Genomic DNA, 72089 nt, shown 5'->3' with positions numbered 1-72089 from the left:
AAAGCTGTACTGAGAGGGAAATTCATACCCATAAATGCATATATTAAAACGAAGAAGGCTCTAAAATCAAAGACCTATAGCACACCTAGAGGAATTAGAAAAAGAATGACAAACTAACTTCAAAGGAAGTAAAAAGAAGGAAATAACAAAGATTAAAGCAGAACTAAATGAAAGAGAAAATTTAAAAAGCACTAGAAAAAATAAAACCAAAACTGTTTCTTTGAGAAGATCAATAAAATTGACAAACCCTTAGTTAAACTAACAGAGGAAAAAAGAGAGAAGGTACAGATACATAAAATAAGAAATGAGGAAGGGAATATCACCACCGATCCCATAGAAATAGTGTCATAAGAGGTACTTTGAAAAATTATATGCCAACAAGAAGGATAACTTATAGGAAATGGAAAAATTCCTAGAAACATACAAGCAGCCTTCATTGACAAAAGAAGAAATTGATGAACTCAACAGACCAATCACAAGTAATGAGACTGAATTTGTTTTGATCAAAAACCTCCCAACTAAGAAGAGCCCAGGACCAGATGGCTTCACAGATGAATTCTACCAAACATTCCAGAAATAACACCAAACCTGTTTAAACTCTTCCAAAAAAGAGAAGTAGGAGGAACATTGACTAGCTCATTTTCTGCTGCCAACATTACTCTAATACCAAAGCAAAACAAAGAAGCCACAAAAAGGAAAATCACAGACTATTTTATCTAATGAACCTAGATGCTAAAATCCTCAACAAAATACTTGATAGCATATTCAACAAAACATCAAATGAATTATACACCTTGATCAAATGGGTTTCTTCCCTGGTATGCAAGGATGGTTCGACATAAGAAAGTCAATCAATGTAATACACTATCTCTACAGACACAGAAAAAGCATTTGAAAAAATACAGTACCTTTTCCTGATAATAACATGTATCCAAATTGGAAAGGAAGAAGTCAAAATTTCACTATTTTAAGATGAAAAGACCCTATACATAGAAAGCCCTGAGAAATCTACAACAAATCTAGAACTTACAAATGAGTTCAGTAAAGTCACAGGTTATAAGATCAAAGCACAAAAATCAATAGCATTTCTGTACACCAATAATAAGCAATCTGAGGAGGAAATCCAGAAAAAAATGTCATTTACAATAGTAAATTAAAAATATCAAATACTTAGGAATAAGTTTAACTAAAGATGTAAAATACTTATACACAGAACACTACACAACACTGTTACAGGAAATCAAAGAAGACTTAACTAAATGGAAGAATATTCCCTGTTCATGGATAGGAAGACTAAATATCATTAAGATGTCTATCCTACCCAAACTGATCTACAGATTTAATGCAATCCTCCCAAAAATCAACACAGCATTTTTTTTAATGAACTGGAAAAACTAAATGAAATTTATTCAGAAGGGAAAGAGGTCCCCAATAGCCAAAGACATATTGACAAAAAAAAATGAAATTGGAGGAATCACACTACCTGACATTAGAATATACTACAAAGCTATAGTGGTCAAAACAGCATGGTATTGGAGCAAAGATAGACATACTGATCAATGGAGCCAAATTGAGAGTTCTGATATAGATTCTTACATATGGTGCTTGGAAAACTGGGTATCCATATGCAAAAGAATGAGAGAAGAATACCAACTCACACCTTACACTAAAATCAACTCAAGGTCGATCACAAATTTAAATGGAAGACAATGTAGGGAAGCATCTACAGGACCTGGTAATAGGAAACAGTTTCATGAACTTCACACCCAAAGAACAAACATCAAAAGGAAAAATAGATAAATGTGATCTCCTCTAAATTAAAATCTTTTGCACCTCAAAGGAGTTTCTCAGGAAAGTGAAAAGATAGGCTACCCAGTGGGAAAAAATATTTGGTAACCATATATCTGATAGGACCCTAATATCCAGCATATGTATATATATAGAAATCCTATATCTAAAAAAGACAAACAGCCCATTTTAGAAATGGACAGGTGATTTGAACAGACACTTTTCCAAAGAAGAAATACAAATGGCTGAAAGCAAATGAAAAGATACTCTGCAATGAATGTCTCATGATGATGGAGGAGATTGTTGCTATGGGGGGAGGAGTGGGATGAGGGGGGTGGGGGGTATATGGGGACCTCATATTTTCTGAATGTAATAAAAAATAAATTAATTTAAAAAAAAGAAAAGATACTCAACATCACTAGCTATTAGGGAAATGCAAATCAAAACTACAATGAGATATCATCCTACTCCCATTAGAATTGGTGGCCATTAAAAAAACAGAGAACTATCCAGTATTGGATAAGATGTGGAGGAATCAGAACACTCATCCACTGCTGGGGGGAATGTATAATGAGCCAGCCATTGTAGAGGAATCCATTTTTGAGGATTCCTCAAAAAATTAACTATAGATTTTCCACATGGTCCAGTAATCCCACTGCTAGGTATATACCCAGAAGAATTGAAAGCAAGGACACAAATAGATAAATGCACACCAATGTTCTTAGTGGCATTATGCACTATTGTCAAAGATTGGAATCAAACCAATGTCCATCAACAGATGAATGGATAAACAAAAGTTGTTATATATATATATATACAATGGAATATTACTCAACTGTAAGTACTAACACACAGGATAACATGGATGAATTTTGGGGGCCTTACGTTGAGCGATGCAAGCCAGCTGTTGAAGGACAAATATAACATGACCTCATTGGTGTGAATTAAGCAAATTGAGTGGACTCAGAGACCTAGAGTCTGGAAACTAGGTTTACAGGATATAGAAAGGAAGAAGAAGGTTGTGAACTAATGCCCATATGGGCAAAATATATGATAAGGTGGAAGTGAGTAGTTGTGCAGTGAAGGGCTTTGACAAAGGTGTAGTGAAATTATTGGCCTGGGTGGTACAAGTTTGACAGGGGTGTTGGTTGGGGAGGGTGGGTTGGAAGTTCATGGAATTGGGGTAGGGTTGGGGGAAGGAGCAGGTAAATACTGGGGATTGGTGGGTATGTGGTTGAAACTACAATGTTGGGAAAGCTCTTTTGGCAATATGACAAGGAAGGGTTACCAGTTTAGGGTGTTGGATAGGGGAGGCATTTAGGACAGGGTGCACCTAAAGCAATTTTCTAGAGAATGTGTGAGTGTTCATTTTGTCATAGTGTGTTGTATCAGTGGGTTGAGGCCCACATAATGAATGGGAAAGGGAAAAACTTGGACTCCCATCCTGGGGAGGCCCAATATGTTCTCAAATAAAGAGGAGGGTGTCTCTCAAGAGCATGGGCACTTTGTAATAGGGGAGGACAGACCAGTGTGTCAAGCTGTCAGTATTGTTACAAGTGACTATGAATCTTGTCCTTCAAGGAGTGAAGACTGGTGGACTGGTGAAGTCTGTGGGCCCCAAGGGGAGGGGGAGGGTGGAATAGGGTAGATGGAGGAGGGAGTATTTAGGGGGCAAGGGAAATGTTCTGCATGATCATGCAAGGTGGATAAAGGCCATGTTGAATTTCATAAAAATTTATAAAAGCATAATGTGTAGATTGTAGACTATAATGTAAACCATTGGCCATGATTAGTGGCTATGTTTCAATATTTGTATACCAGCTGTAACAAATGTACCATCCACGTATAAAAAAATTATTGATACAGGAAGGGGGAAAGGAGGAGGATATTGGGTATATGGGATACCCTGTGTTCTGTATTTGACTTTACTGTGACCTAAACTTCTTTCAAGACAAAATGAAAAAAAGTAAGGCACAGGAAGAAATGGAAGAAAATGTCACTGTATATACAGGACAACAGATAGTACAGTGATGAAAGGCAAACGTCAAAAATTTTTAAAAAGTATTTTTCATTATCTTTAGTGTCCCAATTTTTAAATTTTATTTTATTTTTTCTAAATTATTATATGTTATGTTTAAATTTATCATTATTATTTTATTTTCTGATTAAATGTATTTTACAGTATTCTTGGCCTCATTTTTTAAGAAATTTTGGAATATAGAAGGGTTACAACAGTGGCAGAGGAGGGTTATTGTTTGGGGTGTCAGTGATGGGGATTCATGGGAGGAAGTTCTGGACATACATATAGGGTACACAAATGTGTTCAAATGTTCATGGGGCATTGTCACAGTGGGTGGAGATTCACACAATAACCTGAAGAATATTGAATTCTTATGCTGGGGAGCTCAGCCACATTCTCTAATGGGATAGCAACAATCCCCCAAGTACAGGGCAATGACTAGTGAAGAAGAATGGTCCATTGATGGGCCCTTGATATTGACAATTATGCTCATGAACCTTTGCTCTTGAAATTGTAACTTAGCCTAGTGCTGCAGGGTACCTAAGAGTTACCTCCTGAGAGCCTACATGTTGCTCAAATGTGACCTCTCTTTATGCCATACTCAGTATATAAATGTATTACCTTCCCCCAGCATGGGACCTGACTCTCAGGGATGAGCCTCTCTGGCACCAAGTGATTACCAACGTGCAATGCAACTAGAGAAAGACTTAGACCAAAAGGGGGAAAAGGTAAAGACAAATGAGATTTTATAAATAGAGTCTTTAAAGTGAGTTGAGAGGTCATCCCAGAGGTAATGCTTATGCACATCTCATCAGGATCTCACAGACCTCCAAAATAGATACTACCCCAATTAGTGGGGCTCCTGAGGGCTCTGTAGATACTCAGGTCTTATGGTCATGGCAGATACTCTGGAGTTTGGTGCCTTCCCTGTGGACCCTACTTTGGTGTTTGTGTTCCTAAGAATGACAGAGTTGGACTCAGTTGTGGTTTCTCTACACATGCCTCCTCTATCCCTTCTATTTGAATCTATAGTTGGTGCTGGAGTTGGTAGCTGTACATTAAAGAGACTTGAATCTTTGGACTGTCCATGTGCCAGCTGGGCCATAAGTCTCAGCAGAGTTGCAACACCTGCTCTCCATGTCATTGGACTCACTCAGGACAACTAACTAGGAGGTATGGATGGACAACCACCATACCAAGGAACTGAGAGAGACTACAACTGCAAGCAACTGAGTTCCATCCATCAGCCCTATAGGATCAGGTCCCCCTATCAATTAGAGAAGGCCTGGGTATCACCATCCCAGAAACCTCAGGATTGGGGAATAAATTATGAAATAGAGTAGACTAACTGGTATTCTACTATAGACTTATTGTGACTCTAGCAATGGAAGAAATTGTATCATTGATATGGAGAAAGTGTACACTGGAGGTGCTGAAGTCAGGGAGAGGGAAAAAGAGGTGTAATATGAGGGCATTTTTGGGACTTGAATTGCCCTGAATGACATTGCAATGACAGATACAGGCCATTATATATTCTGCCAATTACCTTCAGAATTGAGTAGGAGAGAGTATAAACTACAATGTAAGCTATAATCCATGCTTAGTGGCAGTGTTACAAATGTGTCCATCAATTGTAATGAATATACCACACTAATGAAAGAAGTTGTTAATGTGGGGAAGGGTGGGAGGTGCGGGGAATAGGACCTATGGGAATCCCTTACGTTTTGTTTGCATAGCATTTTATGTAATCTAAGTATATTTTTAAAATAAAAAAGTATATTTAAAAAATAAATTTAAATATCACACTTTTTTAAAAAGTACATATTGCATTATTCCATTTATATGAAGTTCAAGAACAACTAAAATGATAAGGATAGAAATCAGAAAGTTGGTGGTATTTTCTGGAGTGAGCCAGGGGAATTAATGGAAAATGGGCATGAGGAAATTTCTAGGATAATGGTAGGTTTCTATTTGTCATTTTGATTGGTTTCAAGAACTTTATAATTGTCACAACTCTTGGGCATAAAAATTTGAGTTTTCTGTATTTTATTAGATGTAAAATATATCTCAAAAATAAAACCAAATTTGGCCAGAATAGAGAAACTGGACTCTGTCAAGTTTTCAGATGCTATTAGAAAATAAGATCATGTGTATATAGCTAGAGTGTTGGGTTGACTAGTACTTAAAAGCACAATGAAACAATCAGTCCTAATGTGATAAGGAAGTGCTCTTTTATGTTTCTTAATCACTCATAATTAATTGCCTACTCCTTGGAGCTTTGATCAACACTACCATTTATTTCTGAGCTGAAATATCTAAAACATTCTTTTATAATTTCTAATGACCTCACCATTTTATTCTTTAACCTCCATAAAACAGAATTAATAGCAATATCAGAACAGTGCAAGAGTCAGAGGTGGTAATTACCCTTAGTTCCCAGGAGACAATAATGCTAAAGTTATTCCAACAGAAAACAAGGGAATGTTAGGCTTTGGTATTTAAGGCTATTAATGTGGTCCAAACCATGAACACAGTCATAATTTTGACAATGGAGTGTTGGCTTAGTTAAATAATAAGTTCTTTAGTACTAAACAAACATCTTATAATCAAGCAGGTAAAGTAAATGAAATTTATGTAATAAGCAAAAGTCCATGGTGGATTGTTCCATAAAGAAGTGCAACTATATAAAACTAAAGGTACATAAAAATATTCTACTTTGACTTCCTTTAAGTACATTTTATAGGAATTGGTAAACTCTACAAAAATCAAAATATTTTACATCTGATTATAATACCTTCACCTATAGACTAATAACTGATTACAAATATTTTGTGTTGAATTACTCATTAGCATTAGAAATATTTTGCAAATGTGATTTAATTTTCTCCCTTATTTAGAAGACACTGGATTGTTTGGACTTTGGATTGTTTCTATAATCAAATCACCTTGTTAAATTTTACTAGAAGTAATACATAGATATCATCACCTATATCACATCCACAAATGTATATGTATACATATTAATATATATACTCTTCTGCGCATTCATCATGTGTGTATAATTATAAATACATACACATACATACATATTGTCTTGCAATTGGATTTGTTCATATGACTACCTATACAATGCAGCTAAAATATATAATATGGTATAGATAATAAAATCCAGCATATATAATTAGCTATATGCTGTAAATTTTTTTTCAGAATTTGACATAAATTAACTCGTTTTATATTCAAAATAATCAGTGAGTTAGATAAGATTGTTATCTCCATTTACATAAGAAAAAAACTAAGTCTAAAGCAGTAAGGTAAATTGCTGAGGTTATAACACTTACATAACAGAGAACCTCATCGTCTTTAACAGTTGCCTAGTACTCATGTTATAGAGGGGCTTTGGCTTATTTAACTAAACAGTTATGGATGAAATTTTAAGCCCCTTCCACTATTATAATCAATGTTGAAAGACATTATTGTACATAAATAAATGAATTAAAAAAAACTAATTAGAAAGATGAAAATATTTTTCTTATTCTCTTCTGATGAAGAACATAGGTCGATTTACTTTTTTATATCAACCACATCTCTGTGCATCAGAACATCTTGGCCATTGACCTCATTCTTGATCTGCATGTCCTGAAATTGTTTCTCTTGCCACTGGACGGTTGCCAACCTCTGGGCAACTTGTTCACAGAGATGACTTTAAAGGAATATGTGATGGTCTGGCACATTTCCACATAGAATCCACAGAACTAAGTGATGATTAAAGAGGTGGTAATTCTGTGAGCCCTAGCTCAGGGATCTTTTCCACAACATCCTTGTATAATCCTCTCCCTGATCTGTTTGATTCCAACTCCATAGATGATGGGATTGAACATGGGAGGTACGATTAAATAGAGATTAGCAAACATGATGTGTATAACTTGGGGCACATGATGGCCAAAGCGGTGAGTGAGGAAAGTAAAGAGGGCTGGGATATAAAAGGTTAACATCGCACAAATATTGGAACTACCTGTGCCAAAAGTCTTGAGCCAGTCTTCACCTGAGGGCAACTGCAGCACAGCTCTCAGAATCATGATATAGGAGATACTGATGACAATTATATCAAAGTCACCGGCAGAGAAAGCTGCAAAGAAACTGTATCCACGACTGGCTCTAGTGTCAGCACACACCAACTTCAGCAAAGCCATTTGCTCACAGTATGATTGAGGAATGACCTGGTTGTTGCAAAAGGGCATTCTGGAGACCATGAAGCAGAAGGGGCTCACCCACAGCATTCCTCTTATCATCACAACCACCCCCACTTTTCCCATGGCATATGGGGTCAGGATACTGGAGTGGCACAGTGGGAAGCAGCCACATAATGGTCCAAGGCCATGGTCATGAGCACCCCAGACTCCACTGAAGAGAAGGCATGAATGAATATCTGGATTAGGCAGCCATGGTATTCAATCTCATGAGAATGAAACCAGAGTATAGCCAGCATTTTAGGTTGGATTGAGGTGGAGAGGACCAGGTCAGTGAAAGCCAGCATGGCCAGAAAGAGGTACATGGGCTCATGGAGTATATGGTTAGTTTGGATTATATGAAGGACAGTGATATTGCCCAGTACAGTGAAAGCATACAAAGCACAGAATGGAAAGGCAACCCAGAAGTGGGAACTCTCAAGTCCTGGCATTCCAAGCAGAATAAAGGATGCAGGATGTGAAGAGCTGTTCCCAGAAACCAACATCATGGTTTGGCAAACTTTTTCTCTATTGGGAGGTACCACTTTCTGCAGGTGATAACAAACAAAGCAAATATTCATGATTAATAAAAGTCTTTTGGTTAGGGCAATATGGTAATGTGGAAGTTGGGTTTAATGATAAACTGGATAATTTGAACTGTTTTAATATGATTTTTCAACATGAAGTAATGCTACCCCTAATAATTTATTCATATTTATTTCCTTTCAAAATGGGTTCAGAGCATATAAGTTGAAGTTTAATTATTTTGTAAGAATAAATATTTTTCTTTAAAGAGAATATGCAAAATAAAAACTATTTTGGCAAATAATATCATGGTCATGCTTTCCCTTATTCTTTAGAAGAAGAATTTACCTGTTCAACAAATTCCTATAGCTCCTTTCATCATTTAAGCCATTTACATGTATAACTCTGAAGGGTAATAAGCAGGTTTGGAAAACACAGATTAAAAGCCCTTTTGAGTTAATTCTGTAATGTTGAGATAGCTTAGATTCAAAGATAGTCACTATGAATGTTATCGAGTGACCCAATTGTATAATTATAATTCAACCTATTATTTTTTTTTACTTTTTAAAAAATTTATTGAAGTATATCACCCATACATAAACATACATAAACAATAAGTGTATAGTAATAGTGAACTTAACAAAACAAACATATAATCATAAAGGACTCTTATAACTAAACCCTACCACCAATTCTTTGCATTGTTGTTAAACATTTTAAATTAATGATTAAAGAGCATTGTCAAAATATTACTAATATTTCAGTATATAAATATTTTATACTAATTTTATACTAATTTTAGTATATAAATATTTTAGTATATAATACTACCAGTATTTTCCCCAACCCACCCTATTATTTATTATCTTTATATCATTTATATATGAACATATATAAACAATAAGTATATAATAAAAGTTATGAACACACAAAGCAAATGTGTAACATCATACAAGGGTCCCATACATCAACCCTCCACCAATATTTTGCATTGTTGTAAGACATTTCTTACAAATTATGAAATAATATTGCCAAAATCTTACTACTAATCATAGTCCTTATCTTACATTTGATGTATTTTCCCCCAACCCACTCTATTATTATTTTTTAAATATATTTTTATGGCAGAAATTGTAAATTTATAAAACAATCATGCACATGTGCAGAATTCTGAAATACCACCCCTCTATCAATACAACATACTGTGGAGGAACAGTTATTATAGATAATATCATCATCATCTGATTGTTACCATATCCATAGTGCACATTTGGCGTATCCTGCCCCATTATCAACACAAAACATCTTAGGCATAGATGCAAAGATAATGTATTATTACTACTAACCACAGTCCTTAGGTCACTCCAGTAGTATTTTTCCCATGCTTCTCCACATTCCCAACACCCTGCAGTAGTGATGCACATTTGCTCTAGCTTACAAAGGACACTCTTGCATCTCTACCATCAACCACTATTCTCATCTACCTCATGTAAATGGTTGTGCTAGTCAGTTCCTAGATTATTCTCTAGCATTCTGTCAATTGGCATTTATATCCCTAGATTACCATTTTCAGCCACATCCCTATTTGTAAAGTAGCTGTTACTCACTATTTGTCACTATCCACTCTATACTTTTCCATACTTTTACATTAAAGTTAATTGAAACTTCTACGTACATTAAACATCAGTAGTCCATCTCGGTCATCCTCTTATCTCCTTTACTCCACCACCTAACACCAGGTCTTGAAGATATTTTCCTACTATTTCTTGTAGAAGCTTTATGGTTCTTCCTTTCATTTTTAGGTTTTTGATCCATTTTGTGTTAATTTTTGGATAAGGTGTGAGATAGGGGTCCTCTTTCCTTCCTTTAGTTATGGATATCCGTTTTTTTCTGCATCATTTGTTGAATGTACTGTCCTCATTGAGCTGTGTGGGTTTGACAGGCTAGTCAAAAATCACTTGACCATTCATTTGAACCACAAATTTGATTCCATTGGACTATGTGTCTGTCTTTATGCCAGTAACATGCTGTTTTTACCACTATAACTAGGCAATATGATTTAAAGTCTGGAGATGATGGTCCACTCTTCCTTTTTAAGATGCTTCTGGCCATTCTGGACCCCTTACACTTCCAAAAATTTTTGATAATCATATTTTCAATTTTAAAAATGCTGGTGGAATTTTATTGATATACATTGAATCCGTATATCAATTTGAGTAACATTGACATCTTAATATTCAGTCTTCTAATCCATGAGCATGGAGTGTACTTCCAGCTATTTAGGCCTTTTAAAAATAATTTCTTTTTAATGTTACATTCAAAAAATATAAGAGGTCCCCACATACCCTCCATCCCCCTCACCTGACTCCTCCCATATCAACAACCTCTTTCATCATCATGGCACATTCATTGTATTTGGTGAACACATTTTGGGACACTGCTGCACCATATGGATAATGGTTTACATTGTAGTTTACACTCTCCCCCAGTCCACCCAGTGGGTCATGGCAGGACATACATTTTCCAGCATCTGTCCCTGCAGTACCCAGGACAACTCCAAGTCCTGAAAATGCCCCCACATCACATCTTTTCTTCCCTACACTCAGCAACTACCATGGCCCTTTTCTCTACATCGATGCTACAATTTCTTCCTTTACTAATCACAATAGTTCCATAGTAGAATATCAGTAGGTCCACTCTAATCCATACTCTATTTTTCCATCCTGTGGACCATAGGATGGTTATGTCCACCCCACCACTATATCAAGAGGGGGTTTAGATTCCACATGGATGATGGATGCCATTCTCCTACTTGCAGTTGTAGGCACTCTTGGCTCCCTGGTGTGGTGGTTGAACTTGTTCACCTTCCTGTTCGCCAGAAGGGGTAAGTCCAATAAACTAGGTGGTAGGAGTTGCAAGGACCTTTTTAAAATTTTTTTTAACATTGAATTGCAGTTTTCTAAACACGAGTCCTTTACATTGTGGTTAAGTTTATTCCTATTTGAGTATTATCTGTTATATTTTATTTTCACTACTCTTTTAACACTTTCAGTTAATTTTATTGATTTAGTCTTCATTTCTGGACTCTTCCAGATCTCTCTCTTCTGTCTTTTTCTTTTTAGGCTCTAGCACACCCTTTAGTATTTCCTGAAAATATGGTCTTTTGGCCAGAAACTCTCTCAGTTTCTGTCCATCTGTGAATATTCCAATCTCACCCTCATTTTTGAAAGAGAATCCTACTGGACACAAGACTCTTAGCCAGAAGCCCTTCTCCTGCATTATCTTAAACACATCATACCACTGTCTCTTTGCTTCCACGACCTCTGGTGAGAAATCAGCACCCAATCCCATTGGGTGTCCCTAATACATTATGCACCACTACCCCTCTCCCATGACTCCCAAAATTCTCTCCCTGTCCCTGGCATCTGACACTCTGATTAGCATGTGTCCTAGAATTATTCCATTCAGATCCCTTTGGATGGGAGTACGTTGTGGCTCTAGGACACAGACATCCATGTCCTTCAGCATGGCCAGGAAATCCTCCACCATTATTTCTTCAAATATTCCTTCTGCCCCCCTTCCCCTCCCCTACCCTTCTGGGACACCCATGACATGCAGGCTAGCATGTCTCTTGCTATCATTAGGTTCCCTGAAACTTTGTTCAGTTTTTTCCATTCTTTTCTTCATCTGTTCTTTTGTATGTTCATTTTCAGAAGCCATTTCTTCAAGCTCACCAATCCTTTCCCTGCCTTCTAAAATATGCTATTATATGATTCCAATGTGTTTTTTAAATTTCATTTATTGCACCTTTCATTCTCATAAGATCTGCTATTTTCCTACATATGCTTTCAAATTCTTTGGGCTCATCCAATATATTTTTTAATTAATTAATTTATTTATTCCCTCTCCCCCTTGCAGCTTGTTTTGCTGTCTGTTCTCTGTGTCCATCCACTGCACATTTTTCTGTGTCTGCTTGTCTCTCTTTGTTGTGTCATCTTGCTGCATCAGCTCTCCGCAGTGCACAGGCTGTCAGTGCTCCATGGCATACAGGCTGTCAGCTCTCTGTGGTGTGCAGGCCAGCTTGCCTTCCCTAAGAAGACCTGGGAGGCAAACCCAGGGCCTCCCATATGGTAGATGGGAGTCCAACAGATTGAACCACAGCCACTTCCCCCAATCGCTTCTTAATATCCATATTCTCTGTGGCCATCTCATTGTATCTATTAAGAAATTTTGTTTGAATATCTATAATTAGTTGTCTCAACTCCTTTATGCCATCTAGATGCTTATCTTGTTCCTTTAAATGGGCCATAACTTCCTGTTTCTTGGTGTGGGTTGTAATTTTTGTTGGTGTCTTGGCATCTGGTCTACTGAGTATTTATTCTGGGTGCAGCTTTTCTCTTTAGTTTAGGGCTTCCTGCTCTTTCTCCCTTGCTGGTTGTGTACTAGGAGCCAAGGATGTGGTTGGTGCTATGAGCTGTGGAAGCTCAAGCTGCCCTCATTGCACCAGGGACCAATGAAGTTTCTCCCAACTTTCTCCTTTGCCAGGGGTAGGGACAGAATCAGCTGGGTAGAATAATCCAAACATGCAAGCCTAGACTGTAGTTGCTCAGAGAGACTAATGAAGCTTCATTCTCCTTTCTCCCCTGTCTGGGGTGGGGATGGAGCTGCAGGTATGGGCAGCAATCTGTGTAGTGTGGGTCCAAGATGACTGCAATTGCCCTGGTATACTTCTGATTATTCAGTCTGTGCCAGCCAAAGTTACCTGCAGTTACCTGGATAGGCTGGTGCAGGGCCTGATAGCCTCCTCCCTGCCAGAGGTAGGGTCAAAGCTTAGCCTGGGGCTCCAGGGCCATCTGGGTGAAAGAAACCACTTCCTACCATCTTGTGTATTTTGGTCAGCTGGGTTTCCCCTCATGCTGAGGACAGAGTCAAAATGACAGCTACCACCCTCTTTCTGACTTGAACAGATTCATACCCTAGCTGTTCCTATGGTTATACCTTAGCCTGTCAAGCCTGCTAATCAATAACTGAAATCAGTGACCAACCATCTCCAATTCCCCTGTTTTTGGGAAATGGAACTTTTAATTCCAGCCACTGAATAGCTCCTGAGTTGGCTTGCACTGCCAAAGTAGGAAAATCATCAGCCTCTGCTGCCTGATCTATAATTTCCCAGAGAGGTTGACACAAGTCCCCCTGCTTCCTCCCTGCTGGAGGGGTGGTTGGCCTTAAGCTAGAACTGCAAACTGATCTGGCTGGAAAGAAGTTGGTCCCTACCAGCACTGTGATTTTCACTCTGCCCTGCTTCCCCTCGTCCTAGGCATGGAGTTAAGGTGATGGCTACCAGGCTCTTTCTGACTTGGACAGGTTCAAACTATAGCTGTTCTTAGGATTATACTTTAGCCTGCCAAATTCACTCATCAGTAACTGAAGTTAGTGTCCAACTGTCTCTTCCTCACCCATTTTTGGGAAGTGGAACTCCCAATTCCAGTCATGGAATAGCTCCTGAGGTGGCTTGTGCCTCCAGTGGAGGCTCCTTGACATGGAGCATTCTACTTACAAACCTTCTCTGCAGAAGAGAAGTCTCCTCCTTCCATTCCTTCAAAGATGTGGCAGGTTGCTTCTCAGGTCTCCTGGAGCCCCCAAATAGGTGCTTCAGCTAGGTCCAGATAGCTCTGGGTGTTTACTAACTGCCCTGTAGCAGGAGCTGACTCTAGGAGTTCCTTACTCAACTGCCATATTGCTGGTTGTCTTTTATTATATTTATTGTGAAGCACTTCCTAGATCAAGGACTTAGTAACATGTTTTTGTAAAAAAATTTATGTTTTGTGGGCTGTATAGTCTATTTTGTCCATGGTCATTTCTGTAATCTTGAGCAAAAGCATAAATGAATGAGGGTGACTCCATTCCAATAAAACTTAATTTACAAAATTAGGCGACAAGCTGAATTTAGCTATAGCTACATAGATTTCCAACTCCTGTCTTGATGGTATATTTTCAAGATGTCAGTCCAGGAACATGCACACTCTCTAGCACCTGTGAGCTTGGTACAGAGTAGGAGCTCAGTAGAAACTTACTGATGGAATTAACAAACAAATGGCATAATTCAGTGGCAATGGACCCATTTGTTCATAAACTGTTTCTTAAAATGTCCTGATTACTCTGGGCAGTCCTTGGGACTTCACTTTGATTTCAGGCCCACAGAAGATTTATGTCAATTTCTCCTACCAGTGGTTGCCCTGCTGGTCAAAGAATGACTTTGGGAAAGTTACTCTGCCCCTCCTTGCATGGCATGGATGGATCCCAATGTCTGATCCCTTGGTTACTGCCCCCTGCTAACATTTGCCCCGCAGTATCATTGACCCCATTGACATCACTGCACCATTATCACCCTTGTCCACTCCAAAACTGCCCAGATTGATAATCAGCTCACCACTCTCTCCTCTTCTTCTATCTCCTGGCAACCTGTCTTCCAGACTCTACCTCTATGAGACTGTTCAATATCCTTAGTTCATATCAGTGAGATCATGAAATATTTGTCCTTTAGTGACTGGCTTACTTCACTCAACATAAGGTCTTCGAGATTCATCCATAATTTCATGTATGTCAATCATCGTTCCTACTCACAACTAAGAAATATTAGATTGTATATATATATACCACATTTTGTTTATCCATTCTTCTATTGATGGTCACTTGGGTTGTCTCCAACATTTGGCAATTGTGAATAATACTGTAATGAATAGGTATGCTCATGTCCCAGCTCATGTCTTCTGGGTATATTTCTAGTAGTGGAATTTTTGGATTATATGTTAATTCTATACCTAGCTTCCTCAGGAACTAATACACTATCCTCCACAGTGACTGCACCATACTACATTACCACCAGCAGTGGAAGAGTGTCCTATTCCTTCACATCCTCTCAAACACTTGTAGTTTTCTGTTTGTTTGTTTTTTTATTGGCAACTTGCCTAATAGACATGAGATGATATAACAATGTAGTTTTGAACTAGTGATACTGAGCATCTTTTAATATGTTTTTTAGTCATTTGTATTTCTTTGGATAAGTGCCTGTAAAAATTATTGCCCTTTTGTAAATGGGTTGTTTGTTTTTTGTTTTTTTTTTGAGATGTCAGATTTCTTTATGTATGCTGGATATTAGGTCTTTTTCCAAAAGGTCAAATATTTTGTCCCTTTGAGTAGGCTGCTTTTTTTTCCAAATTAATTTATTGAAGTATATCACTCATACATAAATATACATAAACAATAAGTGTATAATAATAATTGTGAACTTATAAAACAAACATATATAACATCATAAAGGACTCTCATAACTCATCCTACCACTAATAACGTGCATTGCTAAACATTTTAAACTAATAATTAGAGACCATTGTCAAAATATTACTACTAACCAAAGTATTTTCCCCCAACTAATCCTATTATTATCTTTATATCATTTATATATGAACATACATAAACAATTAATTGTATAGTAAAAGTTGTGAACTTACAAAGCAAACATGAATATCATACATGGGTCCCAAAAACCCTCCACCAATTCCTTGCATTGTCATGAGATGTTCGTTACAAATTATGAAAGAATATTGTTAAAATATTACTACTAATCATAGTCCTTATGGTACATTTGCAGTATTTTTCCCCAACCCACCCTATTATTATTTTTTAAATATATTTTTTATGACAGAAGTTGAGAACATATAAAACAATCATGCAAATGTGCAGAATTCCCAAACAACACCCTCCATCAACACACCACACTGTGGTGTGTCTTTTGCTACAGATAAAATAATGTCATCTGATTTTCACCCTGTCTGTAGTGTACATCTGGCTCACATTTTCTGTACTGTCTCCTTAATCAACACAGTACATCTTAAGCATAGATGCAAGAATATTATATTATTACTCTAACCATGGTCCATAGGTCACTCCAGTAGTACTTTTCCCAAGCTTCTTCACATTCCCAACATCCTGCAGTAATGATGTGCATTTGCTCTAGCTTACAAAGGACACTCTTGCATTTGTACCATCAACCACTATTCTCATCACATCATGTAAATGGCTGTGCTATTCAGTTCCTAGGTTATATTCTAGTATTCTATCAGTTGGCATTTACATACATAGACTACCATTTCCAGCCACATCCCCATTTATAAACTGTTACTCACTATGTGTTACTCTAAACATTTCCAAACTTTTACATTAAAGCTAATTAAAACTTCTACATACATTAAACATCAGTAGTCCATCGCAGTCCTCCCCTTATCTCCTTTAAGAATCCATCAACTACCACTAGGTTCTGAAGATATTTTCCTACAATTTCTTTTAGAAATTTTATGGTTCTTGCTTTTATTTTTAGTTTTTTTTAATCCACTTTGAGTTAATTTTTGGATAAGGTGTGAGATAGGGGTCCTCTTTCCTTCCTTTAGCCATGAACATCCAATTAATTCAGTACCATTTGTTGAATGCACTGGTCTGCCTGAGCTGTGTGGGCTTGATTGGTTAGTCAAAAATCACTTGGAACATACATGTGAAGGTCTGTTTCTGAAACATAAATTTGGTTCCATTGGTCTATGTGTATGTCTTTATGCCAGTACCATGCTACTTTTACCACAATAGCTAGGTAATATGATTTAAAGTCTGGAGATGAGGGTTCACTTTTCCTTTTTAGGGTGTTTCTGGCTATTCACTCCTTACCCTTCCAAATAAATTTGATGACCATGTTTTCTTTTATTTTTTTAATGCTGGTGGAATTTTTATTGGGATTGCATTGAATTGGTATATCAATTTGAGTAGAATTGATGTCTTCATGTTATTTATCTTCCAATCCATGAGTATGGAATATTCTTCCAGTTATTTAGGTCTTCTTTTGTTTCTTTTAACACTGAGTTGCAATTATTTGAGTACAAGTGCTTTACATTGTTGGATAAGTTTATTCCTGACTATTTGAGTTCTATCTGTCATATTTTATTTTCACCACTCCTTTGACACTTTTAGTTACTTTAATTGATAGAATCTTCATTTCTAGACTTCCTTCCTGGCCTCTCTCTCCTGACTTTTCTTTTCAGACTCTAGCATACCCTTCAGTATTTTCTGAAAGTCTGGTCCCTTGCTTAGAAATTTTCTCAGTTTCTGTTTATCTGTGAATATTCTAATCTCATCCTCATTTTTGAAAGACAGTCTTTCTGGATATAAGATTCTTGCTGATAGTTTTTCTCTTGTATCTTAAATACACAAGACTACTGTCTTCTTGCCTCCATGGTTTCTGGTGAGAAATCAACACTTAATCTTTTTGGGTATTCTTTATATGTTATACATTGCTTTTCTTTTGCTGTTCTCAGAATTCTCTCTTTGATTTTATCATTTGACATTCTGATGAGTATGTGTCTCAGAGTTGGTCTATTTGGATTTTTTTTTTTTTGGTTGGGAGTACGTTGTGCTTCTTGGAGATGAATATCTATGTCCTTCAATAGGGTTGGGAAATTTTCTACCATTATTTCTTCAAATATTTCTTCTGCCCCTTTTCCCTTCTCTTCTTCTTCTGAGACACCATGACACATGTGTTTGAACACTTTTTGCTGTCATTTACTTCCCTGAGACCTTGTTCAATTTTTTCCTTTCTTTTCTTCATCTGTTCTTTTGTATGTTCACTTCCAGAGACCATTTCTTCAAGCTCACCAATCCTTTCTTCTGCTTCCTCAAATCTGCTAACATATGATTCCAATAATTTTAAATTTCATTTATTGCACCTTTCTTTCCCACAACATCTCCTATTTTTTGTATGTATGCTTTCAAATTCTTCTTAGTGCTCACCCAGTGTCTTCTTAATATCCTTAATCTCTTTAGCCATCTCATTGAGTTTATTAAGGAGGTTTGTTTGAACATCTATGATTAGCTGTCTCAACTCCTTTGGGGCATCTGGAGGCTTATCTTCTTACATTAACTGGACCATAACTTCCTGTTTCTTGGTGTGGATTGTAATTATTTGTTGGTGTCTTGGCATCTGGCTTACAAGAGTATTTATTCTGGGTGCAGCTTTTCTCTTTACTTTAGGGCTTCCTGCTCTTTCTTCCTTGCTGTTTGTATAGTAGGAGCCAAGATTGTAATTGGTGCTATAAGCTGTGGAGGCTCAAGCTGCCCTCATTGTGCCAGGGATCAATGATTTTTCTCCCAACTTTCTCCTTTGCCAGGGGTAGGGACAGAGTCACAGCTGTGTGGAATAATCCAAGTCATGCAGGACTATACTATATTTGCCCAGAGAGACTGATGAAGTTTCATGCCCCTTTCTTCCCTGCTTGGGGTGGGAATGAAGCTGGAGGTGTTGGCAGCAACCTATGCAGAGCTTGTCCAAGATGACTGCCTTGGTAGACTTCTGATTTTCAGTCTGTGCCAGCCAAAGGTACCTACAGTTACCTGTATAGGCTGGTGGAGGGCCTGCCAGCCTCCTCCCTGCAGAAGCAGGGCTGAAGCCTCATCTAGGGCTGCAGGTTTATCTGGGTGAAAGAGTCTTCTCTGCAGATGGGCAGTCTCCTCTATCCGTTCCTTCAAGGATGTTGCAGGATGCTCTTCTGACCTCCTGGAGCCCCCTAACAGGTGCTTCAGCTAGCTCCAGATAGCTCTGGGTGTTTACTAATAGCCCTGTAATAGGAACTGAGTTTAGGAACTCCTTACTCCACCACCATCTTGCTGGTTGTCCTCTGAGTAGGCTGCTTTTTCAATTTCTTTTTTTTAACAAATCCATTTTATTGGTACATATTAATCAAGCATACAGTTCATTCAAAGTGTGTAATCAATGGTATTTGGTATAAACACATAGTTGGGTGCATTCATCACTTCAATCAATATTAGGGCATTTTCATTTTTTCAATAATAATGTTAGTAATAAACAAAAAACACTTTCTTGGCAAACTCCTTTGAAGCTCAAAAGTTTTTAATTTTGAGGAGGATGCATTTATCTCTTTTTTCCTTCATTGCTCATGTTTTAGATGTACAGTTTATGAAACTATTACCCACTACAAGATCTTGTAGATGCTTCCCTACATTATCTTGCAGGGGCTTTATGGTCTTAGCTCTTATATTTAGGTCTTCGATCCATTTTAAGGTAATTTTTGTATAGGACATGTGATAGTGATCCTCTCTCATTCTTTTGGATATGGATACACAGTTCTCAAAGCATCACTTGTGGAAGAAATTATTCTGTCCAAGGTGAGTGGGCTTGGTGGCCTTGTCAAATATCAGTTGACTGAATATGCACAGTCTATATCTGAAATCTCATTTCAATTCCAATGATCAGTATGTCTACCCTTGTGCCAATACCATGCAACTTTGATCACTGTAGCTTTGTAATATGCTTTAAAATAAGGCAGCATCATTCTTCCAAGTTTGTTTTTCCTTTTCAAGATGTTTTTGGCTGTTAGGCCCCTTTCCCCTTCCAATGAATTTGATATTTGGCTTTTCCAGTTCAGTAAAAATGTTGTTGGAACTGTTATTAGGATAGCATTGAATGTGTAAGTCAAATTGGTAGGATAGACATCTTAATGATATATTTTATACCAGTCCTAAGACTGTGGAATAGTCTTATATTTATTTCTTTAGCAATGTGTGTAGTTTTCTGTGTACAAGTCATTTACATTCTTAGTTAAGTTTATTCCTAAATATTTTGTTCTTTTAGTTGCTTTTGTAAATGGATTTTTTTTCTTGATTTCATCCTCAGATTGCTGGCCCATAGAAATGTTACCAATTTTTTACTATTGATCTTATATCTCTCCACTTTAATGAACTGGTTTATCAGTTCTAGAAGCTTTGTTGTAGATTTTTGGGACTTTCTATGTACTGGATCATTTTTATCAACAAACAGTATAAGTTTTACTTCTTCCTTTCCAATTTGGATATATTTTATTTCTTTTTCTTGCCTAAGTGCTTGAGAAAGTAGTTATATCGCAGTGTTTAGTAAGAGTGTGAGAGCTGTCATCCATACCTTGTTCCAGATCTTAGAAGGAAAGTCTTTCACCTTTTGTTATTGATTAAGATATTAGCTATGGGGTTTTCATATATGCCCTTTATCCTGTTGAAGAATTATCCTACCATCCTATCTTTTGAAAGGTTTTTATCAAAAAAAAGGATGCTGTGTTTTTTTAATGCATTTTCTGTGTCAGTAAAGAGATCACGTGATTTTTTTCTTCAATGTGTTAATGTGGTGTGTTACATTAACTGATTTTCTTATGTTGTACTGTCTTTGTATACCTAGGGAAAAATTCACGTGATCATGGTGTATAATTTGATTGATGTATTGTGGGTTTTGATTAGCAAGTATTTTGTTGAAGTTTTTTTAAAGATTTATTTATTTATTTATTTCTCTCTCTCCTTCCCCCTCCACCCCAGTTATCTGTTCTCTGTGTCTATTTGCTACATCTTCTTCTTTGTCCACTTTTGTTGTTGTCAGCGGCATGGAAATCTGTGTTTCTTTTTTTGCGTCATCTTGTTGTGTCAGCTCTCCATGTGTGCGGTGCCATTCTTGGGCAGGCTGCACTTTCTATTGCACTGGGCTGTTCTCCTAACGGGGTGCACTCCTTGCATGTGGGGCTCTTCTACTCGGGGACACCACTGCGTGGCAGGGCACTCCTTGCACGCATCAGCACTGCTCATGGGCCAGCTCCACATGGGTCAAGGAGGCCCAGGGTTTGAACTGCGGCCCTCCCATGTGGTAGGCGGACGCCCTAACCACTGGGCCAAGTCCGCTTGCCAGTGTTGAAAATTTTAGCATCTAGGTTCATTAGAGAGCTTGTCCTATAGTTTTCTTGCAGCACCTTTATATGGCTTTGCTATTTAGGTGACATTGGCATCATTGAATGAGTTAGGTAATGTTCCCTCCTCCTCAATTTTTTTGAAGAATTTGAGCAGGATTGGTAATAGTTCTTTCCAGAATGTTTGGAAAAATTCACCTCTGAAGCCTTCTTCTCCTGGGCTTTTCTTATTGGGGAGGTTTTTGATGATTAGGTCAATCTCAGTACTTGAGATTGGTCTATTGAATTCTTCTACTTCTTATTTCATCAATGTAGGTTACTAAAGTGTTTCTAGAAATCCGTCCATTTCATCTAAATTGTCCATGTTGTTGCCATGCAATTATTCAAAGTAACCTCTTATAATATTCTTTATTTCTGTGGGGACAGTGGTGATATCCACTCTTTCATTTCTGATTTTATATGTTTGCATCTTCCCTCTTCTTTTTCTCGTTAGTCTAGATAAGCGTTTGTCCATTTTGTTAATATTTCAAAGAACTTGTTTTGGTTTTGTTAATTCTTCCTAATTTTTTAATTCTTAATTTCATTTAATTTTGCTCTAATATCTGTTATTTTCTTCCTTCTACTTTTTTTTTTTTAAGATTAGTTTTTCATTGTTTTCCTAGTTCTTCAAGGTATGCAGCTAGATGTTTTATTTTATCTCTTTCTTTCTTTTTAATGCAGGCATTTAGGGGTAAAAAATTTCCCTCTCAACACTGATCTAGCTTCATCATATAAATTCTCTTATGCTATGTTGTCATTTTTATTTGCCTTGGGGTAATTACTGATTTCTCTAGCAATCCTGCTTGACCCATGGATTGTTTAAGAGTATGGTGCTTAACTTCCATATGTTTGTGCCTATTCCATTTCTCTGTCCATTATTGATTTCTGGCTTCATTCTGTTTTGATCAGAGAAAGTGCTTCACATAATTTCAATATTTCTAAATACGTGAAGACTTGTTCTATGACCTAGCAAATCATTTATCCTCTAGAATGATCCATGAGCTCTTGAGGAGAATGTATGCACTGATGCTTTTGGGTATAATGTTCTGTGTAAGTCCATTAGATCTAGTTCCTCTAATGCATAATTCAAGGTTTGTGTTTCTTTATTGAGCCTCTGCTGAGGTATTCTGTCTGATGGTGATAATGGTGTATTGAATTCCCCCAAAATGACTGTGGATTTTTCAGGAGGTCTTCTTATATATAATGACCATTTTTGTCCTTCAGAACACTTTTTGACTTATTATGAATATTTTATTTGACATTAGTATAACCACCCTAACTCTCTTGTGGTTATACTTGCAAGCTTACAGTTCTGAGGCAGTGAAAATGTCCAAATTAGTGCATCATTAAGACACCAACTTATTTTTGAAGACTGACTATTAGCCATCCTGGACTCTTCTGTCATATGGCTATGTACAAAGTGGCTTCTGCTGGTTTGTTTTTTCTTTTGAGAAACATGGGGTGGTAACACCCTTTTTCAACAATGGCAGAAGACCTGCACTCTCCAAGCTTCAGGGTGTACTCATCCTTTCCACATATGAGGGTAGGTCTGCTCTTGATGCCCAAGAAATTGTCTTCATTCAAGACTTGAGCGTCCATGGTTCTGCCTTTGAAGTAATTTTCCCTTCAGTCTGTTCCTTTTCTATCTCTTTTAGCCAGAGTGGCAGTGTATCCATTTATACAGATCTCTCTGTCACACATACACACACATACACACACACACACACAAAAACAACTTGTTGGTTTTGCATGTAATATTTAGGGGTCCAGAACCTCAGCTAGTATAAGACTTTCCACAAATCCTTTCTGGATAACTGCATTTCTAATCCTGACATGCACTGAAATGGCTGACTGGTTCTTGTTAAATTAAATCCTCATGTGGAGCACTATTTTCTGTGTACTCATCTTTTGCAATCCCAGAATTTTCCAAACCATTAATGTCTGGTTTCTTTGTACCTAGGAGTTCAGTTCTCAGCTTATCACTTTCCTCTAATGTTTTACTATAAACTGCAAGAAGTCAGGCTTCAATTTCCACATTTAGTTAAGAAATTTCCTCAGGTGAATATCCAAGCTTGTCACTTTCAAATTCTGCCAGGAATCCGTATGCAATGAAACATTCATATTTCTTTCTAAGACCTCATTAGAAATAACTATCATACATATTTCTACCAATAATTTCCTCAAAGAAATCTTGGTGTTTTCTCTCAGCATCTCACATTTATTTTCCAGAAACTACCTTTAGCCTTTTAAACATTTTTGGTATTTGCAGTAGCACTACTGCACTTTTAGAAACAAAACGTCTTTTAGACTGCTGAAAGCAATATACCAGAAATGTTTGTCTTTCATAATGGGGATTTATTAGTTTACAGTTCCAAGGTTAAGAAAAATGTCCTAATCAAAGCATCATCAGGAATTGTTTTCTCCCCAAAGACACAGCTTCTGGCAATCCTGGAGTCCTTTGTTACATGACAAGACACATGACAATCTAAGCTGGTCCCTGCCTTCTCTTCTGGAGTTTCATTGCTTCAGCTTCCATGACTTTCTATCTGTTCTTCTAAATTTCATTCTCTTATAAAAGACTCCAGTTTGCCATGAAAGAACCACCTTAGGCCAGGATTGGACTGAAGTATCTTAAACAAAGGCCCTAAAATGCAATAACCTAATTAAAAGGTCTTAAAATAGGCTTACATCCACAGGAATAGATTAGCTCTAAGAACGTAATTTTTCTGAAGTCCATACTGCTTCAAACCATCAGAACTGGGCAATGAGCTATAGTAAATCTAGAAGAGTATGTATGACCAATGCTTGATGTGATTGGACACAAGGAAGGCAATGTTTTAGAAATAATATGACAATTTTTCTAAGTATATATAAAGAGCAGCCCAGAATAAGCTTACCAAATAGATATAATAAATGCATAGAGCATTGGTAAAAAGAGTTTATAACCACAGGGGGCTTAATGCCTAAAACAGTTGTTGAATGGGATATATTAAAGAACTAGGAATTCTAGCTGAGTGTGTTTTATTTATTGAAATGATAGGCAAAGTGTCCCTAAGAAACTCTGTTACTCTATGAAAAACATGATAAACATTATTTTATATTTTATTTTATCCAAATCTTTGTACATAAATGCCTTGAGAAAGAAAGGATGAAAATCAAACATAAGTGGAGACTAGGTTTAGGGAATATAGCACAGAGGAATTTGGCATTTACTATATCTTTTTAAAATGAGTACAAAGAAGCGGCTGTGGCTCAGTCAGCTGAGGTCCCGTCTTCTACCATATGGGAGGCCTTGGGTTTGCTGGGGCCTCCTTGTGAAGGCAAGCTCGCTGCACACTGCAGAGAGCCGCCTGGCCTCAGACTCCATGGAACACAGCCTGACCATGCAAGTGCCTCGGCCAGCTGACTCAGCAAGATGACACAACAAAAAAAGGAGACAAACAAACAAAAAACAGAAGAGTGCTCAGTGAATGGATACAGAGCAGACAGCAAGCCAGCCGCAAGGGGGCGGGGGAGGGGGATAAATACAGACACAGAAGAATGCACAACAAAGGGACAGAGAGCAGGCAACACGCAAAAAAAGCCACAGAGGGGGAAGGGATAAAAAAGAAATGAGTGCATATTTATTATAACTTGTATAACTGAAATTCAATCCAAAGCCTTTGAAAAGTTCTTGCTGTCTGTAATATGGAATTTGGAAGGAGAGGCAGGGGCACTACTGGAGATCTAAAGATACATAAATAAATTCTCATAGTGATTTAGTATAAAGATTTCCTGTCCTAGACTAACTTTCTGAAAGTAGGAATTAAGAAATTTTTGTTCGTTAGAACAGACAAGAAAGGGAGAGTCATCCATGTGGGTGGAAAAAGAATGAGCGGTCTTGGTTGATTCATCAGTTTCTTTCTTTGGCACCTGGGAATATTTTTTAAATTACTTCACCAGCAGCCTGTTGGGAAACTTTCTATTATAAATATGTATGTGTGTGCATGTGCATGTAAATCTGTATGATGTACTGAATTCCATACTCAGATTGGGTCTTGGGTTTTATACTAATCTGTAAGTTTCATAGAGCATGAGAAAGCAAAATAGTCCTTCAGCTATATGGTTTTGATATGTCAGAACTAGGATCAATTATTAGACACCATAGGGAGAAAATATTAGGGAAAAGTATAAAGGTAATTTCTTATATTAGATGTGACAAATAGTAGAATTGACAGTTATCCATGAAATTGTTCAGATGGAAGATTTGACAGTCTGTTATGTTCAGTTCAATTCACCAAGTATATAAGATTGCCTTTTATATGAAAGATATTCTTTGAGGTATTTCAGAGGCATCAAAGAAAATTAAGTTATTTTGTCTTAGGAATGTACAGTATTATGGAAGCAATAGTCATTTATATATATTATATATATATTATGTAAAGAGATACACACAAAGCATTATGAAAGACAAATTATGAGAAGAGATCAAATTCCATTGGCGCAATCATGAAAAATTAAATGAAGATTATATTTAAAGATGAGTCTTGACACATAGGTAGAATTTCAGGGTGGAGAAGTGGGTGACCATAATGCCCAACATAAGGAAAATTGCATATGTTGAAGGAGAAGTTAGCCACATGTTTTCTCAGATTGCAGAGTGTGTGAAGAGAGAAAAAAGAGGGATAAAACTTTGAAGGAAAGTTGAATCCAAATCGTGGAGGATTTTACCTAATACCTTGGACAGGAGTTGTTGCTTCAGTTAGTTGGTGTATGAAAAATAAACATTGAAGGGACTTTTTTTCATTTATTTTAAAGCTTTACTAAACTGGGCATTTGGAAAATAAATTCAAAATGGGTGTTTTGAGCAGAAACAATAAAGAGACAGGAGGTCAGTCAGCAATTAGCCAAGGGTAGCTAAGAAATGAGAATCTGGAGTGGTATTTTAGTGGTAAAAAGTAAATGATTGTCTTAGAAAGGAGAACTGCATTGTGGAGATGTTTGAATTGGATGAAATCTAGTTCCACTAAACACTAAAATTATGGGTTCATAAATCCAATTTATGCTAAATTTTCACTGCCTTTGAAAAAGTTCTATGGAAGCAGTAATTGTTGAACATGAGGGTCCTTGGGACATAAAATTTTAATCAACGCTTTTTGAATCTGCTTTGTTTTCACACTGTACATGATAGGGTTCATCACAGGTGGGATCAGCAAGTAGATATTAGCAAAAAGGGTGAGCACATAGGGAGGAACATGTTTTCCAAATCTGTAAACAAAAGACAAGCTGATCAAAGGGATGTAGAACATAGCCACAGCAGTGACATGAGAAATGCAGGTGCTGAAGGCCTTTTTACTCCCCTCTGAGGATGCAATGCTGAGAACTGAGCGAATTATCAGAATATAGGAGAGTAGGATTAAGATTGAATCTACCCTGGCAATAGCAATAATTGCAGTTAGACCAAACACACTATTGATCTTTGTGTCTGAACATGAGAGCTTCATCACGTCAGGGTGGAAGCAGTAAGAGTGACGGAGCCTGAGACGTCTGCAGAAGGACAGACGCTTAAGAAGAAGGACTAGGGGTGACAGAATCAAAGTTCCCCTGCTAACGACTGCCATACCAATCTGTGCAATCCTGGCATGAGTTAGAATGGTAGCATATCTCAAAGGGTTAGAAATGGCCACAAAACGATCAAAGGCCATGGCCAAGAGCACTGATGATTCCATGGCTGTGAAGAGGTGAATGAAAAACATCTGTGATAAGCAGGCATTGAAGCTGATCTCCTGGGCATTGAGCCAGAATATTCTCAGCACTGTCACCATCGTAGAGATGCATAAACCAAAGTCAGTGGTGGACAACATGGAGAGGAAATAGTACATGGGCTTATGGAGGCTTGGTTCAATGAAGACAACAAAGAGGATCAAGGTATTTCCAGAGAGGGCAGTTAAATAGAGGCAGCAGAAGGGAATGGAGATCCAGGCATGGGCCCATTCAAGTCCAGCAACTCTCGTCAGCAAGAAAATAGGGAAAGTGGAGTTATTGTAGATTGACGTTACAGTTTTCAGAAGCATAATTCTCTTGTAAGATCTTGACTTGCTAAAAGTAGAATTCCTAAGTTATTTTAGTTAAAGTGTAATACACATTTAATAAAGTGTACAAAATTTAAGATTACAGCTCAGTAAAATTTTACATCTGTAACCAAATCCAAGGTTAATCAATAGAAAATACTAGCAACCAAAAGCCTTCTTAATTCACCATCTTTTTAAATGTCCTCTCCAAAAGTAACCACTATTCTGACTTCTATTATTGTGTTTTGTTTTTCCAGTTCTTTATCTTGATGGAAGTAAAATAATACTATATGCATTTTTTGATGTGTATATGGCTTTTCTCACTCAATATATATCTAGGAGGTTCATCCCTGAAATGAAATGTTAAATTTGGTTAAATTTAATTTCAATTCATTACACCAAATTTATTTTGTGTCTATCATTTACTACCTTGTACTCTATCACCTTTTTAATGAAATATTTTATTCTTAAACTGGAGTATTATCTTATACTTGTTAATATTGTCTCATGGAATTTGTGTTATTTTCAGCTAGATTTTGCTTAGTAGATTTGTTTGCTTAAGTAGATATTCATTATGTATTTGCCAATTGGTGTATATTTTACTTGTCCTTCCCTAAGTATTCTTTTTGTCCATGATTAGGACTTGGTCAAAGAAAAAAAAATAATTAATTTTGCCTTGGAATTTAAGAATTATTGAAATAAGTTAGAATTATTAACACTAAGTGAAATTTTAATTTACTCTATTTAGTAAGGAGAGAAACAGCTCTTTTCAGGGATTATATATACCTAAAAACCCAGTCTAGATAAGGCCAGTTCATCATATGTGTTACTAGATGGAAGATTCTTCAGTTCCCATGAGTCTGAAGCTTGATGTTCTTCTAAATTTGTAACCCTAAAATACTGCCTACTTTACCATTGTGGAACCTGCTTCTGTTGTGGTAACAATAAAATGACTAATAACATTCCTTCATAAAATGAATATCCTGGCTCTTAATCTGGCTTCCAATCTTGGAATAATCACTACGATATATATAATAGTGTGTGAATAAGATGATTTTCTATGCAATGTCCTAAGTATATCACATAGATTACCTTATCTGAGCCTCATGTCAAACCTAAAAAAGAGGTATTATTTATACAAATATAAAAAGTGAAGATAAATTGCTCAGGGTCATAAAAATTGGAAGAGTTGAAGCTAGAAATCAATTTCAGGCTCTAGGCTATCCTATTCATGACTAGACAACACTGTTTAATGATAATAATAGCAGTCAGAATACTTAGAAGATAATTTAACATCAAATAATAAAATCATATATTAATAGATAAGACAAATGTGGATGAGCCATGTTTAAAAATTTCTCAATCATTTCAAGTTTCTGTTCATTGCTGACACAAATTTATATTATGATTGCATAGGTATTATATGATATGTAAATAAATTGAACGAAGAGTAAATTCTTATGCACACCATTGAATGTATAATTCAAAGTAATCCATTCTGGAAATAACATTCTAACAATAAAGCTTTCCAATGTCCCTTTAGAAGACATGCAATATATGTATACACATTTTTATACAATTTTCATTATCTAACTTGACTACATATCTTATATATAAATCTGGATGAAAATTAGTTATGATTACTTCTGCAAACATTATATCTACTTCTACAAACTTTCAATTCTATAGGCATTCCACGGGCAACAGATTTTACTTACTTTAAAGTATTTGTCATTACCAAGCACCAGCTAGTGATGCAACTAGAAAAGACTTTGAATAAAAAGGTGAAATGGTAAAGACAAATGAGTTTATACGGCTAAGAGACTTCAAAATGAGCCAGGAGGTCAGCAGAGGGGACATGCTTACTCACATCTCAGCAAGATCTCAGAGACAGCCAAAGTAGATACAACACCAGGTAATGGTGCCCCTGAAGATTACAGAGACACTCAAGTCCTACAGACATGACAGATGGCTCTGGAGTTCAGTGCCTTGCCAGTGGGCCTTACTCTAGAATTTGTGTGCCTGAGTGTGATGGAGTTGAACTCAGATGTGACTTCTCTACACACGCCTCTTCTGTCACTTTTGCTGAACCTGTGGTTGGCACTGGCATTGGTGTATGCTCAGGAGACAAATCTCTAGTCAGCTCATGTGCCAGCTGGGCTGTGAATCTCAGCAGAGTTGTAACACCTACTCTCCAGTTCGTCAGACTTACCCAGGTTAGCCAATAAGGAGGTCAGCCACCACACAAAGGAACTGAGAGGGTCTACAACTGCAAGCAGGAGAATCCCACCCATCAGCCATGTAGGTTCTAAGTCCCCTCTCAATCTAGAGGTGGAGTGGGCATTGCCATCCCAAGGTCCTCAGGATGAAGGAATAAAATACAGATTAGGGTAGACTTACTGGTACGCTACCATAGAGTTATTGTGACTCTAGCATTGGAAGAAATTATATCATTGATGTGAAGACAGTGGTCTCAGGAGTTGCTGAAGGTAGGGAGAGGGAAAAGTGGTGTGATATTGGGGCATTTTGAGGACTTGGAGTTGTCCTTAATGATATTTCAGGGACAGATGTAGAACATTATATACCCTGCCATAAGCCACTGAATGGGCTGGGAGAGAGTGTAACCTACAATGTAAACTATAATCCATATTGTGTAGCAGTGCTCCAAAATATACTCATCCAATGCATTGAATGTCCCATACTAATGAAAGAAGTTGTTAATGTGGGAGGAGGGGGGTGTGGGCAGTGGGATATATGGGAGCCTCTTATATTTTTAATGTAACATTTTATGTGATTTATGTATCTTAAAAAAAAATAAAAAAAGGAAAATAAAAGGAAAAATGTAGATAGGAAAATCACATGGAAACCTAAGGTCACAGGTAAAGGACAGGAATTGGCAGTAGTTAACAGCTCCTTTCTTCCAAAAGCCAAACTGCTCCATAAATAGTGGCATGTATTGTTGTAATATTGTTTATGTTTATAGGGAAGTCTTATTATCTAGGAACATTTACAAACTGAAGAGAAAACCCAGCAGAAATAAAATTTGTGGTTGCAAATGGTGATGAGTAATTATTATATTATTTTTGTTTTATATGTCCTGATTAGTTTTCTTTAAAGAAAAATAGTGGATTTACTGTCAACATTTGTAGACACTAGAATTATCTCACTAAATATAAAATTATTTTCTCTTGCAAAAAAATGTATTTGTCTTTATCACAGATCAATGTCATATATATAGGTCTTAGATATATCCATTAGAATATTTCAAAGTCAGCAGATGCTCTACATTCCTGAACCTGGATTCAGTTCTCCCTGCATCTGCCACTAATTATCTGCTTCAGTTTTCTCCATTTTAATTAGTGGTAGATCTGTACATCAGGCTGCCTAAACCAGAAATTTGGATGAATTCTCACCTTCCACCTGTAGATCACCAATTTCTCTCTTTATTGTGACATTTTCTAAATCGTACACTACATTGTGATCAGTTTCCTTTGTTAGGGTTAACAAAGGCTACCATTTTAAAGTAATTTTAGCTAGCACTAGCTGTAACAGTGCCTCCCAAATTTCTATTAAACCATCAACACACAGGAAAAAAGAAAAAGACCCAAGAAACACTAATGCTAAAACTGATTTATCAGTTTCAAATCCAGAATTTTGTGAGGATAATTAATTATTCCTAAATAAGGGAAATGGAGATGTATTGAGCCAAAAGATAGGTAAGCACTTAATCCCATTCCCACAGTCTGTTCTCAGGATCCAGGGTCTCAGTCAACATGAAAAGTAGGCAACAGTCATCTCTCTTCCAACAGGGTGCTAATCTGTAAAGTGACCGAGGACATTTTCTTTGTCCCAAGCATCTCATGTCATGAAAAACAGCTACAGAAGAAGGTCCAATGAGTGACATTCGTAGAGACTCATTGAAGTTTGCAGTGAATATTCACCAAGTAAATATTTGTCACCAATAAAAGAAACAAAAGATCTTGCAACAGGATGTTTTTGAAAATTCGGTTTTAATTTAGTCTATGCCTTCAAAGTGGCATAGAAACAGTCAATGTCATTAGACATGGGTGTTACCTTAGTAGAACTATAGGATAAGAAAAACATGAAATTGGATCAAATACTATCCATTTCACATAATCACTGTTTTTGAGACAGGAGCTATGAGCAACACACACAATTTAATGAAGAAAAACATCTGAAGAGCCCATACCTTGTAGTAAGGAGTGTGAAAGGACAGCAACAACAAATCTAAGCATGAGATCTTGAAATAATACATTAAAAGTAAAAGAGAACACCATGTGGAAAACTCAGAGACTGAACAAATATGAAGCCGTTGTAATGATTGTGTTAGGCATTGAAATAAGTCCCATTGTCTTACTTTCCCATCCTCAAACACTAACCTTACAATGGATTGGTAAAAACAATGGGAATTTATTAACTCACAGTTTTGAGGCTAGGAGAATTCCAAAATCAAGGCAACAGCAAGGTAAAACTTTCTTCCTTAAGACTGTGGAGTTCTGGGGTTGCTTGCAAATGATCCTGGGTCCTTAGCTTTTTCGTCACATTGCAAGGCACATGTTGGTGTCTTATCTCTCTTCTGGGTTTTACTGACTTCCGGCTTCTGTCTCTCCCCATGGCTTTCTCTTCATAAAGCACCCCATAATAAGGCTAAGGTCCAACCTCAGTCATTTGGGTCACATCCCAACTAAAAATAACATTTTTGAAAGATCCTATTTACAGCGGATTCATAACCACAGACATGGATTAAGATCATATTTTCCTCTCTCCCTATGCCACATAATTCAACCTACCATGCTTGAGGGACGAAACGGGGTCTCTGTTATGGGACGAGCGGGGTCCCTGTTGCGGTCGGTATGTCCTGTCCGGTGGACGACGGGGCAGTTGAGGCCTAGGCTCCTGCGGGGGCTCGCAGGCGTGGAGGGGCTCGCAGGCGTGGAGGGCGCGGCGGAGAAACCACCACGGAGACGAGGTGAGCACTCAGGTCTAATTTATTAAGGGAAGTACATGTGTTTATATAGGGTTATGGGGGAGTGAGCAGGGGACTGATTGGCTGTGGCCAAAGGGGGATTGGATTGGCGGTGGCGAGCAGTTGGTGGGGGGAAGAGGCAGATTCTAGGTTGGTGAAGGGGCGGCACCTGCAGGAAAGGGGAACGGGGCTGGGAGTGATTGGTAGGGACTAGTTCCTTGCCTTTTATGGTGCGGCTTGTGCTGCGGCTTGACAGTGCGGGAGGGGGCATGTGAGCGTAGGCAGCTTCTGCTGGCTATCAGCAAGCCGGCTGTCGGTTGCCTGGGCGGGGCCGAGGGCTGTGCGCCCATTCCATGGCTGAGGGCAGTTCACCCGTTCCAGCCGCCCTACGCCAGAGTGGTGGGCTGCGCATATCCCCCACTGGGCGCGGCTATGCTTGCCAGCCAGACTTCAGCCTGCCTCACCTCAATGCTTCTCAGAATATATTTTCAAGTCCTATGTTTACTTCTGGAGTGTGACCTAATTTGGAAATAGGGTCTTTGAAGATGTGATTTTTTTAAGATGAGGCCAAATTTGATTAGGATGAATCCTAATCCAATATGACCACTGTACTTTTAAAAAGTGTATTTGGAAAGAGACTTAGATGTACACAGAAAACTTCAATATAATCCTGAGACATTAAAGAAGATACATATAAATTCTGAGTTATCACATGTTTATGGAATAGAAAAATCAATATTGTCAAGATGACAATTTTTCCCTTATGGATCTATAAATTCAAAGCTTGTGAGCCAGATTCCTTTTGTGTTTTGATAGAAATTGACAAGATTATTTAAAATGTACATTGACATGCAATAGACTTCAAAGAAAACAATAATTTGGAAAAAGAGAAACAAAGTTGGAGGACTTATGCTATCAGATTTTAATATTAGTATTGAACTTTTTAATCAAGTCAATGTAATATTGGCACAACTATAATCTTATATTCATTAACAGAACAAAGGAGAGGCTAGAAACCCTAACAGTTATGATCAACTGGTTTTCAACAAACTTGTCAAATAATTCATATTGGAAAGAATAGTATTTCCTTTCAATAAATTGCACAAGACAATTATATATTACTATGAAAAAAAATAAAGTTAGACCCTTACCTCAAACACTTCACAAAAAATTAACTCAAAATAGCTCACAGACCTAAATGCAAGAGCTAAAATCATGGTATTTTAGAAAAGCATATAGGGAAAATTTTTGTGACCTTGGCTTAGGCAGAGTTCTTAGATACCACACCAATATCATGATTTATTTAAAGAGAGATAGGAAAAGGGGGGGGGGGGGGGAAAGGGGGGGCGAGAAGAGGAAGAGGGAGGAAAAGGGAAAGAATTCAGACCTCTTCAAAGTAAATAACAAAAGCCTATGTAACTGAAAGGAGATCCTTAAGGGAATGAAAAGACAAGCCAGAAAATGGGAGAAAACACTTTCAAATCATATACAAGTAAAGAACATATATGTAAAACTGATAAAGGATTGTTAAAAATAAAGTTGGCTTTCTATTACTCTCATGAAATACAAAGTATCAGATAGCAATAAATTAACTGAAATAGAATTTTGGCAAAATCTAATATCCACCCAATTTCATTTTATTGGGAAATGTAAAACATATTTAAAGTCTCAGAAAATAGGCCTTCCAAATAATCTTATTTTAAATAACATATGAAATGTGGTGATATAGTTTGATTGAGAACTACGTACTGAAACAAAAAATGCCCTAGGAGAAATTCACCTTGCGAAAAGTTAAACCGTGACATTTACAAAGGTAAATGATTTACTGACATTAATAAAAGAATCTACAGCACAGTATCTGTTATACTAAATGCTGAAATAATTAAAATAATATAACACCCTTTGGAAACAAATGCAACCCTACGACAAAAGCAAAAGGACAGAAAGGAACCGAGGTAAATGTTCAGTTAAGGATAAAGGCAACCTCTTGAAACTCTTGAAACAGGTTTCAAGAGGTTATTGAAATACAGTCAGTTATTGAATAAATATGGGTAGGTGGGCAACTGACTTATCCATTTGGAAAAAAATAAAGCCATAAAACTTATTGCTATAGTATATAGTGAAATTAATTCTTTGTTGGTTAAATATAAATATGAATAAATTAGATACATTTTAGAACAAAATGAAGGTAAATAATTATATATTCTTGAAGTAGAAAGAATTTTCAAATTTTGAAACCCACAGTAGAAAAGTGGGATAGACTGATATATTTGATTTGGTAAAACACAAAGTCTTGTTTTATGGCAAAAACAACTTACAGAGAACTAAAAGGCTAATTACAAACTAGGAGATATTTGAGGCATGTACAAAATTCAGATGGATCATGCATTTAAATAGAATGAGGATAGTAAAAAAAGACAATTAGAACAATAGTCAAGAGTATAAAATTTTTTAAAAATCCGTGGAACTATACAACACAAACTGTCAACTCTAGTTTCAACCATGTATTATAGTTAATAGTACAAGTATAAAAAAGTGTTTTCATCAGTTGTAACAGAAAAACCACACTAATGCTAGATGTTACTAATAGGGTGGTGTATGGGAATCTTGTATTTTACGCATGATTTTTCTGTAAACCCACAACTTCTCTAATAAAAAAAAAAAACAGGCAAAAAACATTAAAATGGAATTCCCAATAAATGAAAGACTAGCAATTCAGGCAAGAATAGTCTATCTCATTCATTAGTCAAAAGAGTGATAATTAAATTGATTAGTTTAATCAATTTAACATTGGGTTATGGGGAATTCACAGACATACATGTTGGAGAGTGATTTGGTTTAAAAGGCTCATTTAGCAATATTTATTTAAGCAATTAAAATTTAATTTTCTTTGAATATTATATTTGTCTGAATTTATTAGTAGTGATAACAAAGGCCATCTTTGCTTGTGTGCTTGTAGATGCATATATAAACCCATCATTCCTTCAATTATTTGCTAATTAATTCTTTCAATGATCAAATATTGAGTGCCTGTTTTGTGCTTTTTACCCTGAAAATACCCTTAATATTAAAGTAAAAAATGTTTGTATACAGATTAATATATTATATATGAGACTTTGCCTTGATTTCCTTAAATTTAGAAATTTATCTCAGTTGTTAAATGTACTAAAAATTCTTAAAGCAGATTGATTTTTCCTACGGTTACTCTGAGATCTATACTGTCTGTGTTTTTAACTGATGAGTTTCTTTGTAATTTCCAAAGTGGTTTGTGTGTCTTCATCGAATTGTAAGACACTCTCAAGCAACTCCCCAAAATTGAGAGAGTTCTATGTTACAAAAACCTATTTCGACATCACTAGGTTATACCATAGTTCAGTTCTTACTTTTACTGTGCTCTCTAGAGTGGTAGCACATGTCAGGGTAACATACTGATGGACTAGTCTGGGTTTGGAATCAGGCAAGGGGACTGATATTCTTTCTCCACCCGCCAGTTGGTTTTACTCTAGTTAAATCCTAGTATCTACAGGTAAAATGCAAATGTGTGAAATTGGAAATGAGTTGGAATATGTGCCTGAGAGTTTTCAGGACTTTATCTTCATCCAGAGTCCAAGAAGTATGAGTAATCAAGATATTTCTTATTCTTTTGGGAAGAATAATATGAAGTTTGATTTTTCAGGTTATTAAAGAATCTTTATGTAAAGAAAATCTGGAATTAGATCCTGCTGCAGAGGAAAACAGTTCCCATCAGATGATGCTTTTGTCAAAACAAATAAACGAACAGAATCTCCCTTCGCTGACAAAGTGCAGTTCCCATGATTGAAACTGCCATGCAATTTCATAAAGCTAATATATTTATCAAATTCTGGAGGATTGTGATGGACTTTCATGATATTTTTATGAAAATAGGAAAAGTGTCTGTAGAATGATATAAAACTATTCAGCTGCATGGAGGTGAAGCAATAACCATAAAGGATGAGTCCAGTGATCTGAGACACTGAGATAACTAGCTCCAGACTTTAAAGACCAAAGGGAATCAATTTGCTAAATTAAGCATAAAACAATTGGAAACATAAGTTAAACAATAGCAAGAATACGTCCATGGCTGCATTTTGGAGTTTGATAATAACAGGTGTCAGGAATGGTAAAATAATATATTCAAATTAGAAGCACAGCTTTTACGATGAGAAGCTAAAAAAATGAAAACAAAAGAGATGTATGAAACTTTAGGTTCCTGAATGGGCATCAGTCCCATAAATGAGAAGAAAATTTTGTTGAGTAACTCTAGGCAGGAGCTTGGTGGACTTGGAGGCCAGAGGCAGGGGGTAAGGAGAGAGTCTCTTACCTTCCAAGATAAGAGAATTAGAGGAGATACAAAAGGAGATGTTGAAGGAGAAATTCCAGAAGACCAAGCAAATTAGTGTCTTCAACTTCAATTTCCAGAAATTCCTCTTTGGATTTACCTAAGCTAAATTACTTATGATGCAGCTTAAAGCCCTCAGAAATAACTCATTCAATACACAATTAAATGTGTTTTTTTCTGAGTATAGCTGCTTGATTTAGTCTTTAGTCAGGGAGACTTTTGTTATTCTTATTTAGAGATGAGTATGTGAAGGTAACCTTTCTTCTATGAATAGAGAATTTTTATAATGAAACATGATGGTGTAATAATTTATCTAGTTGGAATTAGTACCCTTGGGGAATTTCTGGCCATTCTGTTGTGCTACACTTCTCTACCCCCTGAGTTAGTTAGCTGGCATCTGCAAATTTGGGTGCTTAGCCAAGTGGAATAGAATCAAACAAATAAACATGTATCTTGATACAGGAACACTATGTTTAAATGTTTTGATTAAAATAGAATTAATCATTACTTTGAAGATGGATCCAGAGTTTATGATGAGGATTCAGTATTTCTTCTTGTATTTTATTCTGTCATGGGTCTTTTGTAAATATTTTATTCATAGATTTTGGGTACAACATAGTGGAATAGCAGATGCTTTGATATCTTCAGTTGATAGTGCAGCTTTTGGTACATCGTACATGTGCATTAAAAGTCTGCTAAAATAAGGCAATCTACAACTCAGAAGTAGGCAGTAGAATAGAATTACAAATCAAGAGCCTCCATAGCATTACCCTTTCAACAGAAGACAAAAGATTTGGCCATATAGGAACCCAAGCGGGAAAAACTTCTACAAAAAATAGCTTGGCTCTTCTTAAGTAGCACATTAACTTTTGTATAGTGATTAGTGTTTTCCAATTATTGTCATGTACATTATTTAGCTTCAGATGTCCATGCTACAACAAACATTTTTTTAAATTCACCTGATATATGCCTGACGAACACAGTGCTTACAACAAAATTGGTGGTCAATAAATATTTGCTGATATAATTTGTTCCCCAATTTGAAGATCTATCTTACAGTCTGGAAAATTAAAACACATAAATAAGAAAAGGAAAGTCACTTTATTCAACTCTGTTTGTACTGATGGTTAGTTAGCAAATAAAGTTGGTTAAATGTAGGTAATAATACTAATCTAAACATCATACAAATAAAATTTATTTCAACCTATAGATGAAATCTATTCACCATCTTTTGATGTAGTACTAAAACGGGAATTCTATATCACCTTCTTTGCATAAACCACATATTTAATGCATCATATACAATTTCCTTTATAACAATCATCATGACTGAGGAAAAACAAATGACTGTTAAATGACCTTTAGTCCATCTATTGGAAGCAGCGAGGATCTGCTAATTGTAGGGTGAGCGATGAGAGTTAAACTAGCCAAGATCATCAGTCATTATATTTTAAAGAAGTAATGGAGATTGCAGATTAACCTAGCAAGTTTGCTCAGTGGAACTTGTGTGGTAAAATTTGTACTGTAAATATAACCATAAATTTTATAATACTGAGATAACAGGACAACAGGATATAAAGAGACTCACTAGGTGTGGCTGAAAATAGATGAAATATTGCCATCATGCCCTGCCTTAAACACCAGAAAACTAGGGTTCTACTCTTTGTTTTTCTAATAATAGTATGGCTCTAAGAAAGGATACTAGTCTATGGACATCAATTACTTAAAAGCAAAATAGAGCGATGAAATAGTTCATCTCACCAATTAAAAAAAAAAAGGACACAGGAATAAGAATTCACTGTCTTGACTGGTAGAGTATGCTTATAACGTGGAAAGCCGCAGAAGCTATTGAGGGTTTTGTAAGAAATGGTGTGATTCCATATTAAGATTGGATTCATATTTTTTTAAAGAAAGGTTAAAATGAGGAGAAATTGAAGTTAAACTCACCTGATAGAATGTACCTGAGTGGAGAAAGATTCTGAACACACAGCACAGTGCAGCATCAAATGAGAAACTATATAAATGTGGCATCAAACGTTACATCTATATTATATATTATCCCAAAGTTACATCTATATTACATGTTATCCTTTCAAATGATGAGGCTAGACAGGTCGAAGGTGACATCATTGATAAACAAGGCTTGGTTGATTGAAAGACTGGCATCACAAAGGTGGGCCAGGGAAATGGACTTGGACCAGTGGACAGGGCATCCATCTACCACATGGGAGGTCCGTGGTTCAAACCCAGGGCCTCCTTGACCCGTGTGGAGCTGGCCCACTTGCAGTGCTGATGTGCGCAAGGAGTGCCCTGCTATGCGGGGGTGTCCCCCGTATAGGGGAGCCCCAAGCACAAGGAGAGTGCCCCGTAAGGAAAGCCTCCCAGTGCGGAAGAAAGTGCAGCCTGCCTAAAAATGGTGCCACACACATGGAGAGCTGACAAAAAGAAACACAGATTCCTGTGCCACTGACAACAGAGGCGGACAAAAAGAACACGCAGCAAATGGACACAGAGAACAGACAACTAGGGTGGGGGGGGAGGGGAAGGGGAGAGAAATAAATAAAATATAATACAATACAATAAAATAAAATCTTCACTAAAAAAAAACCAAAGGTGGGCCAGAAAGTTCAATTTTGATCAAATACAGAAAGACTTGTTATCAGGAAATCAGAGGAGTCCTTTACCAAGTTTCCTCAAAGGAAGGACGCAGTCTTAACACCTTATTTTTCATTATCAGATATAATTTCCCTCATCAACAGAAGGACCAGATTGTTTGTTGATGGAAAAAATCAATTTAGTTTTGTCTTGATAAATTTGAGGGACTGATAGTGCATGTGGATTATTTTGGTAGGAAGGCATGGTCAGAATACTTCAGGAGAGTAAATGTTCCTCAAGAGCAAGATTTATTTATTTATTTTTCATATAGTAGATGTTGATTAAAAAATCACTGAATGAATAAATAAATTAGTGAACAAATGAATCTGTTATTTTGTGGAAACTTTATTTTTAATACTCTTTTTCTGTCTTCTTTATACATATAGGGTAATGAGTACTGAATGAGTGGCCAAGAATGTGGCTGCAGCTGAAGAATAGTCATTTATAATAATTACCAGTATAGGGTTGATATTAGTGTTCTTTCACAACTCATGCATGGATTTGTGCTATTTTAAGGGAAAGTAAGATGGAAGTATTTCGAAGAGATTCAGGTATGGCCACAAAATAGTCAAAGATCATAACCAACAGCACTGCATATTCCATGACACGAAGAGTTGAATAAAGAACATCTGTGATAAACAAGCATTGAAGATGATGTCCTTGGCTTTAAGGCTGAATATTCTCAGCACTGTCATCAGTGCTGGAAATGCATAAACACAGGTCAGCAGCAGGCAACATGCAAAGGAAATAGTACATGGGATTCTTGGGGACTTGGTTCAGTGAAGATTGAAAAGAGGATCAAAGCATTCCCTGAGAGGGCAGTTAAATGTAAATAGAAGAAGGGATGGAGATCTAGGCATGGGCCCAATTAAGTGGAAAGACTCCTCTCAGGAGGAAAGTAGGGAAAAAGGAATTATGGAATTTTGATATTATCATTTGCAAGAGTGGAATTCTCTTGTAAAATATTGATGCTCCAGACAAAAATTTTATTTAGATTCCATTTATTTTCATAGAAAAGTAGACATTTATCATTTACATTTTTACATTTTATTCATCTTTTGGGGTATATATGAGTCCAACTAGGTTATGAGATCTACTTGTCATTTTCCCATGAAGAAAGAGTTTCTTCTGTGTTCTTCTTTACTTTGTAAAGAGCTTTGCTCACAGGAGATGTTTATTGAGTATTTGTGTATTTTGTCCTGATATATTTATTTTTCCCATGTTCTTTACCAGCATAATGACTAGACTTAGGAGAAGAATTGGGCTACTAATTGAGGAATTAAGGAATAACTGAGTGTAGTTAATTATGAAGGTTATATTTGACCCTTTTTCATTAGGCAGAGGGCATGTCTTTCTGAATGAACATGGAACTAAATATTCACTTTAGAAAATACCAAATCACTCTAACACATTACATGTGCTTACTCAAAGAAGTGTATTCTCATTCACATGAATAGAGATAATAATTTTATTCTTAACGCATACACATTAAATCTGAAGTAGGATTATGGTATCTTCCAATGTTGTTAAAATCAAGAGAAAAATAACTATCCTGTATCCCATCTATGGACTGAAGCTTTCATACTAATTCCTGACATAGCGGTCTCATAGAAATCATTCAGGTAAGATCTGATATGTAGTGATTATATGTTATGTGAGAGGCTTTGTCCTAAGTTCTTCGCAGGGAATATTTTACCGCAACACAAAGAGGGAGATGATATTATTATGGAGCTAAAAACTGATGTGATTATAGAGGAATAACTTAAAGACTAGAATTTTGGAAACATTTCTCATGCATAGAAAGCCAGGAAGTGGTGGAGCTTGGGTTCCAATGTGAGACAAGATGGTTCCTGAGTCTGTGCGATTAATCACTATGATATACCTCTTATCTTCAGAAGGTAACATATAGAGGGATAAAATTGGGAGAAAATCAATTTTATGTTGCTTTTTTTTTCAATTTATATATCTCAAATTATGTAATTTTTTATTGTTCATAATTTAATCATGTTCTTGTGCTGCTAGTTAATGTAATAAAGTAAATTCATTTATTTTTAAGTAAATAAGGTAGCTGTTAGGCATTACATTTAGACTTTTATTTGGCGTCAGCATAAATGTTATAACAATTGCACAAGCCATGTTTGAAACCTCCTTAGGAATTTCCATCTTCCTTTAGAAGCTGTACTTGTCAATGCTTCATAAGTACTTGATTTTATAAAATTTGTGTAATTTAACTCCTCATGTTATTTAAGAAACTACTGGAAATTAGTCTTGAACATTTCCCTACTTTTATTTCCCTGTATTTTGAAAAATGTTTCTATTTTCTTGGAAACCTCATGGCCTTTAAAGATCTTTGTTACCAACTATATTTTCTTTACTCTAAAGTGATTAACTTTATTCCTAACCAAACTCCTATGAACTAGAAACATATATTAAATTCTGTAGGTAAATCATAGATGATCTCTAGCTTGATGTGTTAGTACCTGAAGTTTTTCCTCCTCTAGTCATTACAATTTATTTCCTCCTATACTTCCTATTTTAGTTAACAGAAGTTCCACACATGAAGTTTCCAAGCTAGATATAAGGATATTACATTGTACGTTTCATCTCACCTCCAGGTATGTCACTAATTTCTCCTTTCTTCACAACTTTCCTAATTTAAGTGCCATATGACTGTTAGACTTTCTTTCTAAACCATGAAGCAGATTCCCAGTGTAAAGAAAATACATGAAATGCCCATACATACGAAGTGGTTTAATGAACTATGGTTTCTATGAACTGTTAGTTACAAGTCTTCCAAAAGACAACTATAGAAACTGAGAGTAACATTTCACAAAATTTTAATTTGGCATTGCCATGCCATTAAAGCACATAATCATTATAATTGTCTGTATAAACAGATTATAATCAAGGCTAGAGAATATTCAAACTCCTAGCAGAGCTGTTCTTTTGTTCCTGACTTCTTTGACTCAGCAAATTTCCTCTGAGATTCACCCATACTGCATGCATCAATAGTTCATTCATTTTTCTCCATTCACCTGTTGAAGGTCATTAAGTTGCTTCTCACTTTTAGCTGTTATCAATAAAGCTGCTATGAACATTCACAAGCAGACCTTCGTCAGGACATACTCTTTTGAGTATATGCCTAGAGGGGAATAGCTGTTTACACCTTAATTTAAACTCCCTCTATCAGGCTTGCAAAGATCTAGGTTCATCCCTGCTCTAGTACCCAGGAAGTCTTCAGAGAGCTTGAGACCCTCTATGAAGTCAGTCTTCCAGGAAGCAGGCAGGATTGATAAGTGCAAGAATTTGATGATTATGTTGAATTACTCCATTGCCTTCCTTCTTTGCTTTCTTTAGTGTGATATACAATTGAGTTTCCATTGAATGAATTATTCCTTTTTTATGTTTTTCAGTAGTTTCAACATTTATTTCTAGGAATTTCACTTTGACCCATTGTGGTTTAAAATCTCAACTTTCATCTCTTGCTGTTTCTCATTTCTCCAGTATTTCCAAAGCTACTTTTGATTCTGTGTGCAAATGTTTGCTTTGCATGTACACAAATAAAGGCATCAATAGAGAGGAATATACATACATTGAAAAAATATCAATTCAATAATGTATTTCTTAGGTGGTCAAGAATAATCTTTCTGGAGATATTATGTGTTTTAAGCTTGTAGAAAAGAGGCTGATCCTATCTATATTAGAGGGGGGATATTTGAATTGTTAAAATTCTACTGTAGATTTTTTTAAAAGAGGAAGGAATATGGAATCTTAGACTAGAAAGAATTTGAAGTTAACTGGTGCCTATTTGGAAAACTGGCTAATGAAGCAGATAAGAAATTATTTTAACGCAAGACTGAGGAAATGTGTGTTGGTTAATTTCAGGTATCAACATGGCTAGGTTATAGTGTTTGGTCAAGGAAGCACAGGCCTGATTGTTACTGTGCGTATATTCCATAGATGGATTTGCATGTATAGTCAGTTGACTGTATCTAAGCCTGAGTCCATCTACAATCAACAAAGGGCATTGCCCTCAGCAATGATGGAAATCTCCTCATCCACTTAGTAGATCGTAAAGCTGGAACTACATATATGAGCCAGAACAAAGAATTCCCTCCTCTATGTCAGCTATGTCTCTGGAGAATTCAATTATGCCTTCCCTCCTTCATGGGAATTTCCAAGTTTGGCCTGCCCTATGGAATTTAAATTTGCCAGTCCCAGTGGTTGTGTGACCCAACTCCTATAAAAATTCATATATATATATAGATATATTTTTGTTTCTGATTCTTTGCAGATCACTGAATAATATAGCTCTTAATTATTTTTGCAAAAATTGATCAGATTAAAGGATTGTCAGAATATTAATTGAGTAAATTTATGAGTCTTATTCTATAAATTAAGCTTAGCATTCACTTATCCTTTTAAATTTATTATACTTAATAATATGTATATATAATATCCTAGACATTTTTATAGACAATACAATCCCACTCAAGCTAAATAAAATTATCCAAGTTCTTGCTTGCATCATATAAAACTTCCCAAATATATACAAAAACATCTTTCCTTTCCCACCTGTTGCTCACTTCCAGCTAGATGGTTCTCAGTCAGATATCTAGACTCTTTTCTTCAGCAGTTTCAGCTGAAGAACCTTCAGCAGGTTCTGTGTAATGGTGTAATCCTTTAAACATCTCAAAGTAAAAGTTCTGCAACATTAATCTTCTTATGTGTTCCATATTCTTGAAGTTCCAAGAGCTAATAGGTATGCAGAAATACTAGAGCAAAAGCCCCTCACATGTAACATTCGAGAAATATTTAAACCAACTCTATAAATCAATTCCTTTACATAATAACATTGTACAAGCAAAAGATATTCCTTAAGCAATTATGCAAATATTGGAATTTAAATTCACCCTGTGAAGCAGAAAGGAAAAAAAGAATAAATAAAATGAGAAGGGTTTGTGTTTTTATAATATCCAAGCCTATGTTCATGTAGGACTTATGGTTTAAAATTTAGGAGAGTGTTTTTCCGTGAAGAATAAAATTGTGGCATCATATTTCTTACATTCTTCCACAGATGGTTCCAAAATGCTCTTGACTTACCACCACGTTTGAAAATCCTTCCAATTCAGGATTGCAATCCAAACAATAAGTACAATTCTATTCCTGTGCTATCAATTAAAAGATCACTCAAAACTTTATTTTATTATTATTTTTGCCTACGTTGCCATTTCTTACATTATACTTTAAGCTCCTGGACTGTAAAGAAAAATGTTTCATTGATCTCTTTCATTTATATTGTTTCCCATAGGGGTAAACATGAAGTAGACCTCTAATCAGTGTTGTTGAAAAGATTCTAGTTTTTTTTCAAAGCACTTATTTATAATTTGTGCCCACCCCCATGGTATAAATATTTCCACTCTGGCTTATTTCAAGTATCTGTACAACATCATTGAACGAGTAATTGGCAGATATGCACACATTGTGCTCTTGCAAGCTGGTATGAACTGGCCTAGGAGCAACTCTACCCCGAGATATGTGGGGAAAGAAATCATGCCTCCAATCTATCACCACTTTTCCAGCTGCACTAAAATTTATGTTAATCCATTCTGGTTTCTATCTCCATTTTCCTCTGAATTTTCTCTATCCTTTTATGCAACTGAGTTTTCAAGCTTCTGCCTGACTCTTAAATTGGTATAGCTACCACTGAGTAGTCTATTTTTTATAGGACCAACCTACTTGGGTCTAGTCCCAGATAACTATTTATTGGCTAAAGATCATGGGTTTTACCTTGATTCTCTGAATTGTTAATGCCATGGCAGTCCTTCTTGGTATCCATGAAACCTCTGAATTTTATGGAAAAGATTGCGAGCGTGCTTTTTGTTTTCTGAGCAGATGGTTTGTGGATTTCATGAAATTACATAGAGACCATTGTGCAGAACGATATTAAGAACGTTTGCCCTATTCTGCTTTACCTCATAATTAATAATCATTTCCATTTGTGTGCAGTTCCCATTTCCTACAATGAATTAGCAGATGTCTCTAATTGCTCAAGTTTTGTTTGACACTGGACACTGACCTGTGTCTTAACTAGTTCTCCCTTTTGTATTACTAATTGTCCATGCAAAAAATAGGTAAAGATAAAGGAAGAAGACTACTGACACTCTTTCAAGGCATGGTCAATTGATTCATGAGATCCTGTCCTTAGTTCTGATCCTATTACATCTCTCCTAAAGTGCTATTGGTAGAGGATGTAATACACTGATGAAGGACATGGCATCTAAGATAGAGAAAATCTGGATTCACATCTCAACCCTGCCCATGTTAGCTGCGTGGCATTTGGTGGCTTAAATGTTTCTAAGTCTCAGTTTCTTCATCTATAAAATATAACATATAAACTTATATACATTATTGGGCTGCTTGAAGATGGAATATGACTGAAAAGCAGTTAGAATAAGCCCAAGAATAAAATAAGAGGTCAATTCACTTTAGTTGCCATGAGTATTAATTTTCCTACTTCCTTACTATATTATTTTCCTGTTTCCCTTATTGGATTATTAACACCTTGGGATAACATATAATATTTTTATTAATAACTTAAAACATAATATACGCATTGAATAAATGAAAAGTAGTGAAACAAATATCTGAAAGGTAAAAACCAACAAGGACTGCTTTTCTACAGTGAAAGACTCTGTCAGGTTTGGCTCAAGCATAATCATCTGTTTATTTTGTAAGGAGCAGATTGAGTATAGCCTTGCGGATATGTTTGGATTTTACACTATAGATGATGGGATTAAGAGCAGGGGGCAGAAGTAGGTATATATTAGCCATCATTGAGTGGACTACTTTGGGGACTGACTGACCATAGCGATGCAGCAAGGACAGGCTCATCATGGGGATGTAGAAAACAGCAACTGCTCCAATGTGGGAGATACAGGTGCTAAAGACCTTGTGCCGCTCTTCAGGGGAGGTGATCTTGAGGACAGAGCGAATAATCAGAATGTAAGACAGGACAATGCATGGCGTATCTATCCCTGTGGTCAGGATGAGATCAATTAATCCACAGATGCTGTTGGGCCGAGTATCTGAACATGCTAATTTAATCACATCTGGATGGTAACAGTAGGAGTGGGAAAGGGCCTTACCTCTACAGAAAGAGAGTTGCTTAAGGAGCAAAAGAAGTGGTACTATTAAAAGCACAGTACGTATAATCATCAAGATACCCATCTGAATGATTCTGGAATTTGTGAGGATATTGGCGTACCTCAGGGGATCACAGATTGCAACATATCGGTCAAAGGCCATGGCCACGAGCACTCCAGACTCCATGAATGTAAATCCATGAAGAAAAAACATCTGGATAATGCAGGTATTTAAACTGATTTCACTTGCATCAAACCAGAAGATGCCTAATATTGTTGACATTGTAGAAACAGTCAAGCCCAGGTCAGCAGCTGACAGTATGGAGAGGAAATAGTACATGGGCTCATGGAGACTCTGCTGAGTAATGATGACAAACAGGATCATGCCATTCCCTGAGAGAGCAATGGCATAGACACAACAGAAAGGAATGGAGATCAGGGCATGGACAGACTGTAGGCCAGGAATGCCAGTCAACAGGAAGCTTGGAAATGTAGCTGTCAAGTTGGTTAAGACCTCCATGTTGTCCTGGGATTCTAGCATTGTCCTCACAGTGTTCACATCCTAGAGAAATAATAAATTTCTATATTATAAAAAAGAACACCAAGATTTCCTTTTCCTTTTTTTTTTTTTCGGTTAGGAGTGTCATCTAAGTTCATTGATGAGCCCTCTATCATTGAGAAAACTCTAAATCAAAATCTTAATCTACTATTCATCTATCATTCATAATCAAAGACATTTATCAAATATGTATGTATTTTCAGCCTTAAATAGAAGAAAAATACATTCATATAATGTAAAATATTTTATGATAATAAATTTTTTTATTGCCAGAATTTTCAGCTCCTTTATCAGAGCACAAGATCCTATGACTAGAGCCTTAGTTAAGAAAATCAATACAATGACTTTAGAATCTATTTTATTTGAAATGACTAAGGGAAATCTACCTGAAGAAATCTATGAACCTGTAGTGGCCATGTGGGCATGGGTTTACAGGTACAGACTTTTTCCTGAATTATATATTAGAGTATTATCATTGTATAAATTTTAATCCAACAGAATGGGCAAACAATTTCAGAAAGTAGAATTACAACTGAAAGCCAGTGAATAATGTAGAATTCTATAGAAGTCATAAGAAAGAATACATACACTAAAACAAGATGAGACCAGACAGGTTTACAGAAAAGGTAAAAAACAAGAGAAAAAGTAGGTGGACAATTAACAACTGTGTCAAATATTTGGAAAGATTAAGTCTGAAATGCAGGTAGGAGCATGTTAGTGATCCTGCGGGGGGGGGGGGGGGACCATTTAAATACAGCATTGAAGTCAAGAACCTGCTACAGAGTCTTGAAGAATGGAATGGAAATGGAAATAGGTGCGATACTAAAACTTTTATAGTATTTTAGAAACTTGGCAGTGAAGGTAAGGGGGGACAAGGCCATTGCTGAATACTATAAGGTAAATGGAAGATTGTTGCGAAATGGGCAACTTGGAGAAATGTATATATTTTTAAACTGAGGTTGGAGATGCAGTAGATAGGGAAAGACTGGTTATATAGAAGAGGGAGAAATTAACTGGTATAGAAATTTTTTTAAAAAAGAAAGTAGTAGGGGATTGAATACAGATCGTGGGAATAATTAGCCCTCAAAAAGATGAAGATCATCAATTTCACTAACATCAGAAGTTAGTGGCAAATGGGTAAGATGTTGGAGGGTTGTGTGAGGGCATTATCACTTAGTACCCACTATGTTTTGTGAAGTACTTGGGAGGATGTTAGTGGTTTGAAGACAAGGCCATGGTTTTCAGTATATATTGTAGGGAATGGGAGAGGCACTTACCTCAGTAGAACTTGGAAATACTATAAAACATTATAAAATAACATGTTTAATTATTAAAAATAAATTCCAGAAAGACAGCACTGAATACTAACAAAGATTATAGACATGGGTTAGTATTCGTATTCTGCAATTAAGAATTTTAAAATAGGTGGCAGAATTTGAAGTTTACTTTCTAAGAGAAAATATCCTGTAATATGATATTTCATTACTTATCCCTTTATGACATCATTCCCTACTTCCCCTTTAATCTCTAGTTCCCTAAGTCTCAATTTAACCTGAGGAAAAAAAAACATTAAACATATTTAACTACAGACTAGTAGGGGAAAGATCAATATGTTACGTTGATCCATGAAGGCAGGGTGAACCCTAATGCTATCTAACTTTTCTGAAAGTCCATCTGAATATTTGTAAATAGGCATCAATCAGTCCACAAGATAAACAAAAATGAATACCTTTCTACGCCTTCTTACCAGGTTCATGTAGATAGGAGAGACTTTTCTATCTTTGCCAGCAAAGAGAGAACAGGCTTCAGTTTTGGAGTCATGGACTTTATGAAGAAGCAGAACTGAGCTGTGAGGCCATCAGTAGTATCAAATCCTATTGGGATCAGGGATAGAGGAAAACCTATATCCTTATTTCTTCATCTATAAAAACAGGGCAGGGCTGTATAAACTCAGCAGGGGTTTAGCTATTAACTCACGTGACCAGTGGTCCACAGGGACATGAAATGCAAAGTAAAAGAAAGCAAATCGTACATAAGAGTGGAAAATGAAGGCACTGGTCTAGACTGGGGAAAAGAGTTGTAAATCACTATCTTCAACTTCAAGAATTATTGGTATCCTGGGAAGATAAGAAAGCAAACCAATTTTCACTGGAAAAATTATGGTGCTAATAAAGAGAGAAGGAAATTTGCAGCCCTGTCTTCTCTCTTTTGTTCCTATACTACCACTGTGAACAACTGGGAAAATATGTCCATTCCCAAATCCATCTCTTTCCAGCTACTCACCTGGTTTCCCTCAAGGAATGGGTCAGTTCTTAATATATTTATTGTGCTCCATTTTGCTAATAGCCATGGTCACTGTGGGTAAATAATGAGTGCTTATATGCATGTATTCTTGCTCTCTTACCTTCTGTTTTCATATTGAAATAAGCTTAAGGGCCTGAACTTCTGAGGGAATCTGGCCATCCTTGTTAACATGGGTATTTGGTACATGGATGCAGACTGCTTTGCAGAACTTGCAATTCTAGATTCACAGGAAAGGAGAAGATCCCCATTCAAACATGATGCTTTTGCTTCATAGATAAATCCTTCATTGGCAATAAAAGGAGCTTTTATTGCTTACACACCAATAATGCTTACACACCAATAATGCTAGTAATTTGTTCCTCAGTTAACTATTCTTCTTCAATTTCTATTTGCATGTTATTCCTATGTTTCCTTCTGGAAGCAAAGACCTCCAGAACTAGAGAATTCAAGATCTCTTCTATAATGGTCCAAACCTGTGACATACAAAGAAAAAGTTGGAGCCTAAGATTGGGACTCCATTTCCTCTCTGAGACATGGAGTGCTACAGTCTGAAGTCCGAAGTGTCACCAGCATGAGCCCTCTTTCCTCTTTTGGCTTTAGGAACTTCAGCCTCAGTAGAGAGAGTAGAGTTATTGACTACAGGCATAGAAGAATATTAATGTTTTCCATGACAAGGTCAAGCAACAGGATCTCACTCACCTGCTGGCTTCAAGTTCACCTTCCAGATGTCTAGATCACAGAGTTGCCATCCTCATTCCAATATCAAACAATAGGGTTATCATTTGACCCATCATCACCAACTGGATCACTAACCCTATCTCTAGCATCATCAATGCTTCCAAAATAATCAGCACCACTCTTAGCATCCCTAGGTCTAATTTTCTTTCCTCATCTCCAACCCTACAATGTATGCTCACCCAAAGCTGCCAGGCACTAGCATCCTTCACACCTTAGTATTTTCCTCTGTATTCCTCAAATGTTCTTTGCTCCTTATGCTAAAATAAAATGATTCTTCCAGATTCAGAAAATATATTAAAGCATATACTCAGTACAATTAATTTATCTTCAAATGCATTCCCATTGCTACTTTGGTTAAGTAACATAAAAACTATATAGTTTGGAATTAGATGTATGTTTTTCTTACAGCAGTCAGTCATTAGTAATACATGTTGTTTAAAGTACCAGATCACTACTTTAAGTGTCAGTTTCCTTATCTGTACTGTGAAGGTAATAATTGCTCTAACTCAGGGAAATGTTATGAAGATGACAGGAGAAAATTACTGTAAAAATTATGCCACATAGCCTACGTGTCCATGATATTTGTGTTAGTTTTCTAAGCATTCCATAGCAAAGTTCCAAATACTTCATGACTTAAAACAACAGAAATTTATTCTCTCACACTTATGAGGCTAGATGTCTGAAATCAGGTGTTGGCAGGGACATTTTCTCTCTGAAGTTCCTAGGGTAGAAGGTTTCTTTGTGTCCTCCAGCCTCTGATGGGCCTACATTTTCCTTGTCTTGAAAATACATCAGTCTATTTTCTACCTCCTTCTTCACATGGCCTTCTTCCCTGTGGTCTCCTGTGCCTCTGTGCCAAAAAATCCCTCTCTTTTCTCTTATACAGACAGTAGTCGTTGAATTTAGGACCACCCTAATTCAGTATATGACCTCATCTTGATTCCATTTACAAAGTTAGGCTTTGAAACCTCTCTCTTTTTAGAACACAGAATTCAATCCACTACAATATTCCATAATGCACACTATCAAAATAATAGGTTCATTTTTTTATTGACATGCTTATAATCTTCATTAAAAAGAAATACTGCTAGTTTCCATATATATAATATTCCTGCTCTGTGCTAGCACCGTGCTAGGATCTCAGGTGACGGAAGCACCGTTCCTCCTCACAGGGAGTTTGGATGGGGTCAGGCACACAAGCAGATTATTAGAATATGAAGAACATGAGTGTGGTGAGAACAGAATACAGCAGGAGTTGCAGGACCACAGAAGATTTTAGGAGGACCTGTGCATTTTGATAGCTCTATATCCCCAGCACCAAGCATAGCACTGGGATCATATGAAATGTTCAAGAAATATTTGTTGAATTTGAGTATGAAATGTCATCATACTAATAACTCTGTGTCTGGCTCTGTGAAGAGTAGATGGTACAGATGAGGCATTTTTCTTCTGAAAAAATTCTTGAACTGGGCCCAGAGATACCAGTTACACATGGGGAATGTTGGAAAGCAGTGAGAAGCTGACCTTTCAGGGCTGCCTTTTTTAAGTTTCTGTCTCTGCTCTTGGTTGTTTGCATTATAGATGAGTGTGAGCTGAGGGATGACAGGCCCTGGGATGACTCTGTCCAACTTCCAAGTGGAAACTGAGCCCCTCATTCTAAGTGCTCACTTGACGATTTATGCAAATGGTTACAGACAAGCTTGAGTTTAATCATAGATATCTTGGACCCAGTGTTTCTTCCAGTTGTAACAAAGATATTTATCTAATTTCATTGATTCAGAATATTTTGCGTTTGCTTGTTAGGGCTACATAGTTTATGTACATACATAGGTTCTATATTCCGGCTGAAATTATAGGTGTTCAATGAGCTGACTTTGGTTGTCTCAAGCTAATTAGTTACTCTGACCCAGTTTCTCTTGTCTCCTTTTCTAGCCTATTCACTAGCAAAATGCTGGTGCTGAAAATTGCTCAATATGTATTTCTTAAATAGAAAATTAACATGCTCCAAATATTTTATTTTGTTGAAAAATGAGATGAATGAGTGACATATTTCAATGTACTTAACAGAATCATTTTATTGTCATATTGTCATAATGAAAGGAATCTGAATGGCTGAAATCTTGGTAATCAGTCTTGGAGAAATCAGGCAGAAATGGACCTGTAAATGCCATCATGTGACCAGTAGTGGAATTGTGAGGACCATGCACTTGGCACATGTTATATGATTCACTCCTACATTCAAGTAACTAATATTTTTTAATATTTTTGGGGATAGTGAACAACTTCATTATAATTTTATGGAACTTATAAGAAAGGAGCAGGCCAAATGATATATGAGTAATTTAAATAATTACAGGTCATGGTAAGTTCTGGGGAAGAAATAAAATATTAGTATTGTTTGAAAATTAAGAGCAAGGATTTATTTGAGAGAAATGGGTTTAAAAAAAAACAAAACTAATCACTGAGAAAGTAGCATAGTTGAGACCTGAAGGAAGAAAGGAAACAAAATGTCCTAATAAAGAAAAATTAAGGCAACAAGAAAAATAAAAGCAAAGCCCCAAGACAGACAGAAGGGTGATGTATTTGGAAGCAACAAAACCCTAGAAGGATTGGATCAAAGGAAAGAAGTATCAACATAATAATTGATATATGTTGAATAAAAGCAGAATATATCAGATAAAAAATAAGGAACAAAACTATACACAGTCAGAAATTTGCTATGGGAGATCCACGATCCCTTACAACTTTAAATTCTGGGGTATGTGAAAATGCACCTTCGGAACACCTATTCTTCTCTGGGGGCATTTCAGGTTCCAATAATCGATTTCTTCTGGGAGAAACAAACATGTTTCTATATTCCTCCTAATGCAGCTTCATCTGATGATGGTCTCAGTAACACAACCTGACTTCTAGAAACTTCATTATTGACTTTGATAGGGAAGAGTGGTAAATTAAGTTAACTCACATGCATTGATTCTAAAGGAGCAATGATTTTAAAAACACTTAAAAATTTTAACTTAAAAAGAAAGTGAATTTTAACAAAAGCTAAAATATCTACTGACATTCCCATCACCTTTACCATAAATATTGTTATCTTCAGAAGAAAATTGTCCTCATATTTCCCCAAAATCCTCTCCTTCATTCTGAAGTTTATTTCCTTCACTAAATCAGCAAATTGTGGAGAAGACAAACCAACATTTCAGCTCATTTAGTCCTCATAGTTCACAGTGCCAAGAATTGTGATCCTGGTAGCAATTTATATGCCTAGATTTTCAAGAATTTGTGGAACTTAATCTATTCCAGAATCTGTCATCTTCTTAGTTTGCACACTCCACTCTTCTGGGCTTTGGCAATGAATCAACATCTTCTATACATTTCACTGTTCTTTTAAATATTTTCTCGTCCTTAAATTAAAAGCCTTTAAGCGAATATACTTTTTAAAATATACGCAAATGTGAATGAGTAAATGGAAATGTCACAATCTCACTACCCTAAATAACTATTATTTGCATTTGGATGAATTTCTCATTTTTTCTATGCATATTTAAACCTCTTTAAAATTGCCATCAAATATAATGGACAATTTTCTTTTTTTCCTTTTTTGTTTAATATTATATCATGAATTTTTTCACACCTTTTGGACCCCACTACAAAAAGAATAGTTAAATGACAGCTAATATTAAATTGTGCCTTGCTATATCTGGCTTCTTTTTTCTTCTTCTTTATTTTTTTTTAAATGTTATGTTAAAAAAATATGCAGTCTCCATATGACCTCTACCGCCCTCACCCCACTCTTCCCACATCAACAACCTCTTTCATCATTGTGGCACATTCATTGCATTTGGTGAATACATTTTGGAGTACGGTTACACCACATGGATAGTGGTTTACATTGTAATTTACACTCTCCCCCAGTCCACCCAGTGGGCCATGGCAGGACATACATTGTCCAGCATCTGTCCCTGCAGTACCACCCAGTACTACTCCAAGTCTCTTATAGAACTGCCTTGATGAAAGTATCTAAACTCATTTAAACAACATTGTACCAACTTCTGCCTAAAGAGAAAAAAAAAGTATTTTCACTATAATCCCCTGTAGAAAGACACTTAAAAAAGCTTCACTAATTTTACATATAAAAATATATTTTATTAAGTGCTTGTGATAAAGCACATATGTAAACTATAATTTATTATTAAACACCTATCTCTGCATCAGAGCATCTGGGCTGCTGATTGCGCTTTTGTTCTGCATGGCCTGAAAATTGTTCCTCTTGCTTCAGATGGGTTGCCAATCTATGTGAAACTTGATCATAGAGATGACTTTGCAGAGATATGTGATGACTTGGCACATTTCCTCATTAATGTCCCCAGAATATTAAGCAGTGGGCAGTTTACAGTGGTGGTGATGCTGTGATCCTTGGCTCAGGGCTTGTTTCACCAACATCCCTGGATAACCCTGTCCCAGATCTGTCTGGTTCTAATGCTGTAGATGATGGGTTTGAACATGGGAGTACCAACAGATAGAGATTAGCAAACATGATGTGCAGCACTTGGGGCACATGATGGTCAAAGCAATGGGTGAGGAAAGTAAAGAGGGCTGGGATATACAAAGCTAAGATCACATAAATATGGGAGGCTCATGTGCCAAAAGCCTTGACCCAGGCTTCACTTGAGGACAACTGCAGCACAGCTATCAAAATCATGACATTGTTGAAAATTACATCAAAGCCACTCACAGAGATGATTACAAAGAGCCCATATGCATGATTGACTCTAGTGTCATCACACACAAGTTTCAGCACAGCCATGGGCTCGCAGTATGATTGAGGAATGACCTGGTTGTGGCAGAAGGGCATTCTGGAGACCATGAAACAGAAGGAATACACCCACAGCACTCCCTTATCATCACAACTGCCCCCAGTTTGCCCACGACAAATGGAGTCAGGATACTGGAGTGGCACAGTGGGAAGCAGATAGCCACATAGCGGTCCAAGGCCATGGCCATGAGCACTCTAGACTCCACCGAAGAGAAGGCATGGATGAAGAACACCTGAATGCAGCAGGCATGATATTCAATCTCATGGGCATGAAACCAGAGTATGGCCAACATTTTAGGTTGAGAAGAGGGGAGAGGACCAAGTCAGTGATAGCCAGCATGGCCAGAAAGAGGTACATGGGCTCATGGAGTGTGTGGTCAGTTCGGATTATATGAAGGAGAGTGATATTGCCCAGTATAGTGGCAGGATACATAGCACAGAATGGAAAGGCTATCCAGAAGTGAGAATTCTCAAGTCCTGGGATTCCAAGCAGAATAAAGGACACAGGATGAGAAGAGCTGTTCCAGGAAGCAAACATTATGGTTTGCCTAAATTGTTTTCTCTTGGGAAGTTCTACTTTCTCCAGGTGAGAACAACTGAAAGAAATTATTTAATGTTATTTAGAATTTTTTTGGTTTGGGCAATTGAGTTTAATGGTAAACAGAATAATTTCAAACATTTTAATCTGATTTTTTAACATGAAGTGATGCTACCCCTCATGCTTTATTCATATTTATTTCCATTAAAAATGGGATCAGAACATACAAGCTGCAGTTTATTTATTTTGTAAGAATCATTATTTTTCTTGAAAGAGAATCTGATAAATACAAACTATTTTGACAAATCACATTATAGTTTTAATTCTTTAGAATGAAGAACTGATCTGTTCAACCAATTCCCATAGCTCATTCTTTTCACCTAATATTTAAATCACTTACTTGTATAACTTTTCAGAGTAAAAGGTATGTTTAGAAAATATGGATTAAAAGCCCTTTGTAGTTTATGCAGTAATGTTGAGTTATCTTACTGTATGATGTTCACTACAAAGGTTACTAACTGACCAATTGTGTAAATGTAATTAAACCTATATGAAGCACTTCAAACTAAATTTTGGGAATTAAAACATTTTTCTGTAAAATACTTTTAAGTTTTGTGGGCCACACAGTCTGTTTTATAAATGGTCATTTCCATCCCTGTAAAGCAAAAGCAACCATAGACAACACGTAAATGCATGAGGGTAACTCTATTCCAGTAAATCTTTATTTACAAAATTAGGCTGCAGTCTGAATTTAGTTATAGCTGCATTGTTTTGCAACTCCTGTCCTTTGTGATAAATTTTAAAGAGGTCAGCTTATAAATCTGCATTCTCTCTAGCAACTATGTGCTTGGCCCAGGGTAGGAGCTCAGTAAGCACTGGCTGAAGAAATTAAAAAAGAATAACTTATGCAGTGAAAATGGACAGATGAACTGATAAACTGTTTGTTAAAATACCATGATAACTATGGGCTGCCCTTAGGACATCACTTTGATTTACTGCCCACAGGAGATTCATGTCAATTTTTCCTACCAGTGGTTGCCCTGCTGGTCAGAGAATGACTTTGGGAAGGTCCTTCTGCTCCCCTTGCTTGGCATGGATGGATCCCACTGTCTGATCCCCTGGTGAAGGCGCCCTCTCTCAGAGTTGATGGCATAGCAGCTCACGTGTGTCTTACCGGCATCTTTCCAGTATTAACTCTCAGTTGTCCTGAGCTTTTGCTTGAAAGTTTTAGTTCTTATTTCCTACAAAGAAGAAACATCTAGGGATGAAGATGATCCTTTCAAATCCCTTTTAACAAATAATCTCTGTTTCATTCAACTAGACCCAATAGTTTCAGAAAGTTTCTTCAAATCTCACATAGGCTTACCCTCCTCCTGATTTTCCATGAAACTTTGCTTTTTGGTTTATAATGAATAGTAAAAGTAGGAGAGAAATGGATGCTACCTTTTATCAGTCTCGCTCTAAACCAGAAGCTTTTTCCACAGTATAATTCCACATGAATAGTTGCTATAGCATTATTTGAAACATATACTAATACTTAAGGTATGGAGAAAATTCAAGAACATGCATTATCTGGGTCCTAGGTGTTTGTATTATCCATTTCTGCATGGCCTGGACACTAAAAAAGTCTTAAATACTCTGTAAGAACCAGAGTCTTCCTTTCTACCTGTTCTTTGCCCCCTGTGTCCTCTCTCCTTGTGAACACAGAGCTCCAGAGGCTGAGGGGCACCTGGAAGAACACACTTAGACTGCATCCCTTTTCCTATGTCAGGGACTGGTGGAGATGGTAGCTAAGGGTAATATTTCTCAGTCTATAACAATCTCTAGTCCATTTTGGACAGCATCAATATTTTTCTTGTTGCAACACTACAAGACTTTTAGTATTTATTGTTTTCAACTCCCACTCAACTTCTGTATCCTCAGTTTAAATGAGAAAAATAATCTCAGAAGAGTTAAGCAACTTGCACCAGGGTTACATAATACATTACTGTCATAGTGCAGAACTCCACAGCCAGTGCTGCCAATAGTATACTCACCTGCCTCTGCTGGAGAGTGGTTGGACTCCACTCTGGTTAGGTAGAGCAGAGATGGTTGCCTTACAGTGAGGAAGTCAGGTAAGAAGGGAAGTTGCACATGTAAACCCTACATCAGAGACAGCTAGGCGTTTGCATCCAGGGCCCCTGCCTCTGGATGCCATGCTCCCCAATTTCGTGGGGCTGGATGTCTCTAAGATAGTCTCCAGGTTGAACTCCTGGCATTTCTGGGGAAGGACTGCTTTCTTGGGATATTTATCTTAATCAGCTTCTGCCATGGATGTAAAGGAAGACCCATCTGTTTTATCCTCTTTTAAAGGCAATGAATCTTTTCCAGCCCAGGTTCAGCTACCTGAATTCTGCAGCTCCCTTCAACAGCCAATCTCTCTTCCCCCCTCTATCTGTACCCCAGACTCATCCATAACCTTTCCTCCAAGGCAGAGATACCTCTGGGCATAATGATTCCATGCTACCTGCCCTGCTTTCTGCACTCAGAGTTTTCTCCCTTGGGTGGATGATGGAGGAGCAGCGCTGACTGGAACTCAAGTCTGAAGTGGGCTCTGGCAAGTGTCCTCTCCCCTCTCTGCTCTTTCCCTTATTTCCCATAAGTTGTGACCTCAGTCTCAGAAATCCCCTGGTCTTTTTTCTCCACGCAGCCATATGAACCCATTAGGGATGAGCAGAGATAAAGATACCAGTAGTGGGCCAGGTCTTAGCCCAATTTCAATCATTCATGTCCAGTGTGAGGTTTTCTGCAGCCTCACTGGGAAAAGCCCAGGTCATCAGTTTCCTTTGGAGTTGAATTTTGGAAGAATTCCCTATGGAGTAAGACAATGAAGAGCAGGATGATTTCTTTCTAGGAAAAGTCTCCTTCCTCTCATTTGCTGCTATTAAATAATTTCTTTGACTTTTTCACTGACCAGAACTCTTGTGTGATAAATACTGAGAGCTGGAATTTGTAATATCCTTTTCAAAATTATACCTAGTGTTACCATACCCTGAACTTCAGACTTTCTTTTTCTGTACCTCACAACAAGATGTAAATTATGGCAACACACTATAGAGTTTGGTATATTAAATATGGTTATAAGAAGTATGGTCTCACATGGAATGGAGATCAGCTTTGATCTGTGAAATATTGGTTTGAATCCAGCAGTGGTGATCATTGACTCTGTTGGGCTTCAACTATTTCATTCATCATGTGGAAACAGTTCTATCCATCCCTTCAATCAGTTGATCATGCTAGAGAAAGTATAAATTATAAAATCACTGAGATCTTGCTAAGAAATAGCTTCTGGAGAATTCAGTTTCTGTTCTGTCACTTTGGGGTGCTTAATACTAAGACATAGAGCAGTGATATTGGAACAGGATGGGGTTCAGATTCCAGTTCCTTTGTGCTGTAGTGATATAGGGAGGCAGGCTTCCTACCTTTCTAGGGTCTGCCAGGAGGCACAGTGGAATAGCAAATCTTCTCCCCATCTCAGAGTAAAGCTAAGTCACCAAGAATGTGCCTGGAGACTACAATAAGTTATGTCTTTCTTCACAGGGCATCTTTTATTTTTCAACTTCTTGCAGCCTGAGTCCTACCACTCTATAGAAGGAGAGAGATGTCTGGGACCAAGGGAAACACTACCTGTTATCTCTATTCTATCTCTGATCAATCTAGGCATGACCATATTCAGCTCTTCATGGCATTTGGGATACGAACTTTCAGAGACTCAAGCTTGGGGTTTATTTAAAGGACTGAATTTGGCCTTTCCCTCCCCCTCAATCCTTAGCTCTGTCCCTCCTCCTGAGTCCCTCTGCCTCACCCTGGCACAACTTTCCTCTGAGACTGCAGACTAAAGCTGGAAGGATTAACCCATTACTTCTTTCCTCTCTAAATATAAACACAGAGGTAGGTTTGAATGGATATGTAAGAATGTGCTTTTTTGTCATTGCAGGAATGTGAGTTTATCTGTATGAATGAATATTTTGTCAAGTAGAGTGTGTTCCCATGTAGGTATATAAGGGTCTGGGTTTCATTGGGAGTATATATGTATATAAAGTTGTGCATATATGCAAGAACAAATAATCATTTTCTTTAGATTATGTATATTTAGTGTAATACTGTGGTGGTTCTGTAAGTATAAGTGCATTGAAAGTACATGCTTGAGAAGCTGTATGTCTTGCTACATATGTAATATAGTGTGTAAAATAGTGTGTATACAGATGAGAATGTATATACAAGGAGCATGGGTGTGATGAGGATGGTGACAATCTCTTGTGCCTTGGTGTATACTGTAGTGGTTATGGTCTGAAGTCCCTACTTTGGGGTAGATGATTATCTGGAGTGGCAAAAGAACTTGCAGATGGTGGTCCTGCCATAGGCATTTCTGAAACTTGTGAGAACGGAAGGCACTCTTCTCTCTGTCTGAACAGTTAGAGTATACTCAGAACTTCCTCTTGCCTCTCTCTCTCAATCTCTATATAGGGCCCTGCTATAATCAGTTGTTTGGTTTTTTCTCTACACTCCCCAGTGGATGAGGTCAAAGGAAGATTTGAGAAAGAAACACTAACAAACAGCAAGAAAAAATTTATTTGCAAAGAGTGGAAATCAGATCTCAGAAGATATGTCTCAAAAGATAAAAAACCCAACATGCACTGAGGGGAAAAATATAACATCAAATCTACCAAGGTTACTAGATTTACATGAGTCTGTGCATAGTAGATCGTGGTTATCATATTACCTTCCACATGCTACACTTCCACATAACTGCATAACAAAATTCAGAGATACAATTCCTTTTTGGAGACTTCAGGTTTATAGAAAATACAGAAGGTTTTATTATTTTCGACCTCAGGCTGACAATGTAATTAAGGGTTTATTTTAGGTTACAAAGTATTTCTCTGTGTACATTTTTTTTTTCTTTCAATTGCGGTTTGTAAAGTTCTCAGCATATGGGAAGGAGAACAAAGTGTCATTTCATTTTTTTCATTTTTTTTCCGCCAGTCAGAACATGACCTCTAAAGGAAGGCCTGAATATTCTCACCTCTACTCTATCTCTGACCAATCTAGGCATTAGCATAATCAGCTCTCCATGGCTCTTTCTTCTCCCAGCAAACCAAATACCAGGTGTCCCTAAGAAGGTATGACACCAGGGTCTTGTGGACGTTGCTCGTCAGGCCAACTGTACCACTTTTCAAATTTTTCAAGGAAGGAGTTTGCTGCATCATTGAAATAGGACAATGAATATTTTCCTCACTGACTATTCTGGAATTAATTATAGGTTCTCGTCATGGTTCTCTCCATATTCAGGTGCTCTTTACAACAATCAACTGATAGGAGGAGAGAAATTCAAGTCCACACTCTGATTGGGCAAAGCCAGGCACCAGAGTATTTTGGAAGAGCCTTACTGTTGCCAACATTGTAGTGAGGGCCCTGGATACTGCAAAGATTCCAGAATATTCGTGTGCCCTGATTGGAGAAAAAATGTACCCATTAATCTAAATCTTTGTCTATAAAGAATTATTACCCACCTGGATCTGTGTAATTTTAAATGCATTTTAATTAATTATTTAATCTAGACATGGTCCTTACAAAACTTGTTTTCCTAATGTTCTACATACTTTGGGAGAGCCCTTATATTTCTGTAAGTCTAAACAAATTCATTATTGAAAAATGAGAGGGAAATCAGAAATGTGACCAAACATATATGATTAACTGACTTTCAACAGAGGCATTTAGGAAATTCAGTGAGAGAAAAATGTCTTTGTCAGCAAAACAAGATATTTATATGAAAATGAAAATGAACCTCAGCACCTACTTCAGGGTAAAAACCTTACTTGAGAGGAACGTAAAGCAAAATATAAAAGTTAAAAGTATAACACTCTAAAAGAAAAGTAGAATTATATGTGCATTAATTTGCAAAAGGCAACAATTTCTTAGATAGGAAACAATAAAGAAAAAAATCTGCAACTGAACTATATTAAAATAAAAAAAAAATACAAGAAGCAAAACTACCTCAAAGAACACAACGCAAAAAAGAAAAATGAGGTCCACAGAGGGAGAAAATATGCACATAGCATATAGTTGCCTAAGAAATTCTTCAATCATTATTAGGCCAACAGCACATTAAAAATGCAAGCAAATGACTTAACAGACACTTCACAAAGGAAGAGAGATGAATGGCCAATAAATGTATGAAAGGGTGTTCACTATTATTAGTCATTAGGGAAATGAAAATTCAATTCACAGTGAGATACCAATGCAAACTCACTGGAGAAACTAGAATTAAAGACTCTGACAATACTAAATACTGACAAGAACATGGGCATTTGGAGTCCTCCTTTCTTGTTGTTGGAAATATAAATAGGACAGTCACGTCAGGACTCATTTGGCGTTTTCTCATAAATTGAAACATAGTTTACCAAGAAATTCCACCTCTAGCTGCATTCATGTAAAAAGAAGAATTTTATTACATGTTTCCACACACAAAAAAATCCAAGAATGCTTATAGCAGCTGCATTCACAGCAGTCCTAATGTGGAAACAATCCAAATATCTGTTGAAAGGATAATAGTTAAGCACATTTTGCTACAACTTAGGATGAGTGTATTGGAGTTCTCTGAGGAACCTAGTGCATTTTAAACCTTAACTTCCTATTCCCTATCCCCAGTCCATCCCCAGGTAACCTATATTCTGGGTTCTGACACCTTGAGTTTGCGCATTATAATTGTTTCAAATCAGTGTGGTCATATAATATACGGCCTTTTGTGTCAGACTTATTTCACTCAAAATGATGTCTCCCAGGTTCTTTAATGTTGTTGCATGTATCAGGACTCCCTTCCTTTCTATGACTGAGAATATTCCATTAAATGTATAGATGACACTTTATTTATTCATTCATCAGTTGATGGACACTAATGTTGCTTACATCTTTGGGCAATTATGAATAATGCCATCATGAACATCAGTGTGCAAATAACTGTTTAATACCCTGCTTTCAAATCTTCTGAGTATTTACCTAGTAGAAGGATTTCTGGGTCATATGGTATTTCTATCTTTAGCTTTCTGAGGAACCACCAAACTGTATTCCACAGTGACTGCTCTGTGGAATATGCCTATTTCTTTGTATCCTCTCCAACATATGTCATATTACATTTTAAAAAATAGCAGCCATTCTAATGGATGTGAAAAGGTATTATATCGTGGTTTTGATTTGCATTTCCCTGATGGTTAATGATGCAGAACATCTTTTATGTGCTTTCTGGGCATTTGAAAATCCTCATAGGGGATGCCTTTTAGTTTTTATAAGTTCCCATTTATCTACTTTTCTTGGGTTGGTTGTTCTTTGGGTGTAAATACTTAAGAAACTTTTGCCTAATACAACGTTCTGACAATGTTTCCCTGTTTTCTTCTAGGAATTCGATAGTTTAGCCTCTTTTTTTTTTTAATCAGTAGTGACATTTGTTTTGTCTTGCTTTTTTAAAATTTTTTATTTAATTGCCTTTTTTAAAAAAGGCACATAGATCACAAAAAATATTACATTTAAAAAATAAGAGGTTCCCATATATCCCACACCCACCCCACTCCTCCCATATCAACAACTCTTTCATCATTATGGCATTCGTTGCATTTGGTGAATACATTTTGGAGCACTGCTGCACAGCATGGATTATAGTTTATACTCTCCCCCAGTCCACTCAGTGGGTTATGACAGAATATATAACATCCAGCATCTGTCCCTGCAAAATCATTTAGGACAACTCCAAGTCCCAAAAATACCCCCACATCACATCACATCTCTTCTTTCCTCTCCCTGCCCTCAGCAACTACCGTGGCCACTGCCTCCACATCAAAGATTCAGTTTCTTCAATTGCTAGAGTCACAATAGTTCTATAGTAGAATACCAGTAAGTCCACTCTAATCCATATTTTATTCCTCCATCCTGTGGACCCTTGGATAGTGGTGTCCACTCCACCTCTAAATCAAGAGGGAGTTTAGATCCCACATGGTTGATGGATGTGATTCTCCTGCTTGCAATTGTAGGCACTCTTGTGTCCCTGGTGTGGTGGTTGACCATCTTCACCACGCTGTTAGCTGACCTGGGTAAGCCCAATGAACCAGAGAGTAGGAGTTGCAACTCTACTGAGGTTCAGGACCCAGCTGGCACATGGACAGTCCAGAGATTCAAGTCTCCTGAGCATACATCAACTCCAGTGTCAATCACAGGTTCAGTAAAAGTGACAGAAGAGGCATGAGTAAACAAGTCACATCTGAGTCCAACTCCATCACACTCAGGAACACAAATTCCAAAGTAGGGCCCACTGAAAAGACACCAAACTGCAGAGCCATCTGCCGTGACCATAGGACCTGTGTGCCTCTGTAGCCTTCAGGAGCACCAGTACCTGAAGTTGTATCTACTTTGGCTGTCTATTGGATCCTGCTGAGACGTGTGTAAGCTCAACCCCTCTGATGACCTCCCAAAACTTTTTTTGAAAACCCGTAGCCATATAAACTCATTTGTCTTTTACCATTTTCCCTCTTTTATTCAAAGACTTACATTTAGATCTTTGATCCTTTCTGAATTGATTTTTGTACATAGCGTAAGGCAGGAGTCTTCTTGTTTCTTTGCAAATACAATTTTCCCAGCCTCCTTTGTTAAAGAGACAATTGTGTCGCACGTATCAAAAATCAGATGGCAATAAATGTGAGGGTTGATTTCTGAGTTCTTATTCTATTCCATTGTTCTATATGCTTGCCCTTCTGTCAGTACCATGTTGTTTTCATTATAGTACTTTTGTAATAAGTTTTAAGACCAGGAAATGTGAGTCCTCCAATGTCATTAATTTTCACAATGGCTTTAGTGATTTGGGACCCCTTACCCTTCCATATAAATTTGATCATTGATTTTTCCATTTCTGCAGAGAAGGTTGGTGGAATATTGATTGGGATTGCATTTAATCTATATTTTCCTTTGGGTAGTATTGACATCTTAACAATATTTAGTCTTCCAATCAATGAACACAGAATGTACTTCTATTTATTTAGGCCTTCTTTAATTTTTCTCAGGCATGTTTTGTAGAGTTCTGTGTATAAGTCCTTTACATGTTTTGGTTAGATTTATTTCTAGATATTTGATTCTTTAAGTTGCAATTTTTTCTTTTGAAAGAAACTTTAGATTAAATAAATATTATATTGCAAATATATCAGATTCCCATATACCCCAGCCCCTCCCCTCCAACTCTTTTCCCCATTAACAACATCTTTTATTAGTGTGGTACATTTGTTACAAATGATGAACACATATTGAGGCATTGCTACTAACCATGGTCTATAGTTTACATTATGGTTTACACTTTCCACTGCACAATTTTATAGGTTTTGACAAAATGTTGCTGGCCTGTACCTATTAGTGCAATGTCAAGAATAACAATTCCAATGTCCCCAAAATGCCCCATATTACCTTATTCTTCCCTCGTCCTCCTCTCAGAGCCTCTGGTGACCACTGCCTTTATTTCAGTGTTACAATTTCTTCCATTACTAGAATAATAATAAGTCTATTTTAGTCCATAGTTGCATTCCCTCCTTATGTTTGAATGGAATTTATTTTCTTGATTTCTCTTTCCAATTTTTCATTGCTTATGCATAGAAGCAGTACTGATTTTTGGGTGTTGACCTTGTAATCTTCAACTTTGCTGAATTCATTTATTAGCTGCAGGAGCATTTTTATTGATCTGTCATGATTTGTCCTATTTATTAGGATATAATAACTATCTTTGTCCCTTGTAACTGCTTTTGACTTCAAGTCTATTTTCTCCGATATTAGGATAGCTAACCAGCTGACTTTAGGTTACTTCTTGCATGGTATATTTTTCATCCTTTCACCCTCGGTCTACTTTCTATCTTTGAATTTAACATGAGTCTCTTACAGGCCAAGTATAGTTGGATCATGTTATTTTTATCCATTCTTCCAATCTCTGCTTTTTGGCTGGAGAGTTTAATACATTTATTTTTAAAATAACTGCTGATAATAAAGATCTTTCTTCTGCTATTTTACTATTTAATTTTTGTAAGTCTTAAATCTTTTTGCCCCTCACTTCCATTAATGCCTAATTTTATATTTATTTGCTTTTTTGTTTTATACTACATTTACTCACTTCTCATCTTTATCTAGATATATTTTTCATCTATTTTCCTGGTGGAAACCTTGGGGTCAAAAGTTAACATCCTAAATATATAACAATCATATTTTATTTGATACCAACTTAAATTCAATAGCATATAAATAAATTTTCCTATCCCTTCTGTCCACCCATTTTTTGTTACTTCTTACCACTTATATCCTTGTACATTGTATGTCCAAAAACATAGATTTATCATTAATTTTTATGCATTTCCATTTTAGCACCTTGTTGGGTCTGAGATCCTCTGCCAGAGTGGGGAGTCAGGGCCCTTTGCAAAGAAGAAGGCAAGTGGAGCCGCAGGGAGTTTATGCATACTGAGTTTATTTCACATTCTTTTCCACCTTTCTCTGCTCTCTCTGTGCTTCTGTTCCTTTAAGCTTCCTTTGCTGTCTCCACTCCTCTGTTTACATGGGAGCTGCTTTTATGTTACTACTATCAGAATATATGATTGGCTCTTACAGTGGCATACCTATCATGTTACATACACTGATTAACTGGCACATGTATCGGTAGAGTTTCAAGTTCATCCCCCAGAAGCTGAGTGCAGTTATGCTGTGTCATTGCATCCCAGATGAAGCAAAGAAGTATCCAGGATGCTTAGGCTGTTTAACTATTGGGCTCTAGCTACCCCTACACATCTGTAGGAAGTAAAAAGTGGAGTTACATATGAAACAATACACTATAATAATAATGGCATTTAAAATGACCACATGGTTTTCTTTACCAGAGGTCCTTATTTATGCTGCTTTTAACCACTGCTTACTGTTCTTTCCTTTCAGTCTCAAGATCTCTTTAGCATTGCTTACATGGCAGATCTAGTGGTGATAAACTCCCTCAGCTTTTGTTTATCTGAGGATGTCTTAACCTCTCCCTCATTTTAGAAATAGAGTCTCCTGAGATATAAAATACTTGGCTCGCAGTTTTCTTTCAATACGTTAAGTATTTCACCAAAACTGCATTCTTGCCTCCATGGTTTCTGATGAGAAATTAGCATTCTCTATTGATTTTCTCTTGCAGCTTTCAGAAATCTTTTCCTTTGCATACAGTAGTGTAATCACTATATGACAGGGTGTATTTCCTTCAAGTTCATCCTGTTTGGTGTTCTCTGAGCTTTTTGGATGTGCATATTCATGTCTCTGACTATTCCTTCTGCCCCTTTCTCTCTTTCTTCTCCTTCTGGGACTCCCATAATGCATATACTGGTGCTTTTGATGGTGTCCCATAGTAGTCTTAAACTATTTTTTCTTTTCGTGTTTCTTTTTTCTTTCTACTCCTCAGCCTGACTCATTTTAAGTTTCTTATCTTCAGGTTCACTGATTCTCTCTTTGCTGGATCCAATCTTCTGATACCCATTTTTATGTCAGTTATTGTGGACTTCAACTCCAGTAGTTCTGTGTGGTTTCTTTTAAAAATTTCTATCTCTTTATTTGGACTCTCATATTGCTTATTCATTGTTTTCTTGATATCCTTTAGTTCTTTCTCTGTACTTTCGCTCATCTCCTTGAAAATTAAGATATTTGTTAAAGGCTTTGTTCGTATGTCCACAGTCTTGTCTTCTTCATTGGTGTTTTCTGTATTTTTATTCATTTATTCAATAGACCATTACTTATTTCCTGTTTATTTGTTTGTGTTTTACTCTTCTGTAGCACACTGTGCATTTTAATAGTTAAAAATATTAACTCTGTTAGTTATTTCCTGAGATGTGTGTTTATTGGTTTTGTAACCAGCTGGTGATAAGACAAAGATTTTCCTTTGCTTCAATCCTTTTATCAGGATTACTGTCCAATGTGAATGCAGTGTGAAAAATTTTCTGTGTCTTTCTAAGTCTCTGTCTTGACCTCTGCTTTTGCTTGTTAGTTGTTTTGAAGTTCTCCTGTTCACAGGAGTTTGCTTATACCCTCTGTTTCATAGGTGTCATATACCCCTCTTCTGGGTGTTAAAAGCCGTATTTCCTTTACTCCAGATTATTTACTTCTCAAATTTTATTTTTACACTCCTTGCATTGTCTCAAGCTGCTTATGCCTGGAGGGCAAATTCTGGGAAGAGGGTCACCCTGGGGAGGACTTTTCCAATTAGGTCTTGCCCAGATGAAACAGGATTAGGGACCCATGGAAGTACCCTGGGGCGTGGATCAGGATGAGTGCTAAAACCTTCTCCAGTGGCTTCCTAAAGCTGTGCTTTCCTGACCTGCCAAGCAAATGCAGCCTTTCAGCGTACTTTCCCTTGCAACCTTGAGGATATACTGCTTCTTTAAATCTTCACTGCCTTTGCCCCTTTCCTTGGGCAGCTTGAACAATGGCTGCTGCAGCCTTTGTCCAGCAAAGATTGAAATAATAGCAACCCTTAGAACAGGTCTCCAGTCATCTGATAATCAAAAACCCTTCCCTGTCCTTGGGGAAGATTTTTACATTCCTTTCTACCAGCTGCAAGCTAGCTGGGGCCTGGGCCCCAAGGTAGCCTGCTGTGAGATTGGGGGATGAGTGACACTAGTGGCCACACAGTAATTTGTAGTCCTTTACCTTGGTTTTTCAGTCTGTTCCTCTTGCTTGGATGCTATACAGGGTTCATCTGGCCTCCAGAGTTTCAAAATAGTTGCTTCAGCTTCTGGCTGTTTAATATTTGTTTTGGTAGAAGAACTGAGTCCTGAGGTTCCCTACTCCACCATCTTTTCTGGCAGTCTGTCAAAACTTATAATTCTTTATACAGCCATTCTACTGAAATAAAGGGATATTCTAGACAGGCAAGAATACAGAAAGCTTATCATCAATTCACCCTTTTATAATCTACTCTTGGCAAAAGAAATAGTTAGAAATTTTTGCAATACAGTCAGGTAAGTTTGCCAATAAGTGTAGCGATGCCATACATTGGAGAGACAAAGGTGAAAGTGACAGTATCCCACACTATATAGCTGGACTAACTCTGTGGATTAACCCTTTATCTTCCACCAGCTGACCTTACCACTATTCAGCTTCTGGGACAAAGTCTTTTCATAACAGAAGACTGAACAGCCCAGTATTCAAGATTTCCTAACTTCTCCTTGGACCCTGATCTTTTGTTTAGTAATTGTATTCTTACATTTTTCCCTGTCACTAAGCCTCCACTCTGTACCCACACCAAGTTCAAAGCAGCTGTTTTATTTCCCTGAACTTTAGATGACTCTCAGGATCCTTAACGTTTTAAATACTTCAGTAACAAATTGCTCCTGGGATGTGACATGAGATTTTGCCCCTGATTATTGCAGTTTGTTCTCATGGCTTATTTCTCCTGCTGAACTGTGAGTTTCCTAAACGTAGATTCCTACATTTATGACTACAATTCTCAGCACAATGCAAGATGCAAAATGTTGAATCTCCAGGTCCAGATCTCCTATACTTTGTCCAATCCCCCCAATACTGAGTTAAACTATAGCTTTATGCTGCCCTGAACTCCTGCACCTCAGGACCAGACACACACACAGAGCCCTGCCTAGCCTAGAATTCTACGTGGTGCCTGCTCTCTGCTTACCTAGAAAATACTCAATCTAACTGTTAGGCCTTCTTTGGGTTGTGAGTGTAGCATAGTATGGTGGATTCTGAGCTGTACTGCCTGAATTTAAATCCTGGATTTCACTTAATAGCATTTTGACCTTTGGCAAGTTAGTTAATCTTTCTGTGATTTATTCTATAATCTGTACATTGGAGAATATAGCTCCACTATATCATAGAATAGCTAAGAGGATTTAAAATGAATTAATATATGTATAACCATTAGAATAGTGCCTGTATATCATAAGTACAATATAAGTGTGGCTATTATTATTATTGTTAGAAATGAAAATTAGTTTAGTTTTCACATAAAGGAAAAAAATAGTAATGTAACCTGACAGCCTACTGCCTCAGTCTCCCACTCCCAGTTTAAACAGGAACAAAGAAAACCAACTTAAGCCAGTCCTATAAGCAATAAAAAAAGATGCCCAAGAAAGAGTTAAGTCAATACCAGTTCAGTACTAAATTCCATTCCTTATTTGGTAAAGGGGAGCAGGTAAAAACTAAAATGGTTGGAATATGATGGGGAAAGCGGTTAATCACAGACTTTTATGTGGGACAGGGAGATCTTCTCAAATAAGTTGTAACCTCTGAAGTATCCAGTCTATGGAAAAACAGAGGAAGGGCTTGTTTACTAGGCTTAGGGGTATAAATTGTGTCATTCTCCTTTTTTTGGGACACTAGTCATATTTTCTGGTTGTGCGCACCTTCTTGCAAAATTGAGAGTAACTGTTTTCTTCTCCACAATTGGATGAGCCTTATTTTCTTTCAGAAAATGATTTCTTTCTTACAGCTTTGGGGGCTTGCCCAGGATTCTGAAGCTTCAGAGAGTGGACCCCGGGGATGGATGATGGAGAGGCATGCCCCACTGTTTAAGTGGTCTTGTACTCCACTGATGGGGGCCTCAGCTCTGGCAGCCAAGAAGCCCCAAAACAAATACTTAGATCTGCTGACTGTGGATGAGAAAAAGGGAAAGGAAAATCTAAATCTCATTGACCAAGTGACTCCATGCATTGATCAAGGCATGAACAAAGGCTATTAAGCATTACCTTGGTGGTCAGAAATTTTGATGAATCTGAGGTGTGTGTTGAAACATGTGACATATGGTGTGAAGTGAGTGCAGAGTCCCAATTTGTGTTTCCCTTCTCCGGTGAGGGAAAGGGCGGGCAATGAACAAAACGAAAGATTCAAGAGAAAGAGACCCAAACAAGATTCGGAATGGGAAATAGAGGCAGTCAATCAACTGGGGAAAAGGGGGAAAGGGGTATCTGTAGGAACCCCTGGAGACATTCCTCCAAATAGTTCATTAAGGAGGATGTTAAGGCATTGGACCCATAGTGATCGGACCAAGGGAAAAAAAAAAGATTAAATACTGCTGTTGTATCTGGACCAAGAAAAGTATTTTATCACCTGACATATTCTGTCCAAAATATGGGGCAGATGAGGAATGGCTTTGTGCTGAGCTTGTACTGTATGTTAATGGAAAAAACACCCTCCTCCAGAAAAGAGTCTGACTATGCCATGTGCTGGTTAAAGGGAAAGGGGGCCACTTTCTATCCTATGAAAACTAAAAATCTAGACCCCAAAACTAAGCTTGCAGAAACTAAGGCTGCAAAAACAAAAGCTGTAGAAACTAAATCCTGGGACCCCTGTCTAATCTCCCTCCTCCTTATGTTACCCCTTCTCTCCCAGGAGAAAGGCCATTAGACTTGGAGGGCCCAATAAAACCCATTGTAAACCCTGGGGAACCGGAAAATCAAGCAGGCCAACAGCCCCACCAGTTACAACCCACCAACAGCTGAGGAAAAAATTGGAACACTGTAAGGAAGATATACAAAATTTTCCATTCCCCAGAGCATCTGAGGAGAAGAGAGTAAAAAAAAACAAATCTCCACCAAGCCTTTGTATCTGCTGAAAAAAGTGCCAATGAAACCGGGGGAGATTAGCTATATAAGTGCCCCACTAACAAGTACTGAAGTAAGGAACTTCAAAAAGGAGATCCCTATAATGAAGAGTGTGAGATAGTGTTGTAGAATTTGTGAGAGGTTCAATTATGTGCTTATAGAGAGGCCAGGACTCAGGAATGATTTTGAGAAGGAAAAATGAATGGTTCATTGACGGATGGCCGGACTCAGGAGCTTTCTGTTTGAATCCCAAGCCCGGGACAAGATTTTTGAGTCCTTTTTATACAGAGAGGAAAGTCCAAATGGTCCCTTTGTTTCAGTTCTCAATAGGCTTGAATTAGCATATCTATCTTCCACATCTTAGGTAAGCTTTTAGCATGGACCACAGGCATTCTAGATAAGCTTTTAGCATATTTGGTTTGCATTTCCCCTGAATTCTTAAAGTTTATAGACCTTGCATTGTTAAACTGTTTCCTGGGACTGGAGTCCTTGCCATGGTCACCAAGGGCAGGACTGCAGCCTTATCACCCCACACCCACAAGTCACAGTTTAGGTTATCTCTGAAGAGACAAAGAGCCTCCCACCCATAACCCACATCAATAGTGCTTGAAAAATTTAAAGAATGGAAATGTGAAAACTAAAAAGACTTTAAAAGAAAGAGGGGCAATTATAAAAAACAAAGATTAGTTTAGTTTTCACATAAAGAAAAAAAATATTAATTTGCGGCGGCTTGCTCGGTCGGTAGAGGTGGGGTCTGGCTGCGGACGAGGGGTCGGTCCAGCTCTGGACGAGGGGTCGGTCCCACTTGGGACGAGGGGTCGGTCCGGCAGCAGACGAGGGATCGGTCTCACAAGGAGTTGCGCGGTTCGGCTGACGGGGTCGCCCGGCGAAGCCGGCGACGAAGGGGTCGCCCGGAGAAGCGGGCGACGAACTGGGGACAAGGGAG

At 37.1% G+C, this 72089-nt stretch overlaps 3 protein-coding genes and 1 pseudogene across 3 annotated transcripts; all 4 read right to left on the bottom strand.

Annotated features, from left to right (window-relative positions):
• Positions 1 to 7605: 7605 nt before the first annotated feature.
• On the bottom strand, positions 7606 to 8552 carry LOC101441627 (olfactory receptor 52R1-like). Its single transcript, XM_012523639.3, is given in 2 exon segments — positions 7606 to 8168; positions 8171 to 8552. Coding segments are annotated over 2 exon segments (939 nt in total). The 5' UTR covers positions 8547 to 8552.
• A 17882-nt stretch (positions 8553 to 26434) lies between these two features.
• On the bottom strand, positions 26435 to 45253 carry LOC101442064 (olfactory receptor 51F2-like). The gene is made up of 3 exons (XM_004447180.5): positions 45205 to 45253; positions 29998 to 30037; positions 26435 to 27350 (listed from the first exon to the last, which is right to left on the bottom strand). Exons 1-3 carry the CDS (start codon positions 45251 to 45253, stop codon positions 26435 to 26437), a joined length of 1005 nt encoding a protein of 334 aa, XP_004447237.5.
• An 887-nt stretch (positions 45254 to 46140) lies between these two features.
• LOC101433894 (olfactory receptor 51F1-like) lies at positions 46141 to 47100 on the bottom strand. Its single transcript, XM_004447171.2, has one exon. It carries the CDS (start codon positions 47098 to 47100, stop codon positions 46141 to 46143), a length of 960 nt encoding a protein of 319 aa, XP_004447228.2.
• A 7493-nt stretch (positions 47101 to 54593) lies between these two features.
• Positions 54594 to 55514, bottom strand: LOC101442499 (olfactory receptor 52R1-like; annotated as a pseudogene).
• Between the last annotated feature and the right edge of the window lie 16575 nt (positions 55515 to 72089).

This window comes from Dasypus novemcinctus, chromosome 10 (genome assembly GCF_030445035.2).
Source record: "Dasypus novemcinctus isolate mDasNov1 chromosome 10, mDasNov1.1.hap2, whole genome shotgun sequence".
Taxonomy (NCBI): Eukaryota; Metazoa; Chordata; class Mammalia; order Cingulata; family Dasypodidae; genus Dasypus; species Dasypus novemcinctus.
The sequence above is the reverse complement of the archived record's forward strand: the minus strand, read 5'-3'. Positions and strand labels throughout refer to the sequence as shown.

What these genes read in the sequence shown, in the direction of transcription:
- LOC101442064 (XM_004447180.5), bottom strand. Translation starts at nt 45,253, where the DNA reads ATGGATACCAAGAAGGACTGCCATGGCATTAACAATTCAGAGAATCAA. An exon ending in TAACAATTCAGAGAATCAAG is followed by an intron (nt 30,038 to 45,204) that starts GTAAAACCCATG and finishes TTTACATTGTAG; the next exon opens with GTTACACTCTCTCCCAGCCC. An exon ending in ATTCAGTGGCTTATGGCAGG is followed by an intron (nt 27,351 to 29,997) that starts GTATATAATGTT and finishes CTTGCTGACGAG; the next exon opens with AGTTGCTGGACTTGAATGGG.
- LOC101433894 (XM_004447171.2), bottom strand. Translation starts at nt 47,100, where the DNA reads ATGCTAGAATCCCAGGACAACATGGAGGTCTTAACCAACTTGACAGCT.